Source organism: Ixodes scapularis, unplaced genomic scaffold (assembly GCF_016920785.2).
Source record: "Ixodes scapularis isolate PalLabHiFi unplaced genomic scaffold, ASM1692078v2 PGA_scaffold4__175_contigs__length_147842914, whole genome shotgun sequence".
Taxonomy (NCBI): Eukaryota; Metazoa; Arthropoda; class Arachnida; order Ixodida; family Ixodidae; genus Ixodes; species Ixodes scapularis.
This window is the reverse complement of record NW_024609879.1, coordinates 70,973,238-71,045,326: the sequence shown is the minus strand read 5'-3', so window position 1 is coordinate 71,045,326 and position 72,089 is coordinate 70,973,238. Positions and strand designations below refer to the sequence as shown.

General features: G+C 48.1%; 1 protein-coding gene across 1 annotated transcript; it reads left to right on the top strand.

The window, feature by feature from the left end:
• Window positions 1-47,190: 47,190 nt before the first annotated feature.
• LOC121837788 lies at window positions 47,191-48,318 on the top strand (the record flags this gene model as incomplete). The annotated part of the gene is made up of 1 exon (XM_042293598.1): window positions 47,191-48,318. A coding segment is annotated over one exon (1,128 nt), but the record flags the coding sequence as incomplete, so codon positions are not given.
• Between the last annotated feature and the right edge of the window lie 23,771 nt (window positions 48,319-72,089).

Sequence of the window (72,089 nt, the reverse complement as noted above, 5' to 3'; positions counted from 1 at the left end):
GAACAACTGTAACCTAAATTGGGGAACTTTTTTTTTTTCTTTGAGTCGACCGTGTTTAGTATTGCTTTCAAAATAATACCTTTCATTTCCTTCCAAATTAACAAAGTTTGTATTTTTATCATGTACGAGTACTGAGAAATAAATTATGAAACAGAGAAGGTTTTCACTTTTCGTTCAAATGCAGCACGCTGTAAAAAAAAAGTGCGAGCAATGTTACATAAAACAAACAAATGAAGGGGAAAAAAAACTTGAAAGTACCAAGAGATGATTAGCCCCCTGAAACCGATTTCTCAAAAGCAGTAGTTCAGCCTCCTCTGTGTGTCTTGTAATCATGTCACCTTATGTACGAAAAATAAACTTCAACCAAACTTCTACTACAAACGTTTTTACCAAGCTTGACGAAATCATGTTACACACGCAGCGGACTGGCGGTACTTTTGCTTTGCACTTGTCTTACTTGCCATATTGTTATCGCTTCCTGAGAAAGCTGCGCTGTTTATTTTCTCTTTCGCCCCTTACCTACCGTTTTACGCATCGCCCAGCTGCGTGGTTGTTTTTAAGGTGGTGAAAATTTTTTTTTTTCAATAAACCACTTGCACCCAGAAATTTGTCCATTAATCCGTCCGTGCTGAAGGGCATTCATCATGGCAGGGCATGTCCGCACAACCGATTGAATTACCATTGCACTTTATAAATTATAAATATTAATAATTAATTTCATACCCTAGAACCGAAGGGCCTTAACATTTCTAAAGGAACATTACCGTCATTTTTCCTTGATATTTAATATAAATCCATTCGGTACCGCATTGTCCTTTTTTTTTATACGAGTGAATATTTTAGCGAAGGATCACCATATAATGGCACCAGGTAGATGGCTTCACGCCATCCCCATGCCGCAAAACTGGTTTTGCCTAAAAAAAATACATTTCTTTCTTTTTTATTTTAAGTCGATAAAAAAGGTTGATTGTTTTTTTTGGTTTTTGTTTTGTGTCTAATATAGCAAACCATTAACAGCCATATTTATTTAGCAGATATTTTTCAAGTCGTAAGTACTTTTTAAAGGTTTCTTCGCGTGGCATTTTTATTCCGATAAAAGAAAATGAAGTTTATTGAGGTTTTTGGTCCGAGTGAAGAAGGACCTGCTGGATCCCGAAACGTCTCTGGCTTGGATTCCTATGATCGCCACAGAACACCCACAAGGATAATACTATTTTGAATACAAAGAGTACTTGCTGCAAATTTACCTAATATATACTTATTAAAGGGATTGTCCGGTCAAATTTTATATTCGAGAAAACAATGGAATATCATTTGTATTGCCTCGAAACGGATCGTACGTGCAATATCTGAATTTTATATGCCCCTCTGCGTGAGTAATTGAAGTTATGCTGCTCCAATCCCATTCTAGCGTAAACGCTGCTTTTGTTGGCAAAATTGAAGCTCTGACGGTACAAAACACAAAGCGAGCATTTTTGACTGCCTCTGCGTGCTTCGTTTATGTTGTTGAGCTCGACTTGTTTCTTAGTTGGGTGAGATTTTTGTTGCGCGGTTGGGTGCCAGAACCACCAGGCAGCACATGCGAGCCAAGACATGACGTTCCACAATTTTCCGCGAGACGTGCAGTGTCGAGCGATGTGGATCGTCGCCGTGCGTAGGGACTAGGTTTCCGTCAAGATCGAGATCCCGCTTATGCAGCAATCGTCTCACAGAGGAGAGCTACGAGCTGAGCTCTAAAGAACAGATGGCTCGTAAGCCGAGGTGCGATGCTGCGCCAACGATATTAAACTACGTCCATCCACTCCTCGCCCAAATCGGATCAATCAATTTGCTTATGCAGCGAAACCGAAACCCACACCTAGGCCATCTGGAAAAGATGCCAGAAGTTGTATTTAACACGCGTGCAGCCCGATTCTGCTTGACCCGCGTGCGAAAATGGAGCGCGACTACGATTCACCAAGCTTGTCCAAGTCAAGTGACGACCTGCATTTGAACGATTCGCCGTTTGTCTTCGACCCGCAGACAGCCCCTCTGAGGGAACGACCCGCAGCCTCATCACCGATCCAGTGGATCCGCTGACATGTGTACTCAGATGCCGCTTCGTGTACTTAGGTGCCGCTTCAGGACCGAAATCTGCATCCTTTGCTTTGCAAGCACCCCTAGTTCGATCGGTGGCCGTTGCAGTTCTGTTTGCTCGAAACGGCATACGTTTGCTCGAAGCATATGGCTGTAGGCGAATAATTTTTTTGCTGAAAGGCGTGACTTTTCTTTTGCATGCTTGGGAACTGCATTAAAAGAACCGTATTTAAGCAGGGTACAGCCTAGGAGACTATATAATTCGAAACAAAATACAAGGCATCCATCGACCAACGCTTGTTATCTAGGCGATCCGACAAACCTTTTGCGTTTTGTGACGTCACGCAGCATCTATGGATGTCAGCCATTGACTTTGGCGAAATTCGGGGTGCAGTTTCGTACATACGCTCATAAAAGGTTTAATTGATAACGGGAGATCATATATCAAAATAAAAATGACGTTTGTCTGCATGAAGTTTCCCTTGACGTAACGAGCGCAAGAACTTAAGTACTTCCGGTTTCGACCGAACAATCCCTTTAAGGCGAAAGCCTTATATGTGGCATGACGAGAAAGGCGTCGGCGTTGTGCCCGAAGATGGTCACAACAGTACGTCATCAACCAGGCGTTGCACAAGGTCAAAGCGGACGCACCTCAGAAATATAACTCAAAGAAAACAACAGCAACGCATGTAATTCGTCACGGCAGCCGTGTGGCTGGCGGGGGCACCGCGCCTGCGGAGTGGGTGAGGGGGCGTGATGTTATGGCCGGAGCGCCGTGTGGAAAAGGAAGACGTGGCGCGCTGCCTGTAGAACTGCGCTGCCGTGTAGGAATGCTTTGGCATTCCTACATACAAGCAGTCTTAAGTGTCTTTTTTTACTCACAAGGAATTGAATCCGGAACATCTCGATCCGCAAACCGACGATTTACCTCTGATCCAGCTGAACAAGCTTTTTATGTTAAATTTAGGACACTCCTCCAGAAGAGAGTCTTCCTACGTGAACGCAGAAATATCCGCACGTGCTACGTGCGGATACTTCTGCGTAGTGCGTTGTTATGCTACAGTAGAAGGTGAGTGCAAATAATAAATACCACGTTCTTCATTTCTCGCTGAAACGACTCTGATGTATTTTAAATAAATAAAAAAAAACATTAACATATTTTGTGCATTCTAGGCTTTCAGAGATAAACGTCGCTGCCAATTCTTGATTGCCTGCTGCTCCTATATGAAGAAGTCTGGTTTTCTGTCATCTTTCCAAACGGGGACATTCTTTTATTCTAAGTACAATAAAGTTCTAAAATGATAACATTTAATTTTATTTGTGAGATATATCAAATAATAACCAAACTTTATTCTCATAACCGAGAGATGTTGTATGAAAGAACGCAACGTGGCCGAGGGAGGCACGTTTTACAACAGTGAAACAACTGAATTAATATGTTCTATTAAAGGACATCTAAAACGAAGGATTCAGAGCAATAGCAAGTTGGCGTATGAAGAACAACCTCTCATTGTTATGTTACAATGACATGCCGCTTCTAAACAAGATGATCCAAATATTACTCCTCTAGCACGCATGCGGTTTAACATTTCCTTGAGATCAATCAACTTTGTCAGGAAATTGGAAAACAATAGAGACCTATTCCAACGATGACCTTCAGGGCCCGTTTTCTCGAACGCGAACTCCAAGTCACGTGACTGGGAGAGCAGGGGCGCCGAGGGAGGAGCAGTACCTGGAAGCAAAATGGCCGCAGCGTCGCTTAATGAGGGCTAATAGTTCTGCTTGGTTCTGCTGAACATTCATTTCTATCTGGCTGTTATATTAATGACTCACCATCAACCTATGAGCTCGTAAAGCAAAGCGATAGTTCAGAGGGACTACTAAACTAACCGACGGCAGCATTCCGCGAACGCATCACTCTCAGCAGCCCGCGATCCAAGACATATGACGGTAAATAAGCCTTGCAAGTGTTTTTATGGTGAGTAAAAAAAATGTTTTGCGAACGAGTGTTGGTACATATTTATACTAAGTCGTTTAATTTGTTACACCATGCACGCCAAATCGTGAGCAGGGATTACTTTGCGGAGAAAGGGGGTTATCCTCAATAAAGTCTTCGTTCCGGGTGAACAGCTGAGACACTGTACTGTTTTTTTTTTTTTTTTTGTTCACGGTGCGCCGACAGTTTTCCGACAGCATTGAGGTTTCTACATATCCCCAGTGGCCAGCAGCTCAACGGTGACGAGAAGCTTAGCTTCTCGTCACCGGTGGATCGGTTGGGCAAATGGAAGAGAGGGCAAACTGCTGAGACACTGTAGTTGAGATCGGCAGGAATCGCAGAAACGTCGTCGCAAGGAGCGAAAACGAGACTACAGCACCGGCGTTGCCAGACTGGAAGAAACAAGGGAAAGTTATGCGTTGTTTATGGCGAAAAATATTCAAGGAAATGTTTCTTACATTTTCGAATATTCGTTGACAAACTCTAGTATCGTAGCTACAATTTCTTCGTACCATCGGAAGCAATAACATTGGTCTTCAAGTACAACATTACTATATTTTGACTTAAAGGGATACTGAACCGAAAATTCGAGTTCACAAAACAAGGCCGGGCGGATAGGCGGGAAGCTGCAAAACCAAGAAATATCATTCATATGGCGATATATATAACGGATCGCCGTATTTTTTGGAAAAGAAGTGCGCGATTGAATCCGGCCGACGAGGCCGACGCGACAAGTCACGTCACGATTCCCGTTCTCTCTCCTCCTCGCTACGTCCCGTCAAGCTGGTCAACCGAAGCGAGGAGGAGAGAAGCGAGGCCGCTTCTCCTCATTCTCGCATTCTCCCGGAGGACAGTTACGTCAAAGAACTCGCTTGATCGCGCCCTTCTTTTCCAAAAGTACGGCCACCCGTTTGAGATATCGATGTACGAGTGATGTTTTGGAGTTCATAGCGTCCCGTTCAACACTTCTGCAGCCTTACTTTGCGAAATCCAAATTTCGGTTCAGTATCCCTTTAAAATACCATGCTAGATCGGTGACAACCAGCGGAAAAAGAGGATAAACAAAATGACTGGCTTGTTTCACCGATTGATGGCTCATCTTATTGCCCAATCAAAAATAATTATCGTTGTTCTATACCCAGCCGTTTATTACAGTACCTAGGTACCATTCCCTTCCTAGGCACCGTGGTTTAGCAAAATGGGTTTACCATCGCTTCGAGAAAACCGGCCCAGGTGTGTGAGAAACCTCTTGAATCTTTGAAAAGGGTACGAGCAAGAAGAGAAATAGTTTTGATATTATCTGAATGATGCTGAAGGTTTGAAGAGTATATAAACATTATATCAACCAAAACGGTCGTCCTTGTATTGTTGAGGGGCAGCAAACATTGGCCAAATGATTCTGCTGAATGCGCTCCTCGTGTTTTGTAATGTACGAGGGGTCTGCTATAGGTGGTATTCACTGGACGCCATATTTGAGGGCAATGTTTAGAGCGCATGCTCAAAACGAGTTCACATCAATAGCCTGCTAAGACCGGCAACCTTGATGGTGCTAAATGCACGCTCCAAAAGGACTGCGGAAGCTCGCCGTCAGCACGCGCTCAGCAGCGGCGCACACGGATATGGCCGCCAGCGAAAACTCCCTATATTGATTTACCATGTACATTTTGTTTTGCCTGCTGTAGCTTACGGTAACTTAGAGGTCTGCACATATGATCACCTCCTCTACAGCCTCCTCTTGTAGCTGAATGTCCTTGTACCACCAGTGTGACAGCCTCTCCATGCCCTACTGGAACCGCTTTTTAAGACTAGCTTGCTCCCAGGCTTGGACAGCGGCTTCGAGCTTATCGATAACCACCAAATGGCGTCATCGCAGGTTTTTTTTTTTTTTTTTCAGCAGGTAGTAAATACTGAGGACTAGGTCAGGCCATACCCATGCGCAAACAAGCTCCTAACTGATCATACAACGTGTCAGAAAGACGGCCGAACCCGAACAGGTGCCGGTCAATCTCTGCGTCGTGTGCATTCGCATGAGGCCGCGATTGGCCAGTCTAATCATGTTCGGCCGTTTTCTTGACACGTGGCAAGACCAGTCAGACGCTTGGCCAAATAATCACTGGGGTCCCTGACATAGTCACCGGGTCCCCAGTAATTATCACCTGTTAAGTGCGATAAAAAAAATGAAAAAAAAAAACTGCAAGGAAACAGTATGTGGTCATTATTAAGCTCGAAAAAGTTGTCCAGGTGTGCGAGTGAGGCACTCTCAAAATTGGTTCCAACAGGGCTTGGAGACGCTGCCACACAGCTGGTACAAAGGCATTCGACTACAGGGGAGTCTGTTAGAAATCTGGAAACATGTACATACCTGTAAGCGACCGGTATCTGCAACAAAAAAAAATAAAAAAATAAAAAATACATATAAAACTATGGGTACCCCCTCGTAGTGCATGGTAAGTCGATTGAGCTCGGCAATTAAATACTTTTCTCTTTTTTTTTTTGTTACGGTGGTAGTTGTTACGTGCCCGTCCCCTCCGGTTTCGCGACGGCACGAGCGTAAATGAAGTTTCCCTCCTAAGTCTGGCGGAAAAACCTATGCACCAATTCATTTTCCTCGCGATCGTCCGAAAATGACGCCGGCTCTCGGCGCGATACGATCGTTCGTTGGCACTTGGTAGCAATGGACCATTTGCAGAAACATCGGTTCGAGAGTAACTGGTTCCAGTACCCTCTCTCTCTTCCTTCTGGCCGAGCAGAGAGGGAAGATGGTTTCGTTGTGTCGACTTCGGGGCGGAAGATTACGCACGATGGGGACAAAGGCGAGTTTGGGGGAGCCGTATCTAGGTCACAGCGTCTCAATCGGTGAACAGGATGTAGCTGACGTTTTGGGAGTGCAACGGGTGGGAGAGGCCTAGCGCGCGCGTTGTTTTCTCGCCACTTAGCCTCGACCCCAGTCGCGTGTCTAGGTGGCAGCACATATTCGCCAAGAGGTCCATTGGCGACGCGACCACTTGTGCCATCTTTTGTCTTCCGTGCCAAACGGTGCACTATTGTTCGAAGACCTCCGGCTTCGCTGCGTTTCCATGGAACCTAAGACTCTTTCTCTGTTTACTTACGTAAGTTCGCTCTTGGAAAATGTTATAGAAACGAATGCACCACCTGGTGGGCAAAGCTGCACAAAGTGTTAGCGCAATAAGTAAAAAAGCCGATTTTTCCGGTCGATCTAAAGAGCCTGCCCACTATTTGAGGCACCCTGAAGATGGAGTTGTGAGTCAGCGCTGTGTGAGTATTTCGTCTGATGCGATTGTGTCACTATGTGTGATTGTTTCTGGGACCTGTGGTCACTCGTGTTTGTGTAAAATCCATACTTGCGCTGTTATTTTGAGCTATACTGCGTTTCGTAATAAAGGCCCATTCACACACTTGCGTTCGGAGCGACCACTATGCTTACGAACGAATGCAACCGCTGCGACTTCAACGACATCGGTGCGCGACGTGTACACACACATGCAACCGCATGTAACCATAAGAAGCAACAGCCAATGAGAAACGAGTTTCAGCTCTTGCTCCTAGCCAATAGTAAGCAACCCAGCTACGCTTACAAACATGGCGGACGGTTTCCTGCCCGACGGGGGGTTGGCGGGGTCCTTACCGGAGCAGCCGGAGATTTTGGCTACGGCGAACAGTCACGAAGATCTGCGGTGCGCCTACAATAGCTGTGTAAAGGCTGGCTCTGACATCTTCAACGAACCCGTTATCCACGACTGCGTCCGTTGTGACGAGGGCGACCGCTCTGCGCCCCCGCGTACACTCCTGCAACCACTGCCATAAGCGCAGCGGGTCGGCAGCACGGCGACCGCCTCTCCGCCGCTGTCAGCTGTTTCAGCGGTGCCTCTAAAAAGAAGGGGACGCGCTGCCACTCACTTGCGTAACAGAAAATAGACAGACCGTCTTCTATGACGTAAACTTTATTTTATTTTTTTTTCGGGATACACTTGCAGGGTAGCGCGTTAAAAAAAAAAGGAAACGATGCAGTACGCCGTCTTGCACGATCACGCCTTTAATACACGACTTTGCCAACAGTACAAATCTCGCCAGACGCCTTTTCTACGATCATAAACGACGATGTAATTTTAGCAGCGATATAGCAACGTAGAAATATAATTTCGTGATCAGATAGACGTTGCAAGCATTCAGGATTGCTAACACTAATCACCTTTCTCGGGCGATGAAAACGCGTGAAAACTCGCATCCTTTATACGGCACCCACCAGTAATACCTTGAACTTGAGCACACGCATGGAATGCGAAAAAAAAAAAAAAAAAATCCGGGCGATGTTCGAGGACACAAACGCTAAGAAAGCACCACTGCAGTTGAAGTAAACAAACACGACGGCACAGGCGTTTCTGCTGTCTTGAGAGCGCTGCCACGAGATCGCCGCACGAGTAGGTGGATATTCCCCTCCAGGACGTGCTGGGTTATCATAACGACACATGACGAAAATTCAGTCAAGGATAGCGCTTTTACGGGGAACGATGAGCGTCCACCACGCCGTCCATGTCGACGATCACCACCGACGCCATGTTTGCAAATAGAAGGAGCCTGGCACGACCGGCATGCAGTGAGCGCGACCGAGATCCTCGGCCTGTGATTCGTCTGTCGCTCCCGTCGTTCACGAACGTAACGAAAAAGTTCAGCCCGGCTCAACTCCTTGTGTTGCGAACGAACACGAACGAAAGGACCGTTTGGCGCTTCGTTGCTATGGTAACTCGTCGTTCCAACCGGTTGCATTCGTTCGTAAGCGCAGTGATCGCTCAGAACGCAACTATGTGAACGGGCCTCAAGTCCGAGTGCAACCGACGCTACCGAATCGGTGCAGACAATCAAGCAACACAAAAAGTGCCTCTCAACGGCCCTCGTCGTCCTTCTGAGTTTGCCATAACTGGCTAAATCAAAATGCACACAGTGAATCTGCCGTGATCAACGCTTTTTAGAGCGCAGTTCTTGGGCGCCCATTTCGACGTTTCCCGGCGTCGGCGTCGGCGTCGCCGTCGGAGTAATCGCCCCACTAACTTAGCGGGAAACTGAATTTGTATTGAGGTCACCTGGCGTCAATTTTCCAACTAACTTTAGCGGCGAAACTGTGGGAGGAGGGGAGGGTACGGAGGATTAGGGGGACGAGGAGGGGAGGAGGAGGAGGGGAGGATAAAGAGGAGGAAGAGAAGAGGAGGAGAGGAGAAGGAGGGGAGGGTAAAGAGGAGGAGGAGAGGAGGGGAGGAGAAACAGAGAAAAAGGGGAGAAGGAGGGGAGGATGAGGAGGGTACGGAGGAGGAGGAGGGGCATAATCTCCTCTCCGCAGCCTTTCCTCCTCCTCCTCAAGAGCATATGCACTCTAATTTCGCATTACAGACATTTGTAAACGTGTTTCAATTTTTCTGCATGATTTGTGTAGCCAGTGTTTACAAATGCGCCTCGACGATGCACATTTGTCGTTACTTGATTCGCACTTTCGGATCGCAGCATCGGCTGCACTCGGACTTCGTGTGAAACGAAATGTAGACAAAATAGGAGTCTGCTTCGCCTTGAAGGGCAGGCTTACGAAAATGTAATTGAATATTTTGTAGGAAGGCGGCGTCATTTTATGTGTTGGCACCGACGTATCTTCTAGACAAAACCTTGCTCCTGCAACAGATTTTTAATATTTGTCACACTGAAATATCGTTGGGGTTAAAATACAATGAGCTTCCTTTTCAGTCAAATGAATCCAAACTTCCATTGTTCATATCGTCGCTAGTTATGCCCCAACTTCCTTAGGAAACACAAACAAAAGTAACAAAAATACACGTCTTCAGCGGTCTTGGTAGTTGTATCTCTTCACCAAAAGTGAGCAGTGTGCACGTTCAACGCCACCTAAGATAATCAAAGCCTACTGGAATTTCGGACATCACCAAAGTGAGATCCAGTTAAGAGTCACACGTGACCTTAGCTCTGCGTAAGTGTTTGAACCCAATGCAGAGCGTTGAAGGACTCTTGGCATCGGGCTCGAGTCTGAGTTGGCGCCATCCGACTGTCTTGACGTTCCATGAAGAAAGAGTGGGGCATTCGCGGGCCTTGATTATTCTAGAGAAAGTTGGCCCGTGCCTTCGACACAGATGTATAGAAAATGTTCCCACTCCTGTGGTTTGAGTGCACTGTGGCTTCCAAAGGAACACGGTATAGACCTTTTCTGTGTACTCTCGGCCCCAACTACCTAATAGGCATATCCGGTATGGGCGACGAAAAAATAATCCAACGTTTCAACGTGCAAATAGTAAAAAAATTAAGGGGAGGCTAAACGAGAAAGTGCGACGGTTACGCTTATATCCTAAATGCCCTCTATTGGCGTGGCAAAGGCAAAACAATGTTTTCGCCCATACTGGAAGTGATGTCAATTCAAGATGGCGGCGCACTTGCCTAAAAGGTCAATATGTACCTGCACAAGCCGTGTATAAGGAATCGCGTATTTTGCGTAGCCCAATAAAAGTCCCATAAAGCACCCTTTCACAGACTTTTCATTACGTCTTCGGCCGCCGCTTTGAGGCTTGCAAAATACATAATTCTAAGTCTTTACTAAACTTTCACGTTTAGTTTGTTGTAGTAATTTACCGACGTGTACAATATTTTGTAGTGATAATAAATATTAGAAACACAAACCCTATTTTCCCGGCGAATTCTTGAGAAATTTCGGAAACGTTTACTATCTACCAGATTCCGTTTCGATTAACTCGAAATATATTTTATGTTGTGTTTTGTTGTCTAAAATTGAGCTCTTAGAGGATACGTTTATTTAACAGACATCTTGACTTGAATCGAAGCCGCATATATCTCTTTAGTCATGTTCAAATTGGGGATTTTAGTTGCACCAGGTCCAGCGCCATTAACTCCAGCTGGGAGTTTTTAGGAAAGGAACACATATAAAAATAAAAATAAATATTTACATATATAAAATTGAATTATCAGTTACATTTGTACGGTACAGTGCTAAAGAGTCAATACCAGAAGCAACAACATGCACCTCTCCCCCTCCCCCCCCCCCCCCCCCCCGCGGGGGTGGAGGAGGGGGAGAGGTGCACCGTCGCCGGACCAGGCAAACACCATCAAGATACTTTCATATTAAGAAAGTCGGCAAGACCGCCGACATTCTCGCCGAGTGTTCCACTTAGCGGCCCAGGCAAATAACGGCCACGCCATGTTGTGGTGGTTATATATACAACGCTGGGTTCGCAATACAGAACCAACGGTTGAGCATCGGATATTGTTAGGGTTCGGCTATGACCCTCATTGCTTCGACTGTGCGCGATCCACCACCCGGATGTTCACAACCCTCCCGATGACGTTAACTACGCAATACCCGAAATTTCGTTAACTTTGTTTGCAATGGAGGTATTGAAGAAATACTCCGCCTGTATTATTGAAATTATACCATAAAAGAAGTTTCTTTTGTTAGAGGTGCTGCGCCTTAGTATACTTATGCCACACTTCTTCCAATAAGCTTGTGTCAAATTACAAACATTCCAACATAACATTTGGACCGCGCGAAAATTGCATAACGCTCTTCTTGAAACATTTAAAATGTCCCCATCATTGAGAAAAATAAGCTTTGGCTGGACTTCGACATCAACTTTTCTTACCGTGAGCTTGTGAAATTCAGGTCACACACACAGAATAGTGGCAGGTCTTCGGCCTTTCGCTTGTCCTCTTCACTTCTCAAGGTTTTGGATGTGGGAGAGTGACGCTTTCCTTCTCTCTTATCCTTTGTCTACCCTTCCAGCGATCGCCAGCGTACAGATTTTCTTGCAGCTTCCATTGTTGTTTGTCATCTGCTAAAACGCGAAATTGTGACCTTTTGAACTGAGGGGATCGGTGGACGAGTGTGTTTGCGCGGCACAGCTGGGAGCCGGCGGGGGAAAAGGTCGCGCTGCAGAACCAAGGGCCTCCTGGGTTCAGTCCTCACCCCTCGTTCTTTTGAACGGGATCAGCATCGTACTGGCATACGATCGCGTATCCCCAATGCATGGCGCACGTTAAAGATCTCAGGCTATCAATAATACTGAAGGGACATAATGTTTCACCTAATGCGGAGGCAACAGACGCCCTTTAGGGCTGACTAACTTCCCTCTGTATAAACACTCATACCTTTTGTACCAAAATAAAAATAAAAATAAAAATTTATTATAATTCTAATTAACGCGTGTCAATTTGTAAGCAAACGTATACACAACAACACGACGATGATGTACATGATTAACGGACTACAGCGCTATAAGACAAGGACAAGGAGAAGAAATATATGCACGACAGGACAGACCTTGACTCACGACTGTATGTTTTACTAGAGAAAAACAAAGACAAAAACACAAAGTTCTTCACACGTGTGTTGAGCACCGAGCCGCCACGACAGCGGGTACTCCAGTTCACGGTCTCACGAGCGAAACCTTCAGCGTTCTTATTAGAAATTTTAACTCTTTTTCTGACGCACTGACGCATGGCTCACACGATCACTTCCCCGACTGAAGATATGGTAGTCCCCACGCATGGCTGTGTGCCGAACGCACGTGTGAAGGATTTTGTGTTTTAGAGCACTGCTCTTAGGCGACCGTTTCCGCTTTTAGTGGCGACGGCGTCGCTGTCGCCGTCGGCGTAACCGCGCACGTTGCATTATGGGACGTCACAAGCATATACATCAATTCAGTTCCCTGCTAAATTTAGCGAAGAAACTGATTTGGTGTCTAGGTCTGTGATGTCCCATAATGCATGACTGCACATTCAGTTTCCCCGCTAAATGTAGTAGTAGGGAGTTTTCGTAGATCGTTTTCGCCGTCCCGCAAAGCCATCCGCAACCCGCTACGATAGCGGGAACTCCACAGTCAAGGCTATCGGCGCGCAGGCGCAGTAGCAACTTCTTCGTAGCGGCACGCTTAGCGGAACGGGCAGTGCGGTCTACGAAAACTCCCTAATATATCTGACGTCCCGCGGTCCTGCTCCCGGTGGTCGCGGCGCGAAGCCCTCCCCTCGCCTCCCTCGTAGAGCGGAGGGAAGTACGGCGCACGTGTGTTGCGCGTCTCAGCCATTGGGGAGCAGGACCGCAGGCGCGTAGATGCGCTCTGATAAGAAACCAAAATCTAGAAACGCGTCCAAATGGAGCGTTTTGACAGAGCGCTGTAAAACGCTGCCTTAGCGTTGTATCCTTCTAAAAAGAGTTTATTTAGTAGTTTTCGATGATGCTCAGTAAATTTCTAATTGGAACATTATGTCAATTTGCACTAATTAAAAAATTAATTAATAAGTTTGACTTAATTAGCCGACGGACAGGTGCGACTATCTCCCTATACTATGTTCCCCTGGCCGTATAACAAACCTGCACACACCGCATTAGTGTAGCTTTCACAGATTTTCTTTAACAAATCTGAAAGTATAAACAAAAACTGTATATATATATATATGTGTATATATCATCTCGCATGTGCCGACACGTGCGAGATGTGCTTCACCCACTTTAAAGCTTCATCTGATGCTCGGTTGGACAGAGTGTATTCAGCCTCTATGGCCACGTTGTTAACAAAATTCCGCGTCACCCCCGTTTATTTTTTTCTGATCATTGTCTAATTTCAACAACAATCGGTGAAAGAGCGCAACCGAAGGCCAAGCTCAACTGGAGGCTTTGGAAGTTGAATATAAGGCTCCTGAAGGATGATACTTTTCTTGAAGCAGCAGGCAAAACTTTCAGAAACGTTTTCGAAGGAAGGGAGAGCGACATTTTTGGAGGCGTGGGAACTCGCCAGGCAGGGAATTAAGATGATCGTTATCGAGGCATCTGCCGTTTTGGCGTTTGCAGCGCGCAGCAGTGAGCGCGAAATGAGCCGGAATTTTCTCACGCTTTTGAGAGCGCAGTGTGAAAGGCCGGGCGTAGGTCTTAAAGACATAGAAAGTGTTAGAGGACAAATCGACGAGTTGCATCGCGAGCGGTACCGGGGTGCCAGAGTTCGTGCTCGGTCACAAAAATACGTAATGGCAGATTAACCTACAAAACGAGCCTTAACGGAGGAAAAACGCTACGCAATCCGTAATGAAATCAGCGAGGTTGAGTAAGTAGCACGAGCCCAGACCATATTCGGGAGGCTTTTGTGGACCATTATAGGAATGTTTTTGAGAACCAAGCCTACGGGAGGAGAAACCCTACGGTTTTTGGGCCTTCTTAAGGCCCTAACTCAATTAGACGCAGAAGAGCAGGAAAGGCTCGAACAGCCTGTTACGCTGCAGGAGGTGGAGAGGGCGATCGACGACTTGCCGAGCGCAAAAACGCCGGGACCAGACGGGCTGGGGGGAGAGCTTTACAAAAAAGTTTAAGAACTTGGTGGCTAGGGTTTTGCTATGCGTAATCTCCGAAGCGTAAGAGCGTAAGGGGTTCCCACCGTCGTTTGCCCGAACGTATACTGTTTTAAACCCCAAAAGCGACGATGTTGACAAGCTTAGAAAAATCACAGGTTATCGACGGATAACGCTGTGCAACGTCGTTTATAAAGTTTTCGTAAAAATTTTGGCGCGCCGTTTTCAGAGCATCGCCTGCCAGATCACAGGCTAGCACCAGACTTGTGGATTCGAGGGCGGTCCATAGCAACAAATGTTCACGTTGCGCGTAGTGTTTTGGAGGCATACGACAACGGCATAGATCAAGCCGCTATGCTCCAAATAGACCTTGACAAGGAGTTTGACCGCGTTAAACACGACGTTCTTTTTGATGTGTTGGAGCGCGCCAATGTTGGCACAGTCATTTTGGAAGAAGCCAGATTGGGGGGGGGGGGGGGGGGGCGAGGCATATAGGGCTTGTAGGACAAAGCTTATCGTAAACAAAGAGTTGACCGAAGAAATTAATGTCCGGTTATCAGTCAGGCAAGGGTGCCCTCTGTCACCTTTGTTTTTTAATCTGTATTTGAAACTGTTCTGCTTAAATCTTTTAGGCAACGAGGATTGTCGTGGTTACCGGTTGGGGGACGTTGAGATTAAGATAATGAGCTATGCCGATGATATAGCAGTATTTTGCAGCGAAAAGAGAATCATTAGGGCGTTGGTAAAAAGGTGTTTGAAGCCACAGCTAGGGGCAGCTGTAAACTGGGAAAAGTGCCGTGGATTTTGGCATGGGGCGTGGGCCACAACGCCTTCAGTTTTTGAAGGCGTCAGCTGGGACCGGGCACCGTGCACATATCTCGGAGGAGGAGGACAAGCGTTGTAATAGAGGTTGGGGGAAAGGAGAGAGCCAATAGTGTGTACGCACTGGGCGCTTGGTCACTGGCTCAAACACACATATCTCGGCGTGTCTTGAAAGTGCTATCGTGAAAACAAATCTTATTGGTCGGGTGTCGCCACCGACCTCGGCAGGCGCGCGCCTTACTGGAAGAGGCGGGACCTGCTCATTTTTGCGCGCGACTGTTTGCAATGTTCTTCTTATTGCCAAGTTATGATATGGGTTGTAAGTAATTCATTGTGCTCTCATGCAGGTGCAAAAGTTTCGCCGCGTTTTGGCGACATCTGGAACTCGTCTTGGGAGCCCATGAGGTGCGACAATCTGTTCCATCGTGTCAGTGATGGCGGATTGGGATTATCACATTTGTTTGTACGACAGTTGGTGTCGCCCCTCTTTTTCCTCCGCGATTAAGACCACCCTTTCAGACGCGCGTTCATTCAAACAAAACGGTCACCTCATTTGCTGACCTTTGTTGTATCATCCTACGGCGGTGAGTCATCAAGGCTTTCACACAGAGGTTGACGACGCCTTCCACTTTTTGTGTTCCCGCTTTTCTTAAGGTCCATACGCACATTCGCGTTTGAATGCGTTTGAGTGCGTTGCGGAGTCCTTGCGGCCCGGCGCGGTCGCTTGCCGAGCGACGCGCGCCTTCTCGCAACGCTCGGTAGCACGACGCAAGCGAGTAGAGACTCGCTCAACTTTCCGAAGCGTTGCGGTGCGTTCGGGTGCGTTCAACCAATCAGGAGCCGAAAGAGGAGAGGGGGTGACGTGTTCGCTCGCCCCACCCGGCCGACTCGGCGAGACGTATCCGGTTCGCCGGTCGCAGTGTTTGCTTTTTCGTTTTGGGGAGCGGTGGGGACTGTATTTTCCAAGGCTGCGATGGTTCAAGCTTGACAAAACGTCGGGGAAGCCGGCGAGATTCTTCCAAGATCGAACACTTCGACGCTGTCGCCGTGCGCCGCCATGTTCCCTTGGATTTCGCTTACTATTGGTGAGCCACTAGCGACGATAGCACGTTCTTATTGGCTCTTGACTGGGGCTGACTGCGTGTCAACGCAGCTGTGCGTACAAGTTTGGCGCAAGCGGTCTCCGCAACGCAACGCGCCCGCTTGCCGCTACGGAACGCACCGCGCTCAAACGTGAATGTGCGTATGGGCCTTTAGGAGTATCTGTCTGTGGTAACCAAGAAGACGCTAAAACGTGACTTGGTGTTTAATTTGTTTCCTGCCCCGCTGTACAAAAGAGGAATTTGCAGCGATGATCGCGCTGTACTAAACGTGATAAGCGCATGTATGTACCACCCGCTGTCAGAACTTTCTTTTCAAATTGCTTAGCTATACTCTCCCAGTTAAAGCTTGGCTGAGAAAAAAGGGCATGGGCGTACCACGGCCGAATCGATTGTATGTTGTGTAAACAACCCTAGGCCGTTCAGCACGTTTTTATTTTCTGTTGGGACGCAGTTTTTTTTGGGGGGACGTTCTCCAGAGTACGTTAAAGAAAGAGTTCTGTATCAGCCCGTCGGCCATACGTGTTTTGAGCGTACGCAACGACGATTGTGTACCTTTTGATATGTTCTTTTATTTTACGACTCTGCAGTATATGGCGGTCGCACATGGCAGTGCGTCAAGCCGACCCCAAGACCAAAGAAGTTCGGTTCTATCTCTTTGACCTAGTTAAACAAATTGAAAATGTTTTTTCCACCCGAGAGCCCAAGCCCGAAAGTCTAGGCCTTTCCAGAAAGCTATTAGAAATTAAAGCCTTTTTAACATGCCATGCAAAAGCTTTGCAGAGCATTTTTATTATTAATAACCGCCGAGAAAAAAATTGCATCTTGTGATTCAGGGAGCTGCCGTTTAGAACTAATCGCGTTAAAATATCCCACAAAAAGCACCTCCGAATTTGAAGGAAAAAGAAAAGTATTCCGACAACACGAAACCCTAACTATACTGCATTCTGCGTGCAAGAGTTCTTTTCTCAGATGGACTGATTGGGCTTTTTACATATCATGCGTGGCTATATAAGGAACAGAAATTCCAAATATGCTTTCAACGAAAACATTTCTCCGATTTATGTGCGATGGATCCTTTTCACATAAGTAATTCATGACTTGCAATGAGTTCACAATATCGGCAATTGGTGTGTCTTTGATGCTGAGAGCGTACCTGCTCCAGCATGCAATTTGCACCGTCAAAATTGTTTTTATTGAAAATAACAAGAGTAAACGATAACAGCGTCATGCCCAAGCCATATATAGCGTGGTACAAGCTTGGCTGGATTTCTGTTTTGTGCATGTTTCAGCTTTTAAGGCGCATTTGCAAATGAGCAACCGAAATTGCTCAAAATCTCGAACATGTCAGATTTGTTTCAAGCCATTTTATTGCAGAAACCGAAGGAATTTATCTCGCAAGAACATCAGCCTTTTTTTTCAAATAGAATCTGTTTTTTTTTTTTTTTTTTTTTTTTGCGGAATAAATGCATCAAATTGGTTTGCTTAACGGCAGGGAACTAGTTTTTGTGTTCTAAATGTCGCGCGATTTTCGGTTTTATTTCAAACTTACATTTCAATCCTTACAGTTGACGTATCTTCGAGTTAGCTTTCTTTGAAGACTGGACTTTTTATTGCATTTATGTTATATATCGAAATGAAAAATAAACTACTGCAGGTCCACTGTGACCTTCTGAAGCCTAAACAAGTAGGAGTAAAGTTGTCACACGTATAAGACACGCGGTGCCTGCTGCTTTTAGATGTCTTGCTATTATTATTCCTAGTTGAAAGGCCTGTCCTTTTCATTTTTGCCCTTTATCAATATTTTTCTGCCGTACTTTGACGAGCCGCCTGTTATTTGTACAACAATCCTGTGATCTCGGACTCTCATGAGAACCTGGAATTTTGTCAGGGAAAGGGCATACCAAAAGAAGAAGAAACCCATATAAAGATGGCCCTCAAGTGCGTGAGGCCTCGTCAAAAATCAAAGGTGACGAACGAGAAACTTTTTGTTTTGTTTTGTTTAGTCGAGTGATTCCAAACAATAACTAAGTATATATACGGCCAGAAAACTGTTTTGGTTATAACGTTGAGGGAAAGAGAACAGTGACCATGGTTCTGCTGAAAGTATTCCTCGTGCTTTGCTTCGTGGCGTATGGTACGCCGTTTGCCCGAGCTATAATATTAACTTTTTTTTGTTCTATGTGTTTCTTACTCCTGTTTCTCAAGTAGAAAACTGAAACCTTTGCTGTCACCTAAAGCGTACGCCGGTTTCAACAGTCAGCATTTAGAACTTATTGTCTTTTGAGGACTATAACAAGGTGTTCTCATCTCAATTCATGGTCGGTTTTGATATCGAATATTTATTTTCACCCAAGAATATATTTTCGGGAGCATTCTTGACATGAAAAAGAGCACGAATGGTAAGCTTTGCGGATTGCTTTGTTTTAGAATTATTAACAATTAAAAAAAAAAACGACCAGAAACCACTCGCTATTTTCTCACTTCTCAATATAAATAAAGCACTGGGACTCTTTTGTGACATTCCTGAAATAATTTTCGTTATGCTAGAGAAATACTAGAAAAAAAACTATTTTATATGTTTCAATAACTTTTTCATAATGTGAAATTGTGTTTCATTGACGAGTTTTGGCAAATTAATAGAAATACTATCTTTTATATTTTTATGTTAATATAGTATGTTACATTTGAAGCAGGAAATGCATCGAAAATCTAGCAAATCCCGAATCGATTTTCTCCAAAAGACAATTTTTTAGTTTTCTTATTTTTATTAGTAGCAAGGCAAAATAGTGAATGACGAGGAAATATAAAGAAATGATGTATATTGTGTTGTTTATATTTCCGCAATAAAAACTTGAGTCTTACTGAATATGCGTTGTTAAATGGCAAGCTTTATTGCGGAGCAAATAACGTTCTGAAATACATTCCGGACAGTTTTACTTGTTTTAATGTTACGCGTTAATTAAAGTATTAAGTAATGAGTATAAATCGCCATAATTCTGGACAGATTAGCACCTATGCCAGGACGCTGTCACGACTATTAGATATTTTTCTTGATTGAAGCGACCACTTAACTCTTCTCAATGTGAACAGGGCTTGCGGCGCTCTTTTTGCGCGCCTCTTTTACATCAGGCTAAAAACGTGACATTTAGCGATTAAAATTTTGATTTTAGATTATTAGATTTGAGCAAATTTCTTCAATTGGTTTTGCACTTAATATTAATTGCCTTCAATACTGCAATGAGAACATGACCCATATAACTAAGAATTAAGTTAATTACCGTATCTTAGTTCATTATCCAACTTATCATTATGATTATTCTCTCCTCTAATCGCCGCCGAGCCTGATAATTACATGGTGAAACCGACGCTCTACTAGCTCTCACACATTCAAAAAGAAATCGGTTCACATAAAAATCAGACACCCTGTATAGTTTATTGTAAAAAAGAAACCTGACCTTAGCGAGCTTCTTCTCCCGCAAGGAACACTAGGGACCAACCACTGCATTCTAAGGCGTCCAGCGGGGCTATGCAAAACGAAGACGGGGCGGCAGGAAAAGACTCCGACATCGCCACCTGCGACCCGCTGATCAATCGCAGCAGGTAGCGACGTGGCGACGTCTCGGTTCCATCGTCCCGCCTAGTCCCGCCGTCTTGCATAGCCCCCCTGTAGTACGGTATAGTACGGACACGGGCGACTGAGCATGCTAAGCGTCATTTTTGTTTCTATGCTAAAAATCAGTTTCGAGCTCTTTTTTTTTTTTTTTTGCATCATTAAAAATGGAAACGTATGTACTGTCAGGAGCATAAGTTTGGATAACACCGTAGCGTCGACCGAATTGTATCGCCGCACTTTCTGACGGCGTTCCGCCAGCTGTCGAGATCCGCGTAGCGTGCACGCGGGTCTTTTCTTGTTTGCTGGCCTGCTCGTTGGCTAGTCTCAAAGCGGCGCGCTCCGGTCTCATTGAACTGGCGATAACCGTGATTCCACAATGTTCGCTCAACACTCTGAGCAGCGGTCAAGCGGCCGAGCTGGCGTCCACTGCGGCACGGGCAGTTCACGCGACTCGGCGTTAAAAACAATCGTTTCATTTTTTGCGTTATTTTTAAAGGAGTACTAGAACAAAATAACGTGTTCGCGATCATTCTACCTTTCACTTCAAAATCAGCCAGCGAGAAGGGCAATCCGTATCGCGCTCGTTGTGGCTCGTACGCAAGTAGCGAGGTCAACAACGTTTATTGCACGCACCGGATGCCCTAGCGGTGCACCTGCCGTGCCGATGACAAGGCTGATTTGGTATTAGGTGGTGACGCTGTGCTAGAACTTCCCTCTTTCAAAACAAAATAAAATTACCCCCCCCCCCCCCCAAGAGGGGTAAAAAATATACAAAAAAATGAAGGAATAGGCGATAGTACGCTTGTATATGATCGCGCTTGAAGTTCTGGTTTTTTGGGTATCTCACGGGACTCAGCCGTTGTCTTGAACTCCTCCTGAGTTCTTGGGGTGGGGGTCATGTGATGGTGGGGCTCCCGTTGAGGGTTCTTCCCTGACCTGGCGGCCAGTGGATTCAGCAGCCGCAGTGGTGACAAGTTGCTGTTGCCGCGTAGGGATTTCAGCAGCCGCCGTGGTGAGGACTTGCTGCTGCCGAGGCGGAAACCCGCGCAGGTGCTCTTTTGTTCTACGTAGCACACGCCCGTCTCAAGTTTCGATCACAAAGGAGCGGGGAGGCCCCGCACGCCTCATGACAACCGCTGGAGACCACGTGCGTGAAAGGGTGTCAAATGTAGACACCTGCTGACCACCTTGTAGTTCCGGAAGGGTCTTCGTTCTGTCGTAGAAGGTCAGCTGCTTGCTGCGGATCTCTTTCAGTCGGCTGGACACCTCCTTGGGCGGTAGGATGGCAGGTTCCAGGCAGCAGTCGGAAACCGGAAGCAGTGTGCGTGCCTGACGACCGATTAGCCTCTGTACTGGTGACTTCAGCAGGTTATCCCTTGGTCTGTTGCGTCATTCCACGAGGACGCTGCATAAGTCAAGAGTGTTGCAGGGGCACCTTGCTAGCAGTTTCTCTGCCTCTTGTACGAATCGCTCAGCCATTTCGTTGGAGCGAGGGTGGTGAGGGCTATACGTGACGTGAATGATTCGAAACTTACTCACAAAGTCCTCAAAGTTTGAACTATTAAAAGGGAGGGGGGGGGGGGGGGGGGGCTCGTTGCCACCGCCCAATTTGGCTGGTATCCATGGGTAGCAAAGACTTCTGCACAGGTGGATACAACTGAAGCTACCGTGGACTGTCCCAGTTTCTTCATCTCCAAAAAGAAAGTAGATGTCAAGAATTATCAAAAAGTTTGATTGTTGTGGTAGAACAAGTCTAGCCCCACCAGCTGCGACGGTAGGTTGGGTAGTTCTTGGCTCAGTGATGTTAATCTTGCGTTTCTAGGCTTATGCTTTTTGCAGACCTGACATGACTTTGCAAGAGCTTCAATGTCGCATGACATGGCCGGCCAATACAGTAATACCTCGTTAACTCGAACACGGCTATCTCGAAATGATGGTTAAGTCGCAAAATTGCCTTGTCATGAAATGAGCTCCCATAGACACAATGCATTTTGCCATTGCTTATCTCGAAAGGTTTTCAGGACGGACTTCGGATATCTCGAAATCTCTTCAGTGAAAATCGCAAACAAACCCCCCCCCCCCCCCCCCCAGAAAAAAAAAAAAAGAAAAGCAAAAACTGACTAGCAAACTTTCGCGAAGTCTTCCGCACTAGTTGGATTTCTTTCCGGCTGCGGGGCAAACCTTAGTTCTGTGCTTCGTAAATCCACACTTTTGGCACGATGATCTGATTTATTGCACTGAGTTGACTTCTTTTTTGTGTTACTCTGCTCCGCTTGGTATTGTATTGCATCGTACTAAGCCCTGTTCCCGGGCTCTGCATCTTTCCACTGCTTTGGTGTATGATGGGTTATCGGAGGTGAGCTTTTGCTGAAGTTTTTGTCCCAAACGCACATAATGATTCTACTTCTAAGTAGACGTTCTTCAAGGTCACCAAACTCGCAGATGTTTGCCAAAATACGAATGTCAGTTAACCATTCGTTGAAAGTCTGGTCCCACGTACCAAATACAAACTCGTAAGTTAGGTTTGTAGCCGGCTTCGAGAAGCTATCAAACTTCTCAATGATAGTCATCACGTCCTGTCTCTCCTCTTGGTTTACAAACGTGGACGTACTGAACGATTTCCTGGCATCTTCCCCGATTATCATTAACAACGTCGCCGCCTGGACTTCTTTCGGTTGATGGCCGAGCAGGGTTGTCGTTGAGAACAGTTGAAACTCACATTTTTAAGTTGTCCAGTTCCGCCACATGTCTCCCCACGTGTCCAGGGGTTTCGGGGGCTGCAGCGTTGTACAGGGAAGCTCGATGTCCTGCTACAAAGACGACATCATTCGGGTGGTGTGGCTATCGCCTACTTTCCGCCGCTCGGTGGCTGCTTCATTGGTCCGCGGCGCCCAGGTGATAAAGCACTTCTAACACCATGAGGCTCATACACAAGTAGCGAGGTTAACATCGTTTATTGCACACATCGTGAGGCCTTATATACAGAATGCCGTAGCGGCGCAGCTGCCGTGGCGATGACAAGGTGGATTTGGTATCAGCTAGTGATGGTGTGTTACACTCGTGACGTCAAGGGTCTCTGCGCGGCCAAGGTACTGTAGTTGCGAGCATTTCTTCTTGGCGGTGTCAACGCGTGACAATCTCGCCTTGTAGAGATATCCGAGAACCGCACGCCCTATGGCCTATACCTGGCTTGTCTGTAAAATCATTCGCGGCCATGCCGGTACTTTATGTGCATTTAGCGTTCAGTTCACCGTGCTAGTTTTACACCGCAGAAGTAGAAGCTCGAGGGAACCAATAAGTAGAAATAAGCATCAGTACCCAGCAATGGCGATACCTGCAAGTTATAGGCAGTATTCACTGGGGGCCACAGCTGCGTGCGCGACTGCTGAGCGCGTGCTGATAGTGAGCTTCCACAGTTCTTTCCCAACGTGCATTCCCACCATCAAGATTGCCGGTCTTATTTATGTGGGCTTGTTCTGAGCATGCGCTCTAAACAGAGCCCACAAATATGGCGTCCAGTGAATAACCCCTATGTATATTGTGACTGAAGCCACCAGGCTCGATCTAAAATGGGTCGTAAAAATCGGCATCTGTACGTAGCAATCTAAACGTTATGTGAAAGGAGTATATCACAGGTCGGGCTTTATTGCGAAAGCATTAACTGTCCCATGGAGCGAACCGACGTCATGAGCTTTGAAGCCGCGCCAAACGGCACCTAAACTCCTCTGTCGCGATGGAGCGAAGTGAAGCCGCGATGTGACGGTTAGGCTCCCATTGGCTGGCGCGCGTCATCAAGGAACGAGGCGGCCATTGGCTCTAGCCCGACGTAGTTTCAAACAACACCACCAGAGAAGCCATCTCCATGGCGGCACAGAGCACGCGGAGGCCCGGCCACTGGTAAAGGCGCATTCACACTGGCGATGTAAGCAGTCGCGCGATGCGACAAGATGGCATCGCAAATAAAATTAGACGGTCACACCGCGGCGTGCGCGATGGCCGAGTCCAACGCCTTCGTTGGCCAGTCATTTCTCGAAAACGCTAGTTCCGAACGCCATTTATTGGCTCAGCGGATCCGCGACTAGATCGAATCGCAAAAAGGTCGGGTCAAGTAGCGACTGCTCAAATCACGTCGCTTTTTGCCCGGGGTGGTCGCTTTTGCGATGAAAGTTATCGCGCGGTTAGATTATATCGCCGGTGGGAACGCGCCTTAAGAGGGGCTGGCCTGGCCACAGAGCCCGCTCGGGCAAACCCCGGAGAGGCTGCACGGACGAGCTCAGCGCGACGCGGCCACTTCACGAGAGCGCGCACTCGGGCACAGGCTGCTACCCCGGCAGTAGCGAAACATGGCCGTCCACACCAGGGTAGCTAAACTCGTCGAGCACAACTTTGTGTCCGAAAGTTGCGGAACGCGCTAATTGGACTCTCGCGACGCTGACGCCAAGCCGAGCGACGTGTCAATCATCCAAGCTCTCTCGGTGCTCAAATTCCAGCGAGAATGTAAAACACAAAGTCGTAGCGAGCTCCATCGAAGCGCGTGCGAGCAACACCGTGGTGCCAGCCGATTGAACGGCTGTAGTGATGACGTCTCGCCCGAGTGTCCCTACATCCCTACGCCGCGTTAGAGTCAATGATGCGTAGATTGTACCTAGGCGGCCGGTAAATACTCTCAACTTTCCCGTCGCAAGATCGTCGTTTGTGGAAGTTATTGGTGACGACAAAGTGACGTTTCCCTATGGTGCCTAGAAGGATTTGGTGTCCGGAGCGCCGCTCGAGGCTCGGGCCGTTTGAGGAAGACGAGGTAGGTGGCGCTGTGCAACGTAGGGCCGTCAGGATACGGGGTGGCGCGGCCGCGCGACGCCTCAGCGCAGCGTTGCGCGTTTCGTTTTCAGTGGGACCGTATTTAGGGCTGTATCCTGAATTGTTTTGCTGATGTTCATTCAGAATTCCAGACTGTTAGGCACAGCAATCTAGCGTTGACAGAATTAACTTCTTGCAAGCGGTTCGACGTAAGGGTGACTACCGTTCTGCCGATACTAGAGGGGCAACCTTTTCTAGCGTTCTCTCGCGCGGGCGCAGCTTTGATCGGTGTTTGAAGCGCATGCATTGCCAACAAAAGTCCAGCAGTATTGTTTTGGGCGCTGCTGGGTGTAAATCGAAATTATATTTATATTTCACATACTTGGAATAGCCACATCCGCCCACATGAGTTTCACTACATGTACTGTAAACGACTTAATTTTCGCGAGGACCCAATTTCCGCGAAAAATAGGTCCCGCGAACAATTCCGGTAAAATGTAAACACACTGGGATCTATATTGAGATCCCACCGCATGGCGAAAATTATAACCCACGAATTATTCCGAAACTTCAGCTTTGAGCCCCCGTAAAATAAGTAAAATAACATTAGACATTTGTGGTAGCGATGTCGTCGGCCGATTTTACTGCCACTAAACAATGGGGAGGGGGGGGAGGGTTTGTGATCCAGACTAATGAGGGATGAATCTGGAACACCCCAGCTAACGAATGAGGCTCGGCAGATTCTGTCGAAACTATCGCGGTGGTTCCATACGGCACATTGAAAGAAAACATTTTTTCATCCGTTTTCCTAAACGGCCATGTCATTTGATAAAATAAATCATAACAAACGGTAAGAAAAACACAACGCCAGAAAGCGACAAAATTGGTACTTTATTCACCAACCTGAGGTTATTGCTTTACAAAAAATATACAGAAGATATTTCAACATGTTTCACCTGCAAATAAAAGCGTTCCGAAAATGGCAGTAATATTTCACACAATATACTTAGAATAATGTTCAATAATGATACCAATAGAAAACAGCTTGTACAGAAAAACTGAGCAGCTATATCTACACTCCACACTTCTGCTCACCTTCGGGATCACAGAAGAAACCGTTCACTGTCATTGAATACCGAAAATAATGCACTTTCGCTCAGCCGAGCGGTAACCTGTCTTGCATCCAGGCACACAGCAGTGCCTGTCCCTTGGCGGCCGCTTCGGCGCTGCCCCGTCCGCCATTTCGCTCACCTCGGTGATTTCATTCGTTTCATGCCTTCAGTCACTGTACTTAATCACTCCTCGGCCAAATTACAGCACATGCTCGCGCTCACCAAGCGTCCTTTTGTTTCTCTGTCTCGCTTCACCGGCTTCACTCCCGCTTCGGCTCAACCCGTCTCGGCATCCCAGGGTGTCGTGGCGCCACCTATCCACGTCTTCCTCAGACGGCCCGCGCTTGTCAATGGGAGGGGGAGCTCGCTCCGGACACCAAGTCCTTCTAGCCACCATAGTTTCCCAACTTTAGGAAGGAGTTATTTGAGGCCAAAATCTTCGCTTCGGAATCGAGGCGACGATTGAACTTTGTGATGTTGTGGAGCCCTATGCGTTGCACGCGGGCGGCTTTATAGAGCTCATATTCCGCCACTGTCAACAACGCCACCGGGGTCACCCACAGGCGGTTTGTGTAGAGACGTCTGTGATGTCTAAGAGATGAGGGAAACGGAAGATAAAAAAAGCCCAAGAAAGGGAAATAAAAAAAATTAAAGACGTTTACAAATCTTTGTAATGCGAAATTAGAGCTCAACTCTTAAGGAGGAATAAGGAAGGGTACGGAAAGGAGGGTATGCCCCTCATCCTCCCCTCTTCCTCTCCTCCCGTCCTCCTCCCATTCAGTTTCTCCGCTAAATTTAGCAGGAAAAAGGACATCACATGGCAATCTAGCGGAGAAATGAATTGTCGTTGAAGTCACGTAGCTGGGAATTGAATTCGTGCTGAGGTCATGTGACGTCAATTTCGCGCTAAATTTAGCGGGCCGGTTACGCCGACGGCGACGCCATCGCCGCGAAACCTGGAAACGGGCGCCGAAGAGCTGCGCCCTAACGAAAGAATTAAGGTACGGCCAACACAAACACACACACACACAAATAAGAGCCTCAAGAAGGGCCGTAGAAATTGTTCGGGAGAGAGAGAGAGGGAGAGGAGGTAATGGTGGTGAAGAAGGGAGATATTCCTTTCCCCTAATATTTTATTATAACTCTCTGAAATGCTATGGTGGTTCGGGGTTGGGGCGATACCCCCCCCCCCCCCCCCCCTTCCACCCTTATGCCCCTTGCCCCATCTTCCGACTCACCTGGGGGAGGGGGGATCCCCCCTCCTCATCCTCCTGTTTCGACGACCCTGCTTAGAGGTGTTCCAATGAACAATGACGAGGAACAGCACAGCCAGCAATTTTTGAAATAACGGTTCAAGAGATTATGGAATTAAAACGGCTCGTGTTCCATGAACTCAAGAGTGGCCATGACAGACTTTCAAGCGACAGACTCGTGCCAGTGCACGTATATAGTGTGCGGGCGCGTTCAGTCACGTCATTTTATAGTTGATACCTTTGACGATGGAGTCAGGATTATCAGTTGTGAACCACAAATTGGACGGTGCGTGTTCAAATCGACGATGTCAAGTTTAGTGTCCTTGCGTTCTTGAAGCATCACCGCCAATATTGACAACCTGACATTACTTTTATTTCCTTATTTCCGTTGATAAACATACTTAACCCCAAAATGACTGATCTTGGAATATCTACCACAAAATGATTTTATCCCGCCGATGAAGGGACAACTGCCCGGAGGCGAAATTCGCCCGAAAGTGGACAACGGTAGTCGGCTGGGTGTGACCTAGCCACGTCGGGCTACACTTTGGCCAGATTCGAAAGGCCGAGATAAATCAAAAGAACGGCAGGGACGCTTTTTAGTAAATTCTGCTTTATCGGCGGATATAAGAAGAATACCAGACTATCAACTTCGACGGTGTTGATTTTAAAATGCAATTCCAAAGCATCCATCGTGCTTTTTAGAGACCATCAAACATGACGGTCGCAGCTGATAATCTTTGTTGTGACGTCACACGTATGAGCCACGGTTAGAGTGCCTTCATACACACGCGCGCTTTTGCTTGAGTGGTGACATCTCAGCCATTTTTCCGCCCAATCGTTTTTTTATGCATTTTGAAGTGCGCGCCATCCGGTGTCACTCAGCTCGAGCGCGTAGCTCTGGCTGATGCATAGACGCCATTTTACCGCCCAAGTCACGCACCGAGTGCGCGAGAGCGTCACGCGCTGGCACATTCCGGACAACAATGGATGTCTTCACCCTGAGACAGACAGACATCTAGGCACCCTAGCCACGGTCGTCTCCGCGCGCTCTCTAGTGCTGCTCTTGTTCGGTGCCTAGGGAGGCGTAGGGATTTTTCGTCGCCCCAACGAAAAACGTCACGAAGACAAACGGATCTGCGGGTTTGTGAGAAAAGAAAACTTCGCAGCAATCTTTCGGCTCCTTCCCCCACTATGTCATAACACAAAGAATATTTTTGCTGACGAGTTTAGCGACCCAGTACGCCACAGGCGAACTAAGGGAGCGGAAAAAACGACATTTATGCTTTCGTATCCACAACTCATAAGAAGTGCTTAGATGTCCTCCAACTGTTTTCTTGCAAAATTAGAACGCGTAGCTCTTTTCCTGTGAAATGTAGGGCCAAGAAACTTGCCAGGGTCAACGGCGGGTGGCGACGCAAACGACCAAGTCAAGTTGTGAGGTGGATAAGGTATTCCCTAGGTGCCATGTTTGATTGCGTCATTCACAGCGTGTGCGGGGGAGGAAGAGGGGGGTGTAGTATGTCTGTCCCCGCATCCTCGGATCAAGCTCCTACCTAACGTCTGCAAAGAACGGCGATCTTGATGGTGCGGGATGCACGTTACGGAAGCAGTGTGAAAGCTTTAACATTACAACTTAGTAAACGTGCCAGCGTTTTCCGCCAAGTGACATTCAGGACTAAGTAACTCCACTAGCGAACCATACTGCTGCGAAGTAGCACTGGTTCCTACTGGGCAGGAGACCGAACTATAGAGGGCGCTTTATCGAGCTTGTTGTCCCCACAGCGCGGTGTTTACTAACACAGCAAAACAGAGAAATTGAACTTCGCACACGTAGCAGAGCGCGTTGAAAGCTACAGAATACACAGAAAGAATAAAACACGTGAAGGACGAACACAGACGCACACAGTTCTTTCAATGAGCAACAACCTCAATTCTTTGAAGTTTATGGTCGTAGTGTCATGGGCATTTCATAAATGTTCGTTGCTCATTGAAAGAACTGTGTGTGTCTGTGTTCGTCCTTCATGTGTTTTATTTTTTCTGTGTATTCTGAACTTCGCTGAGCATGGTCTGGGCACGAGCGCTTCGCTTTCAGCAGTGCTTTGCACGCACGAGGAGCGGCCTTCGAATCGTTATCTTCGATTCATCTCTGATCAACAACAAACAATAAAATTAGGTTTGTTGTCCACACAGTTGCAGCATGCCGCTAGTAGCGTGACTGTTCGATTTCCTCCCCAATACTTCGTCTAACCTTACCATGGACCATTGTTAGCAGCACATGCTAGAATGACGAGCTAGTTGCTTTGGACGAAGCCTCGGCCGCTGCACGAGCGCTCCTGCAGCAAGTGCTTCAGTCAAGGCAGGCGAGACTGGCCACTCGAGCTTGCACAGCCGTCGCAGTTAGCCCATGAAAGGTGAGACAAACTATTGGCGACGTGAGTGATCGAAAGCCTTGCTGTGATCGGCCTTCCACGATTCGCCGAATTCTGACTATGACCTTAGCAAAGGATTTTTCATCGACGGAAATAAGAGGAATGAGAGAACTTCAATTCTGACGGTGTTTGCAGTGTTGCTTTTAGAGCGCAATAATTTCAAGCTTCCACCATGCTCATTACAAACACCACCGAACTTGTGGTTCGCAAGGTAATGACGTCACGATAGGCAACCGTAGGACGGCGCCACCAAAACATCTCGCCGCCAATAGAGGCCAATGACGGGGCGGCATTCCAAGGGAGCTTCAAAAACTGCCAAAAGGCGCAATCTTGAAACCTATTAATTTATTCTAAAAATATTGTTCTTGGCTTTTCTGACGGCAGCCCAGAAACACTAGGCTAGGCTAGTGTTTCTGTGCCAGAGATGGCAGTAATGACATTACTGTAAAGAAATTACAGTAATTAAGTTACTTTTCGAGGTATTGAGTAATGTAATGAATTACTTCTCTAGGCTACTAATTTAGTAATTTAATGAATTACTTTTAGGCAGTAATTTCGACAAAAATTACACATTACCTTTGAAACTACTTTTTTTCCTAGAAAGTTCGGTCGCAAGCACTAAAAAATAATAAAAAAATAATTTACACGGTGAAATGCTGTGAGACATCAGAAAGAATAAACGACAGCCACCTGAGTGCAAAGCCTCGTACGAAAAACTAAACAGAGGCACGAAGGTAGACTGGAAATGCGAAGGAGAAAAGCTTACGCGCAGACATCGCTGGAAGGCCACGGCTTAAGAACTCCAGGCAAGACAGGTTCGCGGCATCACGTTATCACGACGATACCGTACTCTGTTCATCCCTAATCTGACAGTGCGGTGGGAGCTGCGAGTTAACCAGAACCAATCAAACACCTCTCTTTAATCACCTGACCCGTCCCTTTCTCTGCTCGTCGGTATGAACGAGAGCGTGGTTACGTGGTGAAAGATAGACGTGTGACTGTTCCAACAAGCACGTAACTTTCGCCGCACCGTCAGCTTAAGGGTGAACGGCTTTTAGGCTGCAAGACGAAGGGCACACCACCAGGGAGGTCAACAGATTCTAAAATTTGAGAGGTCAAGACAAGCAGATCCCAAGCCTTGTTCTTTCGTCAAGCAAGGTCAAATCGTAAGCTTCGACCATTGTGAAGAACAAACGACCCGAATAAACAGGTAATTCCAAATGCCTTCTCAAGGCCGTTGAACGTTTCGTGCGTCCTTGAGAAAAACAGGTGCCGCTCACGGTATGCCTTGCTGCCTTCCCTTAGGAAGTTTATTCAGGAATCATCCCACACGCCAATATCTCCACTCGTTTGTTGGAAAAGTACACAGCTCAGGAAGCTCGCGTCATTCCTTACCTCAACTGGCGACGCTTCTACTTAGCAATTATTCAGCTGCTTTGTGTGACAGCGCACAAAAACTTAGGTTCCTCTGGTGTTCGCTAACAATACTTCTTACGTCAACTAGTACGCTTGGGACGATAAGATTACACCGCGTCCTAGGTGGAAGGGAACCGTTTCACGTGTTGACTCTTTGTAAGAGCGAGCTCCCATGGCCCGAATTAACGGACTGACATATCATATAACTTCGTCTAAATCAGGAACACGGAAACATATCCCCCTTTTAGTAAGGACCTTCGCCGTTGAATGGACATCTAACTCGGTGAGTAGACTCTCTTTGAGTAACATCTAAAAAATCTATTCGCCATATAGTATATTTCTTCTTCTTTGTCTTGTCTTATAGCTCTGTTTTCCCCCAATCGTGTATAACGGCTTCTAACTAAACTTAACTTACTACCGCACTACCGAAGATATTGTTGAGGACAATTCACCAAAGTCAACAATTGGTGGCAAAGCATTAATGTAGCTGGATAAATCATTTGTAGTTGTGAAATGGAACTAAAAACAGCGCGGAAACGCAGCGCACGCAACGGAAAACAGCGGGGACGAGGACCAGACAAAGAAGTGACACGGACGTAGCGCTGACTTACAACTGAGTTTATTGAACGCAAAATTGCAATATATATTTGCGGTGCCACGAACAAAAGAGAAGAAAGAATTGAGCCCATGTGATGCATCACCAATAAAAATAAAACAATGATAAAAATATATATAAAACATTAAAATCCGCCATGACACAGCCGTACAGAGTTCGTGCTAAAAAAAACGAGCAAGTCGGGGAACCAGAAAATTCAGCTCTTTGCCTGACAGGGCCACAGAAGGACTGCTTACACATGCTGCACCCAACCTCGCTACCTCAACAGCCTCTAGAATTTCCCGAGTCAGCTGGTCCCTATGACGCTTAACAACCTCACACCGTTGGAAGTTGGGTAGGCAACCACAGTCGCGGCAATGAATGCCTAGATGACCAGACACGGTTGTGGAGACACTGTAAGCGTGCTTTCTTAACCTGTCATTGAGACAGCGGCCTGTCTGGCCAACGTAGCGCCTGCCACACGTCAAAGGGAGAGAATAAACAACCCCTTCAGAACACGAGACGAAGCGATCTCGATGTCTCGTACTGCAAGCCGTGGCCACCCTCGAAGAAGGGTTAACAGCTCTGCACAACCTGTAGAACTTGTCCCGGGCAGAGAATAAAACGTCGACGTCACACCTGCCAGCATTGCGTTTTAGGTTGTGGGACAAGCCGTGTATGTAGGGAATGACCACAAACTTTTTTGTTCCCCTTTCCTCTCTGTTGTTGGCCTGTTCTTCACTTGTCATATTCTTGCTCTTGATATTGTCGCGCGCGCAGCTGGCCAAATAGGTCAATAAAGAAAAAAAAAAATGCTGGACAAGTAGGCTGCGCCCGCGTGGCCTATCAGTTATCGTGCCTGTCTCCCACGCGAAAGACCAGGGTTCGATTCCTGCGAGCGGCGTGTCTTTTGTTTGTCTCTGCAATTTAGTTTTCTGGTAAATTCGAGAATCGTGTTGCTTGTTCGAGGTCCCAATGATTCTACGCGACGAACATTCTACGCCGATTATTCCAGAAGCTCACGCATGTACATAAGGGAATCCGCGTGGCGAGCCGGTGTCAGTCTCGCCCCAGCGTTCGACTCTGCTGTTACGCCGACTTCGACTCCCGCGACGCTCTGTTATTATCTTTTGTACCAATTTATTTTTGGCACAAGTTCGCCGCATTAAACGTTTATTTCTTCCTGTTTACTTATTGTTTTTGGTCACCACCCGCGACATTTTGGTGGAAGTGAGGGGTACCGCATGCCCGTGCAGCGTTCCCCTCCCAGGGCCCGCAGTGCAAGTCCGATCCCCGGCTCAGTGAGAAGACCACTCAGCGCGGAACCTGAAACTCGGACCAGCCGCCGCACCAAAGGAGAGGATCCTGAGTACGGTTTGCTGCTGGACAAGCCCAAGGCGAAGAAGGCGCCGATGGCCAACCAGTCGCAGACCCCCGCCGCTCCTGTCGTCGTCTACCTACCCGTTGCTCCTCGGACGCCGGCTCCCTTTCACTGCGAAAGCCACAAAGGCATCGACGACTGAATCCAACAGTTTGAACGAGTGGCCCGTCATAACGGGTGGACACCGGAACAGTGTCTGCAGAATTCTTACTTCGCCTTGGAAGCAACCGCCCGGAACTAGTTCGAGAACCTTCAACTCCTGGGAGCAACTCAAGGCTGAGTTGCGAAGAACATTCACGAACCAACAACGAAAAGAACGCGCGGAAGAGCTTCTTCAAGCGAGGATCCAAGGCCCTAACGAAAGCGTCGTTAGCTTCGTGGAAGATGTCCTACGACTCAGCAACCGCGCCGGTCCTGAAGCCACCGAAGTAAAGAAGCTCAGAGTCGTGATGCGCAGCTTGAAGGAAAACATTTTCGGTGGTCTTGTGCGGAGCCCGCCTACAATAGTCGAAGGCTTCATGACGGAGGCCACCAACATCAAACGTGCCCTTCAAGCACGAGCCGCCCACTATCACCGAGTTCCCGGCGTCGGTGCCTTTTCGTCTTCCGAACGCAACACCACGGACATCCGCGAGATAATCCGGGACGTCGTCCGGGAGGAGATCAAGAAGTTTCTACCTGCCACCGCAAGCCCAGCTTCGCTTTCTATCGCCGAGATTGTCAGGGAAGAAGTCCAGCAAGCGCTGCAGCCTGAGGTTCTCGTCAGCACCGTTCCGGAACCACCGACGTTGAGTTACGCCGCAGTGGCCCGACGGCCACCGCCTTCTCGCCGCACCTATGTCGCGCCGCCCCGACGTCAGTCTCCTGCGCCGCAGCACAACCGACGCCACGACGACCAGGTCCAGTACGCCTGCGCGGAGCCTCGCGCACCCCGCAAGACCGACGTGTGGCGAACGCCCGACCGACGCCCTCGGTGCATCCATTGCGGGAAAGCGGACCACACCTACCGCCGGTGCCCATACCGACGACTCGGGCTACGCGGGTTCCACAGGAACGACCCGCGCCCCCGTCATGGCGAACGCCCTACATAGATCGACGAGTACTAGCGACGACCTCAGTCCCCCGAGCCTACGTCCCGCCGAGAGTTCCGGTCGCCGTCGCCGTGACGTCCAGCTTCGCCGATGCACCGACCCCGAAGTGAAAGCCTGTCCCCCTCGCTCCTTGCCGGGGAAACTAGGCGCGGCAACCCCTGGAGGTGTAGTTGCCGAAGACGACCGACGTTAAGAGCCTCCAAAAACGACGGAGCGCTCCCACTCTTCCGACGCTACTCATCACAACGATGCTCCCGCATCGGTGTCCAACAACCTAAACGTTGTTATCGACAGCCTCGACGCATCGGCACTTGTGGACACCGGAGCAGACTACTCAGTCTTGAGTGGGAGGCTCTCCCGCCGCCTTCGAAAAGTCACGACGCCGTGGCATGGACCTCAAATACGAACCGCCGGAGGGCACCTCATTACACCAATCGGGAGATGCACTGCTCGCGTTGAGATCCGCGGTGAGACGTGCCCAGTGAAGTTCGTTGTTCTACAAGACTCTTCCAGAGACGTTATTCTGGACATGGACTTTCTGTGTGAATACGGCGCCGTCATCGACCTTTGTGAGAACAGATTGACGCTGCGCAAGCCTGTTCCGCCTGCAGAGAAACCTCAAACAGCGTCAGCCGCCCTCCGAGTCGCTGCCGACCACGTGAAGCTGCCGCCGCGAGCAAGTGTTGTTGTACCCGTAGTGGCTGATGCAGCTACCTGCGGCGAAGTTGTTCTGGAAGGCAACCTTCAATTGGTCCTAGCAAGAGGAATAGGCGTCGCAAGAGGAGTGGCTGAACTTTGGGATGGGCACACCGCGGTCTTCGTGACAAACTTTCGACAAGAAGCGCAACATCTCACGAAAGGTGCCGCTGTAGGCCACGTCGAGGAAATTCGGGACTGCGCCGAAATCGCCGCGATTGCTGAAGAATCATTCCCACCTCAGCAACACATTGCGCCGCCAGCGCAGCTCGACATTGACCCCAAGCTTCCAGGCCTGAAACGACGGCAGCTGAGTGACCTCCTCGCCGAATACAGTGACTGCTTCGCGACATGGTCGATGGTGCGCCAAACCGCCGTTGCGAAATATCGCATCGTTACCGAGGACGACGCGCTCCCTGTGCACCGCTCGCCGTACCAAATCTCCCTAAAAGAAAGGAAGGTCATCCAAGAGCAAGTGCAAGAAATGCTGAAGGACGACATAATCCAGCCTTCAAGCAGTCCGTGGCCCTCTCCAGTCGTGCTGGTTAAGAAGGACGGAACGCTTGGGTTCTGCGTTGACTACCGGCAGCTGAACGCGGTAACGAAGACAGACGTCTATCCACTCCCCCGCATCGATGACGCGCTAGACCGACTGCGCCACTCTAGATATTTTTCATCAATGGACCTGAAGAGCGGCTACTGGCAGATCGAAGTTGACGAACGGGACCGAGAGAAGACAGCTTTCGTCACGCCGGATGGACTGTACGAGTTGAAGGTTATGCCCTTCGGACTATGCACGGCGCCAGCAACTTTCCAGCGTGTCATGGACACTGTACTGGCAGGACTGAAGTGGCAAAGCTGTCTCGTCTACCTTGACGATGTCGTAGTGTTTTCTAGTGGCTTCGACGAGCACTTTCGACGACTCCAAGCTGTCTTCCAAGCCATAAAGACCGCCGGACTCACCCTCAAGCCGTCAAAGTGCCGGTTCGCCTATGACGAACTGAAATTTTTAGGTCACGTTGTTAGTAACGAAGGCGTCCGTCCAGACCCCAAGAAGACACGCGCCGTCGCGGCAATTCCAGCGCGCACAGACAAGAAGGCTGTGCGAAGATTCATTGGACTTTGTGCCTACAATAGACGATTCGTTCGGGATTTCGCAAGGATTTCCGCACCGCTCAATAAACTCACGAAGGACGCCGAGAAGATCGAATGGGCCGAGGAGCAGCAGCACGCATTCGAGGAGCTGAAGCAACGACTCCAGACTCCTCCTGTTCTTGGACACTCCGATCAAGATACGGAAACCGAGATTCATTTGGACGCAAGTAACGAAGGACTCTGCGCTGTACTGGTTCAAGTGCAAGAAGGCACCGAGTGTGTCATCGCCTACGCAAGTCGGACGCTGTCCAAAGCAGAGAGAAATTACTCCACGGCTGAAAAGGAATGTCTTGCGGTCGTCTGGGCAATCACGAAGTTTCGTCCGTACTTATACGGCAGCCTTTTCTGCGTGGTGACGGAACACCATTCGCTTTGCTGGCTTGCGAACCTCAAGGACTGTCAGAACGCCTCGCTCGATGGAGTCTCCGACTACAAGAGTTCAACATGACTGTGGTCAACAAATCCGGCCGCAAGCACAACGACGCCGATTGCCTGTCCAGAGCCCCTGTCGAGACATCTCCAGGTAGCAGCGAAGACGATGACGACGAGTGCTTTGCAGGCGCAGTGAACACTGACAACATGGCCCGACGCCAAAGAGACGATCCTGAATAGCGCGCGCTAATCGAGCACCTCGAAGGACGAGGAGGCACTATCCCCAGTGTCTTCTCGAGAGCCCTGTCGACCTTCGTCCCCCGACAAGGTGTGCTCTACAAGGAGAACTTCGGAGACAACAGCTCACCATGGCTGCTGGTAATCCCTGGCGACCTAAGAGCGGAGATCTTTCAAGCCTGCCACGACGACCCAACTTCCGGACACCTTGGTTACAGCCGTACGCTGGCCCGAATTCGTGAGAGGTATTACTGGCCCAAGCTGCCGAAGACCGTTCACCTATACACACGATCGTGCCACCAGTGCCAGCGACGCAAGAAACCGCCGACGAGGCCGGCAGGTCACCTGCATCCGATCGCTCCCCCGACTGTACCGTTCCAGCAGATCGGAATGGATCCACTTGGTCCTTTCCCACCAACGGCGCAAAGAAACAGATGGATAATCGTCGCCACAGATTATCTCACGCAGTACGCCGAAACGAAAGTCCTTCCTTCATGGACAGCTGTCGAAGTCGCCAAGTGTTTCATCGGGTTCATCGTCCTCCGGCACGGCGCTCCTGAAGTTCTGATCTCAGACCGCGGATCATCGTTCATGGCCCAGCTGACGCAAGGAATCCTTCATCTCAGCCACACCAGCCATCGGCACGCCACGGCGTACCACCCGCAGACCAATGGGCTGACAGCGAGGCTCAACAAAACCATCGCCGACATGATCTCCATGTACGTCGACGTGGAGCACAAGACATGGGACGAGATGTTGCCGTACGTCACATTTGCCTACAACACGGCAGTGCAAAAGACCACCGGGGTGACGCCCTTTCAGCTGGTGCATGGCAGGAAAGTAACGACCATACTCTACGCGATGTTACTCCACGAACCGGCTGTCGACGGAAGCGACGACGCCCAGGTGGTTGACCAACTGGTAGAAGAAGTACGTCAGCTCGCCAGACTTGGATTCATGGCCAACAGCGTGTCAACACTGGCCGCTACAACCTTCGTCGTCGGGACGTCCACTTCCAGCCCGGAAACAGGGTGTGGGTGTGGACACCGATCCGCCGCCTTGGTCTCAGCGAGAAACTCCTGAAGCGCTACTTCGGACCCTACAAAGTGCTTCGTCGGCTCGGTGATCTGAACTGCGAGGTGATATCCGACGGAACACGGACTTCTTCACGCCGCCCCCACGACCAGTAGTCGTCCACGTCGTGCGCATGAAGCCGTACTACGCTCGATAGGACTGTGGACCTTATGTGTTCCAATAACTCTTTAGTTTACCATTCTTTTTGTTTGCTTTTTTTTTTGTTTTGTGCTGCGTCGGGGCGATGCACTTTTTAAAGGGGGGAGTAATGCCGCGCGCGCAGCTGGCCAAGTACGCAGCGCGCGCCTGGCCTAACGGTTATCGTGCCTGCCTCCCACGCGAAAGACCAGGGTTCGATTCCTGCGAGCGACGTGTCTTGTTTGTCTCTGCAATTTAGTTTTCTGGTAAATTCGAGAATCGTGTTGGGCTTGTTCGAGGTCCGAATGGGGGATTCTACGCGTCGAACATTCTACGCCGATTATTCTAGAAGCTCACGCATGTACAGTCGGGGACAAAAGTCCCCAGGACATGCGAGCTGCGGCTGAAACGCATTGCTCTGCCATCTGCCGGCGGGTCGCCTGGTTTCGAGATCACACAAAAGCGCATGCGCGTTCTACTCTGCCTGCAAACGTGTGTTTTCCCGCTCTTCTGCGGCGCTGCGCCTAACTCGGAATCGGACGCATGGTACCGCCTCAGAGATAGCGCTGGCGGCTGATGAGTGTCTGCTACACATTCCGCAGCTGGGGATACCGCCTGCGGCGTTGCGCCGCATTTCGCCGTGTCAGCGCATCTTGCTTAATAACCAGTTCAGCTTATCACTCAGGGTAGCTGCCGTGACGTCTTGCTTTATAGGTGACATGCCAGTAAGCGTCATCTCCATGCGCCCGATTCCGAGTTAGGCGCCGCGCCACAGAAGAGCGGGAAAGCGCACATGTTGGCAGGCAGAGTAGGACGCGCATGCGCTTTTCTGTGATCTCGAAACCCGGCGACCCGCCGGCAGACGGCAAGGCAATGCGTTTCAGCTGCAGCTCGCACGTCCTAGGGATTTTTGTCCCCGACTGTACATAGGAGACTCCCCGTGGTGAGCCGCAGTCAGCCTCGCCCCAGCGTTCGACTATGCTGTCACGCCGACTTCGACGCCCGCGACGCTCTGTTATTATCTTTTGCACCCTCTTATTTTTGGCACAAGTTCGCCACATTAAACGTCTATTTCTTCCTGTTTATTTGTTCATTTTGGTCACCACCCGCGACAATATCTTTCAGCAAAGACTCGGCGACCGTTCTTAACACGTGGGTGGGAAATCCAGCATCTGCGAGGCGATCAGTTTGCCTGTCAAAGCTATGTTTAATTTTATGATAACAAGACCTACGCAGCGCATGTGTATAGCAAGTCCTTACAATCGCCCGCTTGACAGTTTTTTGAGTGAGCGGACTCGAATAGCAACACTGGGTTTCCAGCACGGGGTTCATAGCTCCGACAAACATGACCTGGACAAATAGTTAAAGGAGCTGTGCAACGATATTCAATTGGAATGTTTTTCTCTCTACACGAGCTTACTGGCACACCTGGGACTCAAGGATACTCACACGCAACGCCACTGGCCAAGAAACTCCTTTGTTGCGGTGTAATTTCAAGGACAAAAGCGATCATTTTCATTCAATCTCTCCTTCGCGAAATTTGATGACGTAACTCGGGGATCGCAGTACACCCAAGTGACGATATTTGAATGCGGCTCATAGATTGGACCCAAGCATTGCGTGGGCACTCGACAATTGCTATCTCGAGGAGCATTCGGGTTGTAACCCGTGTCCAATCGCTGCAACGACGACAATAGCCGAGCCATAACAATGTCTGGAACTCAGCGCGTGTTCTGCGCTTTGCCAACCCCAGCGCGTGGCTATGATCAACATTGGCGGCATATAATCGGCTCCAGATCACGTGGCCGCTTGTTCTGGCTGCGAGTTGATGGGGTGAATGCTGCTCGTTTTTCTTAAATTTTTTTCTGGGACTTTTATTGCGTGAGGTGAAAAACGAACGCGTGTTTCATAGGTCATTAACGTTAGGGATCCGTTTTACGCGGTATTTGTGCAAAGTACAAAAATTGTTGCATTGCTCCTTTAAATTCAAATCCAGGGTGCATCCTGGATTTGAATTTAATTATTTGTCTAGGTCATTTAACTATCTGTCCATGTCAGCCCCCGACTTAGGGTTGATCCCTTCTTTTGTGTGAGATTCTGGGTGGTATAAACCTTTATCTGTTTTCCCTACGTAAATGCTTGATGCGCGAACTCTCTCCCTTTTAAGAACTGTATAAACAGAACGACATTTTTCTTGTAACCTTATTCCTGGCAATACCTGCATCAGGTCGAAACGTCGAATAATATATATATATATATATATATATATATATATATATAAAATTATATATATATATATATGTTGTGGGGATCTGTCCTACAGCTCACACGCCAGAAAGACAGGCAAGACAAACCATAAGAAAAACACCTTCACTGGTTCCCGGCCAGGCTTTGAGTCAGGGATTTCCCCAGGAATTGAAATTAGTGTGGGTGTCTAAATTTTTAGGGGGCGGGGGGGGGGGGGGGGGGGGGGCATAGAGAATCGAGGAGTCGTTGCGAATTGGGGAGGCTCTACACGATCTAGGGTGTGTGGAGGGGAATTAGCGCCTCGAGTGTCCGCCGCGGAGGCGATCTAGTGCGTCCGGCACACGATCATTCAATACCTCACGCTTGAGCTCGCGGTCTTGTTTTGTTTTCCCGCGCACGCACCGACCAGTCACTGCCTCGCGTCACTGCGCGCCTCGTTAGACAGTTTTAGTGGACCGTATGCTATAGCCTTGCGTACGCAAGGAAATTGCGGGTCGCGAGTGCGCATGCGCAGAACGCAATAAAAGGGTTAGCGTATTGCGTACGCACGCAACGCAGGGGATTTTGCGTTGCTGGCTAGCGGGCCTTGCGGGACGCTCTCGAGAGATCTCGGACCCAACGAGAGCGCCAGTTTCAAGATGGCGGTTGCCTCGACTGGCGCAGCAAGGGCGATATGGTGTTTTCGAAGTTCTGTGTTACGTGAAATTGCGTGGTGTTCAGCTCGGCGATTCTTTCTGGAACCTTCCACGGTTGAATCAGATCACCCTGCAGCTGAAGGAGTGCACAGTGAAAATGTTTGCCGCTCGGAATGTGCGTCGACGCTGCGATCTGCTCAACGCTAAGCCTATTCCCACAGTTCATCGCCGACGGACGAACGACTCTAAAAGAAATCGCCAAAGTTCTGGCTATGCACTGAATATCAGGGTCATGAATTTCATTGATTGAGCATTGATAAAAGGTGCCGTTTCCAGGAGACGAGTGACGGAGGCTCCGTGATCGAGTTTGGCTACGCATTCGTATTCGTAGCCTCTGTACCCCGCAGAAACGCGCGCTTGACGAGGCAGCTGTGGCTTGGTTTAATTTGAAATAAAATGATTGGACACGTTTTCATTTTCAATATTTCTTTCCAGGAGCATGGTTGCGCTATAAGCACGCGGAATTCTATGGCTCTAGCGAATATAACAAAGATCATGCGCGGTGTTCACTCGAAAACGTAACGCACAACTAAATTCGGTCCGAGCAGGTCATTTTTAGCGCACGCTGTACTAATGCGTATTGAGTACGTAAGGTCCAGCAACGCTATACTAAAACTGTCTGTTGATCGCTTGCCACATTCACTTGCCGCGATATATATATATATATATATATATGCATGCGCTGGAATTTATTTTTCTCACTTCACGGGGCCTGCAGAAATGTTTTCACACACAGGCGACAAAAGCCCGCTCCCGAAAACAAGATGGAGGCATATGCAGGAGTCGTTCGTAATAAATGTTGTTTTCCAAATGTCAGGATGTTATTTCTTACGTATCATTAAAATGGCAGAAACTGACGTACTTCTTCGAACTCGCTGCTCTTTTCAGTCGCAACATTTGGCCACTTCTATTTGTCCGAAAGAACTCGTGTGTTTGACATTCTTTTCATGTTCAAAGTTGTTTTTTATTGAATCGAAACCGAAATGTTGTTATTGAATTAGAGGTAACAAACAAGCCACGTTGCAGTATTCTCAAGGGATTAATTTTTCCGTGCAGACAATGTTTGGTTGAGATACCGTATTTACTCGAGTAATAGCTGCACTATTTATGAACAAGGCCCTTGCGCCTACTCTCCCACAGAACACAAATACAGCCAATCATTACGTTGCGCATAAATAACACAGGGAATAATCAGATCGAGAACACGATTCTCCGTATAAATTTAATCCTTATAGATGGACTCTTTGCACGAAAACGCTATCTCTGTCCTGTAAGCAGCTGAAATCATGCTGCCGATCGGATGATTGGCGATCCGCGTGCTCCGCGGAAAAGGGAATCCTCAGGGTTTCTTCATAAACAGTGCGGCTATTACTCGAGTAATTACGGTACTATTTTCATAAAATTATGTCTTTTTTTTTTGCCATTACTGTTTGTGTATACGTCGCAATACAACAATTTCAATTTTGAATAAACCTCGATGAGTAATTGAAAACAGTTGAAAACCCTTATAGTCGAAGATTCTTGCTGCAGCTGCATGAGGCAAAGTAGTTTGTTGATGACGAAAATAATCCCTGGAGAAGGGGAACAAGAGGGACAAAGCACATACACAAATCTTCTATCACAGCTAGGTGACTGGTGCGCGACGTTGATATTCTCTGGCAACAGTCACCTTCTTCGAACGTTCGCAGTAAACTCTGCAGCGCTGAAAGAGCACTCGCACGGCGCCGAGGTGGCCGGAACACGTGTAACCTTCTGCATATTTCTGAAGCTAGAAATCTCTCCCGTACAGTTTGCTTTGGAATAAAAGTCCACCTAAGGTTCGCCCTTGATATAATAAGTCTACCCGTCTATATATATTCGTGGTGAAAGCGTTTAATTTTAATTTAGTTTTGTTCATCAAGGTTTTATCGATTCTCCGGTTAGAAAATTAATCGCGATGAAAGCATTAGTAGATTAATCGGTAGGTTAATCGCTGAATTGCTCGGCGCTAATTAAATGGACTATGCAAAATTATTGGGAATGGCAGTTTTGAACAAGTCGGCATTGGTGATCAAGACGGAGGAGGCTGGGATTATTCAGTTGGTCGAAGTCTTGTAAGTGAAGGGACCGAAGTGCAAAGATCTACAATTGTGGCACTGAGAGGCGCTAAGGTTTGGGTTAGCTTGGGAAATCTTAATACATAGACGAAGGCAAATACGTTTGCTTCGCGATGACAAGTCAGGTATATTCAGGCTAGGTTTCATCGAACTAACATTGGCAGCTCAAATATAGTCCGAAAAAATGCGTTTAGCAAAAGTGATAGTCGATGAAATCGCTCTTGTCACCTGTCTTATTGGTCATGCTTGGCGTAGCGCTCCACACTATAGCTCTTCTAATCCCTTGTTGCGAATATCGAGAGAGTGCTCTCATTATTCGTAATAACGTATACTAATGCTTAATCATTTGCTTTGCGTTCTCACCTACATGCCTGATGGTGAATAATTTGTGGATCATTATTGCGTGTGTTTATTTTGCAGATTTTAATAAACGTATTACCCTTCCTTTTCAAGGCCGGTTCATACATAAAACGGAGCGCTCAGTTAGCGCCTCATGAGCACTGTAAGCCGCTCATATGGCACCGACTTGCGCGTGACGTAGCGCTCGGTCAGCGCTCCAGAAGTGCCTCAGTAGGCGCTCGGTTAGCGCTTCAAAGGCGCTTCAGTACGCGCTCGGTTAGCGCTTCAGCAGCGTTCGATTAGCGCTCTCAAGCTCCAAATGTCGTACTTGCTGCTGCGGAACAGCGCGTGCGCGGTGATGTCGTTGTTGTTGTTTTTCCTTGGACATTAAAAGAAGAGGAAGCAAAAGAGCCACTCCCCAAGCAAAGGGTCGGGCAGACAGTCCAGAGTCGTGGACTTTGTTCGACTGATTGATTGGGTGAAAACTCATCGCTCTCTATTCAACATGCGTGACCCTTATTTTAAAGACAGCCAGTTACAAAATAATCACATTTGAAAGAGCTCTGTATCTTGGTCCCTCAGCCTAGGAACAAGGTTGGCCGGGTACCCGTCGGTATCTCGGTGGCGAAAGTTTTCCCGCATCTGCGCGTTAAGCCGTCCCCATACATATGCACTAATTCCGTATGTAACAGCATTTGTCGCGTTTCTATTTCAGCGTCCCACATGTCCACCATGGTGATGCGGATGCACACGCCGCAACAATAACCGGAACCGTAGTTCACGCACTAATCCGCAGCAGTAACCGCTGTACAAAAAGCGCTAACAAGGTGCTACTAAAGCGCTAGCAAGGGGCTACAGAAGCGCTAATCGTGCGCTATATTAGAACTAAGTCACGCGCTAGAAAGCGCGACAAGAGCACTCTTTCAAGCGCTCATGAGGCGCTGACTTTGCGCTCCGCTGTATGTGTGAACAGGGCTTAAGTCTCAAAGATCAGCGGATCATTTCCTTTACAAAAGTTGACAAGAAGCGAGAAAAAGAAAATAACCAGTAGGAACGCCGGACACCTCCTAAAGAATTCAAAAGCTAAATTCTGAAATGCGGAAACATAGAGTTTAAGGTCAAGTGCTTCTTCAACCCACGTATACGCTGCAAAGCAGGTGAGCGGAGTTGCGTATACAATCTTCATAGCGCAAGTTCTGAATCAAATGGGTTTTTTTCAAGGTCCCGGAGCATCTGTACCATGAGCTATGTGACTCATGATAAGCAGTAAACCTGCATAAAAGAGGGGGTTTTGCTGCTGAATCTGATATATCGGAAATGGTGTCAGATGCATACCTTCTACGTGACGCCACGCTGAGATGGACCGACCTCGCATCACTCTAGTGGGTGACTTCACACCGGGAGTATGCGGCTTTTAAAGCATAGGGTTTCGCTAAGTATCTGGAGATGCGCTTAGAGAGACCGCAATTTTAACAAAAGTTATCTAGTTTTTGACATCCGAACTTGAAAGAAACTCGCGGAGCCAACGATGACGACGTTCAGCCAGTACTTGCGGAATTATTCGGCGTTCGCGGGATTGCGCTGCGAGAAGGAATTTCTTATATGCCGCAGATGATGTGTTGACGAGAATGGCTGTCGTGCCGGCAAAAGAAGCTTCATTATACGGTGCGAGGCATATGAATCAATGAAATTCCCACTAATTTCTGAAGAGCGGCTCTTGGAGCCGCATTTAAGAGTTGTTTCAAGTATAGTGACGATTTCGCGAACAACTGGTAAAGAACACAAGGATTACTGTGTCGCAACGGCTCAAGCCGATGTCGCGAAGTCTTGGGGTGCGTGCACCTGGGGGCCGCCGCCGACCGATCGCCGCTGACCGGGCTCGCGGCCCGGCAGGGTCACCCGTACGCGGCGAGGGGCCCCCTTTTGTCGCTCGAAATGCAGAAACACCATTATAAATCGAAAGGCAAGGAGCATCCACATCACGAACGGGCAAATCCAATTTAAAGGCGTGCGTGATGTAAACAACGTGAGAACGTGCCGTCACCCGACGCCACGAAATGAGTCCCGGCAATATAGTAATGTGCGGCCGCATCCCTTCTCTGCCAGTCGTACTTTATCTAAGATGACGGCCACTCTGTCGCTGGGCATGCCGATGAAACTGTCAACGGAATACGTAGCTGCTACAGCCTATAACGTGGCGCCGGTTATCGAGGATCTCGCTGAGAATGGCCGCAGACATAACCACGCTCGCTTATGTGCGCTTGGCGTCATCGTATGACGTTGATGCAAGCCATGTATAGGAAAGGAGGGGTTCTGCCTTGCTCATTGGAGCAAGCACAAGGTGTCATAAATAAACTGAGTCGTTCGACTGTCCTGATTAAAATTGCTGTTGGTTCAATTTAAAGCAGCAGCCACTGAATCTGGACATAGGCCTTACGGAGTAAAGGAATGTTCGAATTCTACGCGACTTGCACTAACTTAGATCCCTTGAAAGGCAGAATCGACATACTCGAGCGCTGCGGTTAGTTCCAAAACACGACCTCTTTTTTGTGGTTCAGACGGAGGTTCCGAATTGTAGGCCGCTAGGACGCGGGTCATCCTTCTTACATGCAACTTTACGTGCCGCGTCAAAGAAGGCTATAGTAATAATATCATTATAAATATACTGATTGATAGCCATGAGATATTCGTTCGCACAGTAAAACATGCTATAATAAAACATCTAAAATTCCTCGTTCACGTTGAGCAGAGCCAGTGCGAAGATTAGGATCGGGCGTCCCCACAATCCTATCGTGTGCTCTATCACTCTCGAGGGGACACTGCAATAAAGAAATATCTATTATAAAGGTCTAAATGGGACACGTAATTTAATAAACACCATTAAGTGTTTTGAAATATTTACGTTGTTAGGCGCAATTTAGGTGTCGAAGGTGGAGGCTGCACCCCGCTAAGCCCCGCCCCACGCTTACACCGAGCTTACATCTCTCATCGGCTGGAGAGAGGATTCACCTGTGAAAAGTTGGTTGCAAAAATTGTATCTCCGTACCGTACTAGTATTTTAATCGTATTGTGCTATGTTTGAGAAAGAAATAATCTAGATACCCGAAGGAAAAATCCATCAATGTAACCCTGTTTGGCAGTCAATGTTTTCTAGTGGGCCGCTGGCTGTGCCTGACTGTACGTCATGCATGTCTGATTGCCCAACAAGTTACTCTGACCGACAGTCAAACTCCAGTCGGACTCCGCTTGTCGGCTTTCTGATGGTTTCCTGGTGGCAGTCGGCCGCCGCTAAATGCCATCAGGATGTCTTGGTGGCGATTCTGACTGTACATCGATTGTCTCTGACTGTACGTCAAAAAGCTTTGACGTGCAGACAGACGTACGGTCAAAGGACGTAAAGTTCGTTCGGATACCACTATTTCGTCAAATCTATGAATACGAAAAGTAATCTATGCACGAGAAAACGATTTCGGGACGTGAGCCCATAAAACCGCTGACGTTAGAGATATGACACGCAGCCGACCGACAACCTTGATCAGAAGCCTGCCGAAACGCCGAACACGACACTTCGCTTCGCCCATAGAGACTTCGCAGATCTTTCATGAACGATCGCTCTCGACTCGTTTTGTTTGCCCGCTTGCTTCAACCTGTCGATCCTGCCCGGGCTCTACAATGTCTTATGTTTTAGTAGAAATTCTACTCGACAAGACCCAGCCTGTTGTGAGTTCCAACGATGTAAGGGACTTTAGCGGTATAGTTGAAGACGACAAGGTGTACCAGGTCTACTGGGCCGGTGACGCGCGAACAAAAGGATTGTTCTACGACGCGAAAGGACTCTACATGGCAGGTGAGTAGAACTGTAGTACGGCGAGTGATGTACGAGTGCTTTGCATAACACGCTGACGGCTTAACTGCATTTGCAGCAGAAGCATCTCGTATGAAACGAATAGTCAAATCGAGTTAACATAGCGGGGGCATGGCATAGCCATTCTACTTCCGGCTTCCGAGCACTACAGTTGGAGAATCATGAGCTCCTCAGGAGCGTCGATAACGGCCCTCGCCGGCCGCGGTTCATCTGTTTCTTCGGCTAACTCGAATTATCGCATTGTTCTGCCTCCTCTGCCATCAGGAGCCATTGTGCGCAACTCTGTGCTGCTGCACGGTGACGTGAGTGCTCGTCCATACAAGATAGGCGATTTCAGGGCCGAGATGGAACGTCTTGGTGTGATTGGGCACATCGAGGCGCTGGGCGCCTACAAAATGAATCATCTCTGGATGGTGACGTTCAAGACGGAGGGAGCCAAGCTGCGCCTGGTCACCGCCAAGGAACTGGAGGTAAAGGGCAAGCGTTGCACCGTCGTGGACCCGGAGAACGCAGACGTCCGCATGAAACTGCATTGGCTCCCCTTCCACGCGTCAGACGAAACCGTCAGGATTGCCCTAGATCCCTTTGGGAAGGTTCAGGACCTGACGCGTGAAAAATGGAAGGCGGAAGGATTCATCGGCGTCCAGTCGACAACCAGACTGGTGCGGCTAAGCCTAAAGGAGGGCGTCACTTTAGAACGCATTCCGCACCAGTTGAGGATTGCTGGTGGCAACGTTCTGGTCGTGATTCCGGGACGTGATCCATTATGTCTACGCTGCAAAGGTACGGGACACATTCGACGAGAGTGTCGTGTGCCGCGATGCGACGAATGCCATCGCTTTGGACATGAACGAGACAACTGCGTCCGTACCTACGCTACAGTGACGCAGGAAGTGGTGGTGGATGGAGATGGTGTCCTCAACATGGACGAGGAAGAGGCAGAGGAGGCCGCAAGGGACGTCGAAACTGAGGTTTCCGCCACAGTCGGTGCGAAAGAGGCCCCGGTCGATGTACTGAAAGAAGTGCACCCTCCACAAGTGCAGCCCGAGGGGGACGCCATGAAATTCGACCATGCGCAAGCGTCGAGCAGCAGCCCTGTCATATCGAGCGACGTCCAAATGTCTATACCAAAAGACGTAGAGGCCATCCAAGCTCTGGAATCGAAAGACACGAACCAGGTCAGTTTGAGCGACGATAACTCCGACCTTAGCGACGCCAGTGAAACGTGCACCATGCGGCCAGGGGAAGCATCAGCACGCTCTGAGTTCAAGTGGCACAAGAACACCACACGGAAGGAGCGCCTTAACCCGAAGCCGCGCATCCCGACGGAAGAGCGACGTCGGCCGGCCCCTCCGTAGGTCACTTCTTTTTGTTTTTCTCTCTGCTCACTACTCATCTCTCGAAAGTGTCCTCGTCGCATGACTTCACCAGCACCCCCTTTTCCACAATATGCGACCCCTCAAGTTTGCAACCCTCAATTGTGTAAGTCTTCTGGCGAGAAGAAAGCAATGGGTGCTGGACACGATTCTGCGCGAGCGGGTTGATGTCGCTTTCTTGGAAGAGACCAAGATTGCCACAGACGGTCAAGTGGAGGAGTTGACGCGCTTTTTTGATCGTCACTTCGTCATCTTCCTGTCGAGGGCATTTGGACAGAGCGGAGGAACGGTGATAATGATTCGCAAGAAGAAAAACATCGCAATCTGCACCGATTGGGAGGGAGACAGAAACGGACGGGTGTGCGCTGTAGAAATGCTGCACTGCGGACAGCTTCACAGGCGTGTATCTGCGTATGCACCTAATGACGCGACTGAGCGACGGGACTTTTTCAAAAATCTTCGCCAGTATCTCGACATGCCTTGTCGAACGATCCTCGCTGGTGATTTTTATTGTGTGCTGGCCGAGAGGGATTGCTCAAAGTGGCTGAGAGCGGATGTCAGTCGGCTGGAACTGCGAAAACTGCTCCGCGACTTCGACCTGGTGGATGCTAAGGACAACGAGAAAACAGCCGACCCAACGTACACGCATTGGCAAGGAAATTGCCATGCTCGACTGTATCGTATTTACCTCTCGGGAGAATTTTTAGCAATGACGCCTGTGCTAGAAGTCCTACCCTTGGCGTTCTCGGACCACGCTCTGGTCAGGGTAACGCTGGGCAGACCCGTGCCGCGAACCCGGAAGTCCTCTTGGTGGAGTAGCTGGAAGCTAAACGAAAGCCTCATCGAAGACGAACAACTGCGCACGCAGATAAAGGAGCTTCTCGAGGGCAAAACGGGAGGTGTGCCCATGAACGCGGTAACCTGGGAAAAGCTGAAAGAGGACGTCAAGCTCAAAGCGTTCCGGCACAGCCAGGAAAAAGCGGCGCGCGAAAGGGCGGAAAAGCGCCGCTTGATGAAGATCCTGGAAATCCTCATCGCAGAGGAAAATCGTTCCCCGGGACTCTACAGTCAAGATATCCGCGATTGCAAAGGAAATATTCTGGAGCTTCTCGAGAAGGAGTACCGCGGTGCCATGGTCCGAAGCAGAACGCTGTTCCTCGAGAGAGATGAACAGCCGAGCAAAATATTCAAGACGAAGGAACGCCAGCACGCTTCACGCAACAAGATCGGGAAGCTCCAAGTAGGCGACGTCGAGGTTTCCCGGCAAGAAGAAATCGAAGACGCGTTTTTGCAGGCCTCCACCGACCTGTTCACGAGAGTGGAGGACGACGGCGTTCTCCAAACGACTGGAGTGGCGCTGCCCAAGATATCCCCAAAGGTCCGAAAACAAATGAACCGGAAAATAACGGCATCAGAGGTTGAGGAAGCCATCAAGGAATTAGCTCCGCGCAAATCGCCAGGAGTGGACGGGCTCGGTAGCTAGTTCTACAAGACGTTCTCATCCCAGCTGTGTCCTATCCTACGAGACGTGTACGCCGACGTACTGAAGCGAGGACTGCTGCCACCATCCATGCGAAAGGCGGTAACGGTGCTCATCCAGAAGAAAAACTCAAAGGGTACCCCGAAGGTCGACCATTTCCGGCCCATCAGTCTGCTAACAAGCGACTATAAAATCCTAGCCAAGATTCTGGCAAAGCGGCTGGAGTGGGGTCTACGGGACGTTGTCGGAGAGCGTCAGGCCTACGGCATCAAGAGACGGACCATCAGCACCAACCTGCACGCGATGTGAATCGTGTGCGAGGCAGCGCAGGTGTTGAAGCTTCCAGTGGCAGTGCTTCAGGTAGATCTGAGCAAAGCCTTCGACCGGGTTCGCCATTCGTTCCTCTTCCGGCTCATGGAGGACTGTGGGATCGGGGTGCGACTGCTACGATATGTGCAGCTGTGCTACCGTGACATCACGACGCGGCTCCTGGTCAACGACAACAGGACGGCTCCCATTGCAGTTACCCGATCCGTGCGACAAGGCTGCCCGATGTCGCCTATTCTGTTCGCATTGTACCTGGAACCGTTGTGCAGGGCCATTATCGGTGACGCGAGCATTCGTGGGCTGTCCCTAGCGTCGGGTACGCTTAAAGTGCTCGCCTACGCAGATGACGTCACGGTGTTGTGCTCGTCAAGGATGCAAGTGCGCGCTGTAACCCAACACATCGCAGACTTCTGCAGTGTCTCGGGTGCGGCGATGAACACAGACAAATCTGTCGGAGCCTGGCTTGGAGACTGGGACTTGAAACCGGAGCAGTTCCTCGGTGTCACCTGGACGACGAGCGTTTCGAATTACCTAGGGCTCAGTTTGACCGCAGAGAAACTGAGTGGCCGATGCGGTGGTTTGGACATTAATCGCCTCAGAAGTAAGGTGCTTGACTGGCATGCTAGGGAACTCTCTTTGTTCAATCGCGCATTTATTTGTAACTCTGTTTTTTTCCCGACCGTTTGGTACGCAGCACAAGTGTTGCCGTGCTCCCAAAGTGACGTGGCGAAGGTGCATCGATTTTTCGCAACGTTTATCTGGGACTCGGGTTTTGAACGTACGAGGCGTGACAACCTATTTGTAAGCCAGAAGAAAAGAAAGTTGGGCCTTGTAAACGTAGAACTTAAGCTGAAAGTACAGCGTTTCCTATTTTTTCGCGATCAAGGCAATCCTCTCGTGATTTCTGCGTTTAAGGAGCTGGGAGGAAGCGTTTTGGGGCCGCGGCTCAAGGGGGACACTGGAGACTTCCGAGCACGTGCTCTGAAGTTTTACCAGGAAACAGCAGCGGCGAAGGAATTTTTCCGAGCCCGCTTTTCCGACGAGTACCTGCAGAAAGATAAAAAGAAATCTCTATACTGGGACACAGTTGATTTGCTCATACCGCCCCCACTCTATCGCAGCTTTCCGGGAAGTGTGGATAAATCGGATGTATATCGTCGATTACGTAGATACCCTGTCAGAACGGCAGTCAAGAATTTTTTCCTACGCTTCCATTTCGAAGTACTGCCGGTCAAGACGTGGCTGGTTAAAAAAGGTTTCTTTGAACCGTGGTCAACAAATTATGCGTTGTGTCCGTTTCCCGAAACACTTGAACATGTGTTTTTGTACTGTACGAATGCGGAGCTTTTTTGGGCAGAGCTTCGAGCAGTGCTGCAGATAGATCTTTACGTAGAGTGGAAGAGCGCGAAATTTCTGCTTTTCGGCGACAGTGCACAGAGTAGGGCATGGGAGCTGCTGGCACTCCTCGGTCTATATGCGCTGTGGCGGTCGAGGACGGATCACTTGGAGGTCCGAGAGGGATCCAAGCCCGCCTGGCAACACTTCTGCGACGGCTTTCTGTACGTGAGCAGCCTTCTTGAGGCGACGGAACAACAAGGGCTTGAATGTTGGTCGCTATTTGGAACGCGTATGCATATCCGCGCTCTAAAGGCTCAGTGGTAAACAAGGATTCCCGGGCCACTGCGCGAGTGGCTGCTTGGGGTGCGTGTGACGCTACAGAGAAATGATTGAGCGAGATACATTTTGAATTTGTGTGTGAATCGCGGTCCTCGCCTGTCAAACAGTGCTCACTGACATAAGTGTATGGCAACCAATGTGATCATTTTAAAACTTTGTAAATAGACATACTTTTAATAAAAAGAAGGAAAAAAAAAGGGGCATGCATAGGGGTTAAGGTGCCCGATTTGTACGCAAGTGGTCGCGGGTCCGATACGCAAGGGTACTGCTTTTTTTTTCTTTTTTCTTTCTCGAACATTTTGTTTTATCAAGGCATTTAGTGATATTTATGAGTGCGTATAGCTTTACTCTTATATAAATACTACCCTTGTTGATGAAATTCCCTTGGCAGTGGCAGTCAGACGTCATCTGATGGACCATCAGATGACGTCTGATGGTCCATCACCTTCCACCAAGGCTGCTGACTGGCAGTCAATGTCCCAAATTACGTACCTTGATGGAATTTTCAATAGGGTATGCTCATTGTTGTACTCAAAAGTACCCCGAAATTGCCATTTTTCGCATTGGTGTGAAACGATGACGAGCATGGCTGCCGGCGTCTACGAAGTACGTGCTGAAACAGCGCATCTCGTCGAGATGCGCATTTTAATGCGGAAACATTAACTGTCCATAGAGCGGAGCCGGCGGCCTTTGTAACCGCGGAAAACAGCAAATAAATTCCCATTTTCCCATTGCCTAAGCGAAAGGCACCTAAAGCCCCCTGGCTGCGACGCGTCATAGTTTCAAGGAACGCCACCCCACAGAGAAGCCTCCTCGGGGCGCTGCAGCCCGCGCGGCGGTAAAAACAAGAGGGTATAATGCGCGCGCGGCCGCCGCGCGCGCCCGTCGCTCTGCCAAGACGGTTGCCCGATCGACCTCCGCGGAAAACAGCGGGGTGCACAGCTTGTAGGAATACGCTACGTATACGAATGCTTTCGCGTTCCTACCCGTAAGCGGTCTTTAAAATCTTTTGAAAAGAAAAAAAAAGTTGTTTTTTTTTAGTTTAGCAATTTGGTAGGCACATTTGTGTCAAGAAAATTAGTTTTACGCGAAAAACATTTTTTATAGCATTATTGACGGCGCGAGACGCGATTTAATCAGCAGTCACCCCCTTTCCACTTGTGCTCGCTCCCGGCACTTCGGGAGCGTGGAGGAGAGGTGGATCGGCTTCGCCTTCACGACCGAGAATTTCAACTGAATCTCTCGCCGTTATTATTGGTCTATTTTTTTTCGGAAAGTTTTTTTTTTTACAGGCGTGTCCCAATTAGATTGTTTGAAATGTTTTTTTTTTTTGCAACGCTTTTTTTAAGTGTCCTCCTGTCATTTTGTACGAGTGCACGTTGTTTTACGTTCTCTGGGGTGTTCAGAGGAAGATCTCTTCAACCGACGTAGTTTGCAACAAACACTTATCGCACTACGCGCCTTCGGAAGAGCCGTACGGTGATAGCGGTACTGGCCAAACCTAGTGTCGCACATCAAATATGTTGCTCGATCTGGCTTGCGTTATTCGTTTGCGCGTGATGATGCTGAATACAATTGTGGTTCCCGTAGAAGCGGTCCCGCTTATCTGCGAATTGTGCAACCGTCATGATTGCAACCGTTGTTTTTAATACCGAGATGAAACCTACACAAATAAGAATTTGCTAGCCATTTGGCTGCAGGGTGCGAATCAAGTTAGTCTAGATATGTTCTCGTCATTTCGCATCGAAAGGCAAGTAGCTCTCAAGTTTTACAGTGCACCTGGCCTGACAAAGTGAATATTCTTAGGTGACACTTTAATTGTGCGTCATGACGCTCGCTCACGTTGCTCGCGGATGTCATGTAAAAAAAAATACCGTCATAATCGCTGAATGACTGCATTTTTGTTGCTTTTTTAGACCTCGGTCACTTTTTAGCGCCTATCGAAGAGGCTAAGACACGCTTGTATTGGTCTTTCGCTCGGGCATCATGGAACACTAGAACGCCGCTTTCATTATCGAGCCTTGCGAGTGTTTTAGGTTTTTTAGTCAGTGACGAAATAGCAAACAAACGAAGGCGAAAACAGACGCCGACGAGCAGCTTTCTTGTCCGCTTCTTTCAGGCATTGCAGGCAACGATACATGGAGGTGAAACACTGTATTTACTCAAGTAATAGCCGCACTATTTGTAAACAATGGCTTTGCTTCTACCTTGCCAGAGAACACATATACAGCCAATCATTGCGTTGCGTATAACTATCAAAGCGAATAACCAGATCGAGAACACGATTCTCCATACAAATGGAATCGTCGCAGATGGTATCTTTGCGCGAAGACGTTATCTCTGTCCTGTAAACAGCTGGAATCATGCTGTCCATCGCAGTGATTGGCATTCGGTGTGTTCCACGAAAAAGCGAACCCTCAGGTTTCCTTCATAAACAGTGCGGCGATTACTCGAGTAAATACGGTAGCAGACGATGTCGGAGGCTGCCGCACGTCTGCTCACACGACTTGTAGGCGGCGACTTGTAGGCGCCAGACTAGATGCACCTAAGTCGCGAAAGACTAACACTAGACTTCCGAGCGTGTTCGGCCGAGCAGCCAAGCTAATCCAGTAGCGGGGACCCTTATCTGTGGGCGGGGCTTTGAACGGGCCGTGAGCTCCACCTTAACTGCGTCTGACAACAAAATATTGAGCGATTTTATGTTCGTGAAAAGACTACGAAATACCTTTCATGTTTCAAAGAAGCTTTAAATGTATTTTTATGCAGTGTCCGTTAAGTCAATTTTCACTTCATGTTAAGTGGCTTGCTCTTTCCTTTCACCGTTTACCATCTGATAGAGCTAGAAGTAAAATGCTTAATGCATCGCTCGTGAACGCGAAGAAAAAAAAGACGACGACGACGTGGTTCAGAAGGACGCTCGATTTCCTGGCTCCGCTAATCAAGCCTTTTATATAAGTGCCGGTTCTTCTACATTCTTCTGAAAACGATATATTGTGAGGTAAGGCCCTCCACGACAGCACTTGAAGGCGAATCATTCGCCCTGTCCCTTCGGGGACTCGTCTTTCATGGACGACCCGACCGCCATGCCGATCTGCAGCACTGGAAGCACTTCAAGGGCATCCAGCATCTGCGACGACTCATCTGAGATCTCTATGAGCGACATCGAGGACGACACCGGATTCACTGAGGTAACATCCAAGAAAACAAAGAAACGGCGACTTGGTTCGCAAGCATCAGGGTCAAGTAGCGGCACCATAATCACTACGTCAGCCCAACAGCCTACTCACGGGCTTACTGTCATAATCAAACCGGCCGATGCTGGAAAAATTATAACCAAGGTGAATCCTCTTACTCTAACAGAGTCTCTTGACAGCATCGCGCCGGCTGGCGTGGTGAATATTAGACCTAACCACCGACTGAACGTACTCGGTCTCGACACAAGGAACGTCGAATCAACAAAAGCCCTGCTGAAAGTTACATCACTGTGCGGGATAAAGGTCACCATCTATGAGCCCCACCCAACAACCTCAACCGTTGGAGTAATCCGAGGTGTCTCCCAGGAGATCACTGATGTTCAGCTCCACACCGAGACAAGAGTACTAGCCCAGTCGCCGGTATCAATCACCCAGGTCAGAAGAATGGGGCAGTCAGAAGTAATCAAGCTTGTCTTCGCATCAGAAACTATACCCGAGTACGCCACTGTAGGACACATGAGATTCAAGATATTTCCTTACGTTGAAAAACCTCGACAATGCCTGAAATGTCGCCGCTTTGGGCACATAGCCAGCACGTGCTCAAAGCCACTCAGCTGTAGTCGCTGCGGCGGCGATCACGATCTCCTCACATGCGAAGCAGACGCACCAACATGTGTAAACTGCAAAGGACAGCATGACTCAACATCCCGGCACTGCCCAGTATATAGAAAAGAAAAGGTTATATCGAACTACCGCAGCGCAAATAAGGTTGACTACCTGTCAGCAAAAGAAGCTGTGAAGTCGCCCAACAAGCGTTATGAAACTGAGCAGCGTCAGTCAGCCAACAAGACCACCATAGCTCAAGAGGCAACTGAGAAAAACGTCTCATCTATTTCAAGCAATGTCGATTTTCCACCACTACCCAAGTGGCCCTCTAAAACGAGGGATGCACAAACTAACAAAAACGAGAGTACAGTGGTTCCACGACCATACCGCAAAGGCCACACTGAGGAGCATGAAACATCCCCCACCACAAGCCATATTAACAGGAAGGTACTTACAGCATCGCACTCCTCACCACCGAGAACTCAAAACCTAGGGAGCGCTGTCTACACAATCGCCACCCTGGTACGCAACCTCCTTGTTTCCATCGAGTCTCCATTGTGCCAAGCAGTCATAGCCATCATCGATATAGCGTTGCCTCTTGTCACCTCTTGGTGCAAGTAGGTAATCCTTTTACAAAACATTAATTCAATTTAACAACAGAAGAAGTACGCGCCAAAGCCACTATCTTCCAATGGAACGCTGCGGGCCTCCGCAGCCGCCTTTCAGATTTCCGCCAGTTTGCCTATAAGTATAGATGTCCAGTTATGGCCATTTCCGAGTCTCGAGTTCCAAACACATTGCGTCTTTCAGGATACGAAATATTTCATTCCCCTCGAGGAATAGACCCAAGCAGAGTTATGCTAGCCATACGTAAAAATTTGACGTACATTAATCACAGTGTTCCGCCTAATCGAACCAATGAATATGTTGCTGCAACAGTCCGTTGCAACAAAACCACAATCACAGTCATTGCTTCCTACATAGAACCAAGGGCGCCTCTCGACAAAAACTTGCTTGCCACACTCATCAGCAGTACTCCTTCACCCCACATACTGACTGGAGACTTCAATGCACACCACCCTTTGTGGGGTAGCAAGAAAGCTAACTGTCGCGGAACAGATATTGTAGACATTGCTCAGCAACACAATCTAGTAGTTCTTAATGATGGAAGCCCTACCTTTTTTAGAGGAAATTCTGTAAGCAGTTGCTTAGACATAACATTGTCCTCATCATCATTAGCCCGAACTCCTGTCTGGTTTGCTGACATCGAGACACATGGGAGCGACCACATTCCCACATACACACTAATATACGGGTTTCACTCGGCGCTTCCACGAAATACAGTCAAAAGAACTAACTGGAAAACATTAAGCAACATAATGGAGACTGCATCTCAGTCTGCGACTACGAACGAAGAGTTCATAGCTGCCTTGAATCACGCTAATGATATGTCCACGAAAGAGTACACACTACCATATCAAAAAGTATCCATCGACGGAGATTATGAGAGGCTACGCGCTCTTCGTCGCCAGTCTGAACGACGCGCCAGAAAAACAAAAAGCGTTGATGATACGCGACAGGCACGACGCCTTCAAAAAAAGATCCAGCGCTATTTTGGAAAACTTTCGTGGAAACGATGGAAATCGCTTTGTGAAAGCCTTGACCCTCGGAAGCGCCTTACAAAGATTTGGTCAATTGCTCGTGGTCGGAAAACAGCTCCTCAGCAACTCTATCCTTTCCGGGCGCTAGCACTTAGACTCCGTCAGCCAGAGCTCGCAACAGCGGAAGAGTACTGTCAGAAACTGACATCTAACTCCACAGGCACTAGTTACAATGCCCAGGTTTTAGTCTACTCAAAGAACCGCACTCTTTTTGATGAATTATTTAGCTTAAGTGAGTTAAATGAAGCACTCAATTTATCCAATCGACCATCATCGCCCGGTCCAGATAATATACGGTATGCAGCTTTGGCTCATCTTGGTGAACAAGGAAAGTCTAGACTACTCAACTTGTATAACCAATCATGGGAATCTGGAGTAGTACCTGAGAGCTGGAAGATTTCGAGAATTATACCTGTTTTGAAGCCGGGAAAGTCTCCACTTGACATAACATCTTTCCGCCCGATAGCGCTATCTTCGTGCATATGTAAAGTAATGGAAAGGATGATACTAGGGCGCTTGGAATGGCTCTTAGAGGAACGGAACATTTATCCTGAAAGCATGTCTGGCTTCCGACGTGGAAGGAATTCCGTTGATGGTGTAATAGATCTTGTTTCATCCGTCGAGCAAGCCAAAAAAGAAAAACGAATTACATCAGCTGTCTTCTTTGACGTCAAAGGTGCATTTGACAATGTTATGCACGAGGCAATACACGCTGCTGTACGTGATATTGGTATAAAAGGACGACTTCTCGCGTGGATATTAAGTTACTTGAATGGCCGCCTTATCTATATGTCAACTACAGAAGGAAATACTACAATGCACAGTGTCACTCGCGGAGTCCCTCAGGGTGGTGTCTTAAGTCCCGTCCTATTCAACATATGTCTTATCAAACTAGCACAAAAGATTCCAAAGTCTACAAAAACATCGTTCTACGCAGATGATATATGTATTTGGACATCCTCCATCTCACAACACTTTAATCGTATCCGTCTGCAGAAAGCAATTATCATCATATCTTCTTACCTAAAAGAACGAGGACTTACAGTTTCACCAGAAAAAACAGCGGCAATGGCCTTTACGAGGCGCGACACGGACAAGTACCGGCTATATATTGATGGCCTTGCTATCCCTTACGTCCGAAAACATACCTTCTTAGGAATAGTAATTGATCGATCCCTAAGTTGGTCTCCTCATGTGAAACGTCTGAAAGCAAAATTAGTCACCATAGTACACATACTCAAATTTATTAGTGGCACCAGGTGGGGTTCCTCCGTCCCCTCCCGTAAAAGACTTTACAACGCTTTATTCGTGGGACTCTTGCGTTATAGTCTGCCAGTGTTGTACAACATCTCACGTTCTAGCATGAAGCAGCTTGAATCTGTGCAAGCTCAGGCCCTTCGCGCATGCCTCGGACTTCCTTCATGCACATCTAACACAGGAAGCGTTGCAGAAGCCAGAGCGTTCTCCATCGCTATTCTTAGGACACAGGAAATATTATGTACACACCTGCGACAAAGCACGCGCCATAAGGCACATCATCTCGCCACTCTTGGTAGCACTAGAAAGGCTTCAAGCTTCGCGCAGGTTTTGAACATTCTCAGTAGTGAGCTTCCTGATGGATTCGAACCTTTAGAGACATTTTCATTCCCTCCGTGGTTACGCTCGGACCTTGAAATTTATATTGATGTTCCAGGAATTACCTCAAGAAAAGAATGCGCACTAACAACTCTTAAGCAGCATGCTCTTACCATAATCCAGGAACGCCATTCTAAACGACGACATATCTTTACTGACGGATCCACTGCGTCAGACAGCACAGGCATAGGAATATCTGTTCCGTCGATGAACTTCACACTTGAGGCACAGCTTAGTCATGCAACGTCCTCCACAGCTGCAGAGCTAGTTGCGATTCGCGAAGCCTTGAGGCTAATAATTGAACAAGTTCCAGCCAGCTGGACGATATTCACTGATTCTAGAGCGGCGCTGCAAAGCATGATAAACCCAAACGTAAAAAGCGCGAACATCCAAATAGTACGGAAAATACAGCACCTTCACAATGAGACAATCATGACTGGACACACAGTTCTCTTCCAATGGATACCAAGCCATTGTGGAGTCGCCGGAAATGAATCAGCAGACATTGCTGCCAAAAACGGAAGAAAATCAGATTCCATCATATGTATTCCATACTCAAAGGCAGACGCTAGGCGATTGGCAAATCGTATCGGAAGCGCCATCCGTTCTTCCCTCTGGTCTTGCCCAAACTATCACTACAAGCGGCTCCATGAAATTGACCCTCAACTTCAGTTTCGTGTACCGCGAGGACTTGGACGGCGTGAGCAGTCCACACTTCACCGAATACGCCTGCGTGTTGCTTTCACCAAGAAGTATCTTCACATGATCGGCAGAGCATCATCCCCACTCTGCCAACCGTGCTCATCACTTGAGGACGAACATCATCTCCTGTGCGAATGCAGATTGTACGAGAAGGAACGTGCTACCATGGCTCAGGCATTGCATCTATCCGGACAACCATTATCCCTGCAGCGACTCCTTGGCCCTTGGCAAACTTATGGAGAAGCTGAGGTTGCAACAAATGCGCTGACCAAGTATCTAAAAGAAACCCGGCTGGACAGGACACTTTAGAGACAAAGAGGAAAGAACCGACCACGCCAATCATTTTTTTTTTTTTTTTTTACACCTTCTGTTCCTTTTGTACTTGCGATTGACGCATACGCTCCTCCACTTTTGCGTTTAAGGTCAATTTTTTTTTTTTATGTTTAGTTAATTTATGTGTGCGTGAATGTTTTCACGAGTACTCTTTCTTTCTGTTCTTCTTTTCTTCCTCTCGATTCTTTATTTCCCCTTCCCTTTCCCCAGTACGAAGTAGCAAACCGGCATCATACAGCTAGGTTAACATCTTCGTCTTTCAATAAACCATTTCTCTCGTGAACGCGAACTCATCTTCAAAGACTTCGGTGAAATACGCTACGCTGGTTTGTGGCTGACCGCAGTGTGTGGCCACGGTGCCGATGGAGGAAACCAACATTCAGCTCTTCATTCACAGCTTTTTAACAGCATACTCTTCGGTTGCAAATTTGTAGGTAACGCGCTGCTTGTACCTTGTTACGTTTTTGTTGCTAACAAAGTAAGGACCTTTTTACGTTTTAGGAGAAAAAAATAGTAATGCACTTTCGTTATATTTTGATAAAGAAACGAATAACGCTATTCAGTTACTTCGAGAAGGGAACGCGTACCACACGTATGTACCAAACCTAACTTTACCCCGGCTCGCACGTGTCATTTGAACGACAAGAAAACGACAGATGGACCATAAAAATACCTGCACATTGTGTGTCAGTATAACATGTCACGTTCCAAACCCCGGCGAGGCCGTGCTCCAACTACAGCACACTTACAGGGACGGTCACTATACCTTCGTTCAACAGAGACCCTTTTGAAGACCCGGAACAAAGGTTTTCAAACATTGGTCGACGCAACCATCGTCGACGGGTCTTAGCCTTGCTCTTTCTTTAACATCCAGAGAAGCGGCTGCTGCGAATTCACAAACGTCCGGGCCAATGAGAGGGGCTGTTGGACCTCATTTTCATCGATGCAGACATCCTCCTCTAATCACACCAGGATCCAGCCGGTAATGCAATTTCGTTACGTCACCACATGTATATAATAATGACCCGCGAACACGCGCGGCATACACATACCGCAATTACTCGAATAATTGCCACACTGTTCATGAAGAAAACCTGAGTGTTCTCTTTTCCGCGGAGCACGCGGATTGGCAATCACCGCGGTCCACATCATGATTAAAGCTGTTTACAGGACAGAGATGACGTCTTCGTGCGAAGATTCCATCTATAAGGATTGAATTTATACGGAGAATCGTGTTCTCGATATGCTTATTCCCTACGTTATTTATGCGCAACGCAATGATTGGCTGTGTTTGTGTTCTGTGGGAAAGTAGGCGCAAGGGACTTGTTGATAAATAGTCCGCCTATTACTCGAGGAAATACGGTATGGGATTGCCATCGAGTGCTATCATCAAATGATGTGTCATTAAAGCATCGACGACGACGATGGTGATGATAACAGGAAGCTGGGTCCGGTGACCGCGGACCTACGTTCTGGCCCTGGACAAAAATGCATCGGGGGTTGTAGCCGTCTACCTCGACTGGGTCACCCCCTGAGGCCTCTGCCTTCACCGAAGCAAACGACCGCATTGTCAGCCGCCAGGGCTTTGCCATTCAGAACGTACATCAGACGGCCCGCCGAGGGTTGCCTTGGCTCGTTTGTTCTCGTTGTGGCTCAAGCTGAGAATTTTGCGCAACCTGGTAGCTACCGCGACAACTCTTAGGGAGAAATGCAGTCCGGCATGCGTTGAAAGGAAATCCAAAGGAAAGTTTATGCTGCTTTAGACGCGCGCATTATTTTGTCTTCTTTTTCCCGTGGAATTTATTTGAGCCGAAGGTGAGCTCTACATTAGAAAATATTTCAGAGAAAGAATTTGTTGAGGTTTCCAGAAGTACATTTGCAGTGTGTCGTAAGACGCGTAGAGCACAGGTTTTGCGGAGAGCTTGTTTCACAGTATTATTATTCTTGTTTTTAGGGCCAGGTAACGCATAATTTTAAAGTTTGTAGAGTGTAGTCATATTTACGGTAATATCAAGGTGGATCGTACGAAAATACGAAATGCTTGCTAGAGTACATACGATCAATATTCCTGAAGTAGTTATGTTATGAAACCGTCCTTGATTCTAGAGATCGAAAATGGGTTCGGTGAAGATGAAATTAAAAAGGTGCGGGAAAATATCAGGAAAATGACATTTCGCGAATGCGACAAGCAACTCGAGATGCAGACCAATGCAGAAAACACTAGGCACATCGTGCAGCCAAAGAACACTAAAGGCAAGCTAATCTCGAACAACGTCTATCAGCAGACGCGAACGAGAACGCGAGGCACCAGACTCCAATGTCCGGCCGGCGGCATGGAGATCTTTCAGATGAATGAATTTAAGAATGAAGACCACATTGGTTTGTTTTTGGTTAACTTTGAACGAGTCTGCAAACATATGTTATTCTCAAATGAGTCCTGGCCATTTTGTTTTCTGGCACTGCTGCCTTGCAAAGTTGCACAAGTTATATCTAGACTCCCAGATAACCAATTTCTAACTAATGCACCGTGAAGGCGACTCTGCTTAAAAGATAGAGATTGTCCGCGGAAGCCTTCCACCAGAAGCTCAGAAATGGAGAAAAAGAGCCCAGCCAGTCCTATGCTGATTTCGCTTACACGTTGTGAGCCAACATAGTGAAATGGCTGAAAAGCACAGATGTTTTCAGAGATCTCGTTAAAGTAATAGAGGTGCTCTGCCTAGAACAATATATCTAGGTATTCCGTTGTCCGTGACGGATTGGGTGAAACACAGGGCAGGTGTAACCCAAGATGAAAAAGCCGCGGAGCTGGCTGACACATATGCGTTCCGTCACCAAATAAGCTACGAAGACAAGCTTTCTGTCGCAGAAAATCCGAACAGTGGATGCAATAAGTAAAATACTACGATAAGGAAGTCGAAACATAAGGTAGCCGAGCTCACAAACGCGCAAGATGAGGATACCAACATCAAGCAGACGACAGTTTTGAAACGCAAAGAACCCTTACATATTACAGATGCCATCATTCTACTGATGTGACGAAGATAAAAAAGCGCATTTTAAACTCAGGTCGCTCAAGACGATATAAATCCGAAAGAGTACTCAGTTTCTCATTAAAAGTATGAAATCCTTGAGTAGGGAAGAGAAACCTTGATTCAGACTGGCCCAGTGAGGCAGTGTCAACCTAAGTTTTATTCGTTCACTACTCGACTGAAGTCGCCACAAAAAAAACCCCGGCAACGTGTCACATATTCAAAGTTATGTCCGCTCAGTTGCACCGAAGATGCCAAATTCCTGCAGGTTGCGTTTACCATCAGAAAATAATCTTGTATTTACAGATAAACTTTTGCTCACGATGCCCTTAGATGCTCAAGCATCTATTTCTGTAGCTCGAGTTTGGAGGCTTAACATCAGTTTTCGTGTTCTCCAATGTGAACGTGATTTGTTTAGGAAACGTTGAGACCCATACTTAGATTGAACCTGTTTAGAACGCAATGGAGAGTTATTTTGAAATGCGTAAAATTATTCCAAGTGTAGCAAAATACTGCTAAAACCTCGTTATTCACCGCAGAGTGTATATAGCAGTATAAAATTATATTTATAAGGAGCTTCGGATTTAAAATGACAAGCGAACTCTACACTCTAAGGAAAAGGGAAGCGCTACTTATTCCCCGAGGGGAGCAAGTGCGTTGCCACAACCATTAGTCCCCTCGGGGACGAACGGGAAGGGGAGTATCGGTTGCACCTCTCCATTAGTCTCTCGCACTAGCACCGTTGGGACTACCTATTACACCGTTTCAATTGCACCTCGAAGACCATCTGTTAGGCCCTTGCACTTGGTCCCCTGCGAATAAAGGCTCATCCTTTACATTCGGTCCCGAGCCACAAATCTCCGAAGCGAAATTGTCCAGTTCAGGTTAAACGTAGCTTTATTGCCTGGTAGATACACATCGCATACAAGGATGACTGAAGTCGGAGTTCCTGAGCGGTAGAATCTACGATAAGCCGAATTCCGAAGAGTGCACTTGCGTCGACGATGGCTTGAACACTGGGACGTCTGACCGAACCGGTCGTAGTCCAAACACCGTTTATTGGGGCACCGGCAGCTTCTTGACTCTTTGCAAGGAATTCGGAGTATTAGCAACAGGGGCAGCGTGAAATACCCGATCGCTCAACTGCAGTATCAGATATAACACACACATAATAAAATAACAAATAGGCTACAAAAGAGCTACAAGGGTTCACATCTAACGTGCGATCTGTTGACCGCGGAACAACGCCATATTATATTTTAGTAGACCGTTAGCTGCGAATTACAGACCCAGCCTGTGCGTGCTCAAACTATGCTTCAAAGTGACGGAACTAGCTCCCGCCATCCACGCGAAAGTCTGTACAATCGAATAAATGTCTGCATTAAGGCCGGTTCTTACGCGCAGCAAAGCGCTAAAGTAGCGCTGCTTACGTGTCATGAGCTTTTTTTCGTCTGCCATGAGCAACAGTTTTGACGGTGCGATCCAAAGCTGGTGAAAGCTCTTGTAAACACGCACTTAGCGTATATAGGTCTGCGCTGTGCTTGTAGCTCTCTGCTCCATGTGTGGACAGGCTTTTATGGTAAAGCGATCCTGTCAGTGTCTGCAAAACACAAAAAAAGCCTTTAGTAGGACTGGAGTTTGGCTCAAAAGATTGAATATCAGGTCTCTGTGCTGCATAACAAAATAAGCAACCATGGTGCCAAAAAGAATAGAGCTGGGCGCGCGCTTTGGAAGCTAGAGAAAACGCTCAAAACTAAACACTTTCTGAAGCCGCAGGTAATGAATATACCAAAAACAGAAGTTCATTGACCACGGCCGGACTGGAAGCTCGCGCTCTTTTCTCTTCTTACGGCCTTTGCCATCCCCCGGGAGTCAATGGCATTTTTTCTCTGTATGTAGTTCACTTGCTTGCCGCCAGGGGCACAACCACCCAACCCCACTTCACCTCACTCGAGCTGCTTCGCGCTGGTGTTCGAGCTTCGTAGGTCGTTGTTTTGGCACGGGATTATTGAACTTCCCTCCGATTTAAGTCACTCTACGGACAGGCAGCAACCATAGTTCCCCTGTGACATGGACGGGACCTCTGTACTTGTGTGACCCCTAGCACGCCGTTGTTCAGAAAGCGCGGTCATGGTCTGCTGCTGCGTTCCATTCTGTCAGTCGAATTAATTTGCAAAAAGTTCCTCAAAGTACTTCTGATTAACCATGCAAATACGGTCACGGACAGAAGCGAAAAATCAGCTGGATATGTGCACAAGTCCTCGAGGAAGCACTTTAATCTGTAATTTGCGCTGTGCGAAAATTGTACACCCACGTCTAGAGCAGCTGACCGACTTCACATGCGGCCTATGAAATGATGATGCAGACCACGACAAGAGATAGATTGGGCTTGCTTACACTTCACGAGAGTGAACAAATTATTTATCATTTAAAGTTCCTCCACGTAGAAGGGGTCCGTCACCTCCTGTTCTTGAGTTGCAACGGAAGTCTCGGAGGTAAAGACGAGTGTAGTTTTTCCGCAATTGCAATCGCTCTCTCTACTTACTACTTTTTACTCCCGAATCTCTCGGAGATGTGCGTCAAATATTCACCGTTTTGGGATCATCAGAAGCGCATTAGATAGTGGCTGAGGGTCTAAATATAAGGATGAGGTGTCAAGGGCTATAAGAATCTCGGCCGCAAGTTACGACAGCGCTGAGGTACACTGTCAGACGCGCTCTGTGCAAACGGCAAAGGGTAGCCCAGGGGTTAAAGCCCCTCGATGTGTTTGGGTTTGTCTTACAAGTAGCGTCAAACGCGCGAGTGCACGGGGCACGTGTCTCGAGCAGCATTTGGAAGCAAATGGTGGCGCAGCACTGAAATGAGCGGCCCTTGGAAGCGAATGGCGGCGGAGCACCCGCTCGTGGCACGTGTCTCGCGCGTTTCCATAACAATAATTGGCGGTACTTGTAAAAAACGCCTTTATCAAGGGACTTTACCAGGGGTGAGGTGACAGCGCCCCCCGCGAATTGCGGCGGGACGTGGCGATTGCCCCAATTGCAAAGGCCGTAAGAAGAAAAAGAAAACGCGCGCTCCCAGTCTGGCTGTACATCTAGATACCTTAATCGAGTTCCTTTGTCTTGCGACTTCAGAGCAGATCGAGTGCAGTGCTGCAGCACCGCGAATCCAAACCGGATCCAGCAATGATTGGAGACGGCACAGGGAAAAAAAACGGCGGACGAGCTTCTACGTTCTAACGAAGGCTGTCCTAAAAACAGGTTCTTTTCAAACAAAGACCACTTCCCATTTTCCCTACGAACCCCCTCTGCTCCATCTGCCGAACCCCCCCGCGTGTGCCAGGAACGCAAGAAAGAATGCGGGGTAGGGGGTTGGTGGGAGGGGGAAGGGCGCGCACACGGAAATCTCTTTTGCCCCTCCCCCTACACTCTACACACGGACACAGCAATGCTTCATGGACGGGAGAAGGTCGAAGGTCGCAATTTTCAACACGCCGGTCAAGTGACGTACACACAAGCACCTTTTTTTTAGTTCGCATTTGTTTTGTATTAGCAGGGTGTTGCCATGGATGACGGTCCGGGCGCGGTGCGTTCTTCGTTGTTCATCTGGAATGTTATCTGAAACAGCGACGACGATCGTACGAAGGCGTCTAGATACTGCCCCTGAATGTGCTTTTTAAGTGGAACGTGCCGTGCATCAAGTGTGTCGTTGCGGATTTTGAGTTCGACATTGGACTACCAAGAAAGGTTGGTTACGGGGGGCCGCAGAGACGAGGCTCGACTTGTTCTCTGTAACTCAGTTTTAGCGATTGAAGTGACCATTTATTCTGACTACGAGACTCCGGTGTTGAAAGCGCGGCTTCTACAAACTCCTAAGTTTCATTTAAAAGAAAAAAAGTGTCAGTATTTGGAGGTGTTGCGTTTGCATAAATGCTAATTTTTTGCGCGAAGGCAAATTGCGTAAATGAGACTTGTGAAATCTTAACAAATCATTTTTGGCGAGATAGTCGGGTGAAGTAGAGTCAACACATTTGTTAACTCGCTTCGTACAACGCGCGCAGCTCTATCACGTAGTGTCTGAACGTTCGTGGCACATTTAAAGAACTCGCCAGTTTCTTCCGAGTTTTGTCAGCACTTTCAGCCGTGCTGAACTGAGTCTCGCCGATCCCCAAGACAAGCGAAATACCATCCGGCCTCCTGGCGAGCATTCCGTTTGCCTTCGGGGACTAAATTATACATTTGCACCCTGTCTGAGGGGGACTAATGGATGCTTTTGCTCGCGCACGCCTATCGGTTAGTCCCAGTCGAGCGGAGTTACTCCCCAGCTTTTGCGCACGGTACCTAGTTTGAACCAGATGGTCCTTTCGGGAGCAACTGGGAGCTAAGAGGACCAAATGCTGCCGTTAGTTCCTTGAGGCCAACTTTTTTCTTAGAGTATAAATTTGCAAAAAAAAAAAAAAAAAAAAGTAACATGAGTAATATAAATGAAGTGGGATCGTTCGCTGAGTTTTAAAGTTGTTCAGTGCTATCAGCGCGTCATGCGAGGTTCTTAAGGTTTGGCTCTGCCCGACAATGGCATTGGACTGTCAAAAACAGAGCGCCGTTTTGTATAGTTTTTTTTTTGTCGAAACAATTTATTAAGGCCCCGGTCCCCCTGAAGGTAGCAGTTTAGGTACATTTTGGCAGATCATTACTCATCTTCTTTCGAATACTGTTTTGTGGAATTGATGTCGTTCGAAGCGCAAGGCAATCTTTTTTCATTTGATATTATGTATGCATTATACCCGTGCCACACGGACATGGCAAATGCCATTCAGTGCGAATCTCATTTGGGCGCCAAAAGACATTATATGTCAAGCCGGTGCTACACGTACATTTCGAATGTCAATTTGTGCCATGATGATGATAGCGCCTGCTCTCTGAAGAAAACTAGTTGTAAAGATTTTCCTAAGCTAAATACGTGTGTTCAAGGTTATAATCTCAAAAAAGTATTTATGGGTAGTTTTCAACAAATTTTGCAGTCAATTACTTTATTTTTTTGCGCTTCCGCTGTAACTCATTTGTTGGTGACGCTGTAGTTGCTCTGGCCGCAATAAGCCAAAGTCAAAGACAGAAGCTGACCAAAGCGAAAGGAAATGGCGCCTGTAAAGTCGTGAGTGTCGGTCCTTGCACCGGAGGACGGTAAACGGGGGCGACGGTTAATGAGCGCCCTCATTCATTTACGCGCCAAGCACCCTGCCGAGCAGCAAAGGCGCGAAGTCGAAGTTGAGGACGCTCACTCTCGCGTTTCGCTTGGCACGCCGCAGGTCGCCGAGCTTATCCTCCCAAGCTCTTATAAGAGCTGTTGTTTCGTGGTCGAACCACTGGGTCTTCTCTTTCGCGGGTGCTTGCGGCGCTTGCGGCTCCATCGGAAGAAACCACGAAGTTCGAACAAAACGTAACAAAACCGTGAAGAAAGGCGAAAAAGATGGTGACGCAGGCGATGTGGCTGTGTCTATTGGGTTAAAGAGAAGCCGCTTGCAATTATGTGACAAGCCGCGCTTCAAATCTAGCATAAAAAAATGCATGCATAAAAACTAGCTTGACAAAAAAAGCTTTCTCTTTGCGCTGCGCTATTGTTTGCATGAAAAACAATTATGCGCCAGGGCTGGTCTTTCAAAATAATGTTAGCTACCATTAGACGACCAATGTCGGCCCCTTCGAGAATACTACACATTTAGTACTTTAGATCTTTCTTAAACAAAGTTACACACCCTGCAGTGTAGTCAACAGCAGGACAGTGAAAGAGATCGTAGGTATCCTTCCGCAGGCTGCATCCCGAAAATAAGGTGTTTTGTTCGGATACTTTTGTTTCTTGCAGGGTCACAAAGTCGCTGTCATATTTTTGTACAACACGAAAAAGTTGGTATTGTTTTTTTCTCGAATTTATCTCTCGCACATTCACGGTGGAAATTGTGAAGGGACTTATCTAGGTGGTCGTGAGGGGATTCCTATACATGCTTTAGGTCGAGTTGGGAAGCTGCCGAAGAGGTTGTTTTTCGGTCTTTGAATTTGGGTTTCGCCCGCTGCTCTTTGGGTTCCAGCCGTACCTGCTGCTCGGTGGAGTCCAGCAGAATATTTATGGCTTCCGGTTCTCCCGTCAAATTCTCGCTGGTGTCAACCTTGTGTCTTCTGCAATGATGTTCCTCTTTCTTGGTCTCGGCCACCTTCTTGGTTTGCAAGGATTGCTTTCTCAGCCCTTTCCCTTTGCTTGCACTACCTTCTCCTGGTTCTGGGTGCGGTGTTGGCGAGGGGCTTTCGTTGCACCTTCGTTCCTCCGGTAAGCTTTCGCTGAGGCTGCAAGGAGGGTCGTTGTTCTGGATTGCTGGGTCACCGCCCGTTTGCGTCCGTTCGACTTCCTCATTGAACATGTCCTCCACGTCCATGGCATGTTCGCTATAATCAGCCTCCGGTGTTGCGTTCCGCTGGAGCTTTGAGGCCTACGTCACTACAAATTCGTCATTTGTGTGACCAAATCTCCAGCACTGCGTGCAGCGGGGAGTGCATCATTGCCGGCGGATGTGCCCGATTCCTTTGCACCCCAGGCAGAGCGGTGGTCTTCCAGGGATGACGACGAGCGTATTGGACCCGTACACTTTCAAGAGGTGTGGGATCCTGTCCACCGTGAGGTCCTGCTTCAGGACGAGGGTCACTTCTCGGGTTGTTGTTTCGAGATCCTCGAGTCCTGAAAATCTCAACGTTTCTATTCTCATGTCCTTGACTGTCCCGAACGGCTCTAGAACACTTCGGAGTCTGGCAAAGGAATGGGCAGCCATAAAAGCTCTGAAAGCAAGAGATCTTGATCTCTTGTTTCCATGGATCGATTACTATGGATTTTTTTTTCATTGATAATGAACTCTTCGCAAGTTTTGATCTTGAGCTTTGCTGCAGCACTTCCGAAGGTCAGCATCCATATGTGGCTCATTTGATACTGGTCAAAGCCCAGGACGTCCTTCCGATCAATGATGAAAAATATTGCGTCCTTAAAGTCACTTGCCTTTACGGCCTTCCGGTGATGTCAGCATGTAAGAATAGTGAGTTGGTGACAAGCATGCCTTGCAGTAGTCTTGGAAGTTTAACTTTGTAGTCGAAAGATTCTGATGTTGCCTCGTAAACCCGGCCATCAAATGCCGTCGTACTGCTCCTGATGGAGCTTATCTTTCCACTCGTAGGTGACTTGGCCACCTTACAGTGCCGTTTAGGAGAACAGGGTAACCCGGGAGAGCCCCGGGCCCCTGTTATTGAAAGAAATCGCAGACAGGAAGGAAAGAGCTTCGACTTACAATCACCTTTTCTTCCTCCCTTTGCCCTCTCGGCCACCGATGCCCCAACCCCGTTCCGCTTCGACTGGTGTCTTGGAAGATTGAGTCTACTCAGCGTGCATCCCTGCAGAAGAATCTTTTATTCACAGAATATTGACACGTCATTCACAATTGATTCCTTCTTGGTAAGATTTATTGAGAAAGCCCATGGCAACCGCCGAAGCGCATGTCCCTATATCAGAGAACAATTATTACCCAGCCTGACATTCTCGCATACATGCGTTTGCTGGGCCACGCTATTGAGCCAGCTAAGCACAGCTGGCAGCGGCGCGAGCAAGGCCATGATGGGAACGTGATGGTGCTCAAGCCATCCCATCGTGAACCAATATTTCGGCCACCCCATAGGTGCGTGTCGCCATCTATTGGTTGAACTAACGCCTTGTTCTAGATGGCTGCCGTCGTACCGCAGCCTTAATGATTATCGTATTGTCAACATCATCTTTGTTCTGGATTGCTGGGTGATCTCCCGTTTGTGTCCGTTCGACTTCCTGATTGCACATTTCCTCCACGTTCATGATATGTTTGCTATGATCAGCGTCCGGTTCGCAAAAACAAAATGGCTGAGGGGCACACAGCAGGCGCTAACCAAAGGCTTGGCATCTCTTTGGGGTTCGAGTCCGGTGTCTGTATTCCCCGCTGTCTCGGTCTTTGTTCTTTCGTTTGTTGAGGATGCTGGTCAGCCACGGAGTCCATGAGGTCTTTCCGTCGGACAGTTGTTAGCTGGTATTTCTAAATGAGACCATCCTGCCGCCGGCGAAGTTGATACGTTCCTAACCCCGGCAAGGTCATGCTCCAACTACTGTACACTTACAAGGACGGCCCTCAACACCATCGCACGACAGAGACCCTCTCGAAGACCCGGAACTAATTCTTTTGAACATCCGCCTAAGTAACAAACGTCGGCAGGCCTTCGTCTTCCTTTTTCTCAAACAACGAGAAAGCCGCTGCTGCGAAGCCATAAACCTCCAGGCTAATGACAGGGGCTGGTGGACCTCATTTTCATTGATGCCGACAGCCACCTCCAATCACACGAGGATCCTGCCGGTGACATATTTTTGTCAGGTCGCCGCGCGTATATAAATGAGACCCGCGGACACGCGCGGCAGAGACATATCAGACTTCCCATTGAACATTGCCATCGAGTCATGTCTCAATAGAGAGTTTTATTAGATCGTGTTTTCAGGCCACGCTAATCGTAGCGGGAGCTCGCGCTGCCACTGCAATGTATGCTCTGAAGTGCGCTTGTAGCGGTAGCGGGCCTTTGAAAATGATCTACTAAAACTTCATATTAAAACGGCATCTTATGCAGACCCCTCAAGCCCATCCTGGTACTATGGCAAATAATCCAATATGAATCTTTCGTGAAAAAACCTGTCTCAAAGTGGAATGGTTCGGTTTATTTTACGCATTCGTTCATCTTCAGAAATTTGGGCCCACGCTCCTCGCCAGGGAACTCTTTCAGGACAACAGAGTTCCGAACTAAAAGCGAAATATAAAATGAAGAACCCTCAAGCCGGTCCTGGTACTATGGCAAATAATGCGAAACGAATCTTTTGTGAAAAAACCTGTCTCAAGGTGGGGATGGTTTAGTTGCTTTTACGCATTGTTCATTTTTTGAAATTTGCGCACACACGCCTCGCCAGGGACTTTTTTCAGGACAACAGAGTTTCCAAATAAAGGCGAAATATAAAATGTAGATTCCTCAAGCCCATTCTGGTACTATGGCCAATAATCCAAAATCAGTCTTTTGTG